At 42.2% G+C, this 72,089-nt stretch overlaps 2 protein-coding genes and 1 long non-coding RNA gene across 6 annotated transcripts in view; 1 reads left to right on the top strand and 2 right to left on the bottom strand.

The window, feature by feature from the left end:
• Nucleotides 1–18,904: 18,904 nt before the first annotated feature.
• On the top strand, nucleotides 18,905–36,919 carry LOC311104281 (hepatic leukemia factor-like). The gene is made up of 4 exons (XM_084146071.1): nucleotides 18,905–19,249; nucleotides 23,727–24,083; nucleotides 34,386–34,603; nucleotides 35,157–36,919. Exons 1-4 carry the CDS (start codon nucleotides 19,135–19,137, stop codon nucleotides 35,370–35,372), a joined length of 906 nt encoding a protein of 301 aa, XP_084002197.1. The 5' UTR covers nucleotides 18,905–19,134; the 3' UTR covers nucleotides 35,373–36,919.
• A 2,719-nt stretch (nucleotides 36,920–39,638) lies between these two features.
• On the bottom strand, nucleotides 39,639–53,491 carry mmd (monocyte to macrophage differentiation-associated). Of its 4 annotated transcripts, none has more exons than XM_084145944.1 (7): nucleotides 53,403–53,491; nucleotides 50,085–50,166; nucleotides 49,679–49,839; nucleotides 49,043–49,117; nucleotides 42,802–42,903; nucleotides 42,466–42,535; nucleotides 39,639–41,340 (listed from the first exon to the last, which is right to left on the bottom strand). In XM_084145944.1, exons 2-7 carry the CDS (start codon nucleotides 50,160–50,162, stop codon nucleotides 41,137–41,139), a joined length of 690 nt encoding a protein of 229 aa, XP_084002070.1. In that variant the 5' UTR covers nucleotides 50,163–50,166; nucleotides 53,403–53,491; the 3' UTR covers nucleotides 39,639–41,136. The 4 variants fall into 4 exon arrangements, with proteins under 4 accessions (XP_084002070.1, XP_084002067.1, XP_084002069.1 ...); XM_084145941.1 differs by lacking the exon at nucleotides 53,403–53,491 and adding an exon at nucleotides 51,763–52,158; XM_084145943.1 differs by lacking the exon at nucleotides 53,403–53,491 and adding an exon at nucleotides 50,476–50,562.
• Nucleotides 53,492–70,065: 16,574 nt separating this feature from the next.
• LOC311103375 overlaps nucleotides 70,066–72,089 on the bottom strand; it is a 3,108-nt gene continuing 1,084 nt past the window's right edge. The window contains exon 2 of the long non-coding RNA XR_014610081.1: nucleotides 70,066–71,662. This is a non-coding gene — a long non-coding RNA (uncharacterized lncRNA). The remainder of the gene's footprint in view (nucleotides 71,663–72,089) is intronic.

The raw sequence follows: 72,089 nt of genomic DNA, 5'->3' as shown, positions 1-72,089 counted from the left end.
CTTATCAACATCAATCAACAGGCTGTCATGTCTCATTCAAACTACTGCAGCTGAGATTGGGTTTATCTTAATGAGATGACTTATTTGGAGCTTCTCCTGGACAGTACACATGTCTGAATGACATTTAGGTGCCAGCAGAGTGTGGTTATGTTGAGTACTTCCAGTTTCCATAGGGTAAAGGCAGATTATTTTCTCACCACCGTTAGCAACTGAGATGCACTTCCCTTTTCTATAATACCTAGGTCAGCTTGTAGTGTTTTCATAAAGTGATAACAAGGCAAAGTCTCGCCATAATATGTGATAGAGGAACTTCTTTAGAACACTCAGTTGTATAGGCTAAACATGTTATAGCACACCCAAGAACCTAGGCTAAGGCTGGAAACCCCTTTCTCAGTGAAGAATTGATTAAACCCTACCACGTTTTTTGAGAAATTAGTTCAGCTTTGACTCATCATTCATCCTTTTAACCTATCTTTGCAAGAGGAAACCTTATATGTCTCTAAATCCATCTATGGCATATCCCAACCAACCAACCAACCTCCCTTCAGCTTCTCTATAGAAAAATAGCTTTCAGCATACAGCAAAAGTTTAAATTAAACCCACTTTCAAATTTTGGGATCCAAAAGGGTGTTGATCCTTTCCAACCCTCTCAGGAGCACCTGCCTACACAGCCCCCTCTAGCTTTTGTTATGCTCTACCACTCGCTCATCCTCTCTGCTGCCTGGAGTGGGTTTATCTATAGACACTGCTGCCTCTGCCTCCACAGGGAACAGGCTAGCATCCTGCAGTGTGGGAGGGTGAGGGCACTCCTGGCAACACAACATTCCAAGTTTCGCTACCTACATTCCATTCCAATATAGACCTCTCTGAAATCAATCTATTGTTTATATTTTTTAGCATTGGTGACATATAAAAAGTTTAACAGCAAATGGCCTGGGAATTTACAATGACCTAACCAGCTTCCATTTTCAATACATGTAACTATTTTTTTTGCAGAGCCAGTCACTCATTTTCTGTAATTCTTTGCTAAATATATATACATAAACCATATCATCCATGAATACAAACATTGTTTTGTCACACATATCATTCACAGAGGTCATCATGGCCCATACTGTCACCCTGTCTCTGTACTGTAGACATAACAAAGGGATGTGATGGGCCCACTACCACCACCACCACCAACACTTCACTGCAGCGTGTGTTATACTGTACTGCAGGCAGGCAGGCATACAGTGCTGACATGTCACTAGGTTAAACCGGGGCATAGCTCTGAACCTGCAGCCAGCCGCCATCTTCTGTGTGCCCTGGGTCCTCCACTCAGCCCTTAAAGAGACACTAACGAGATGCACTATAGGCTACTGTACTAACGATGCCCCTTTGAGCCTTGTGCCACAACAGAAATCCCCCCCCCCAAAACAATGGCGAATCAATGATAAGTTCCACAACACTCATCTTTCCCTTTTTGCTAGTGTTAGCCTAATGAATAATGTGAGAAGACTACTTTGGGTTAAACTGGAGGTTCAGCTGGATGTAGAGCGTAGACTCAGACTGTTGCCATGGCTAATATCCCTCAGAAGGAGATGTGGGGTCAGAGCAGCCTTCCATCTAGGGAAGCCAGAGGAGAAGCACACTAATTAATAGGTGATCCACTGTGAAGGAAGCAGTGGGTGATGTGACAACATAACGGAACTATGTCGATGCACAGTGGAGTGACAGCTTGAACTGTCCTTTGATCTCAAATTGATTGCTTGTGAGGAGGTTGCCTAGATACTGCTGGGAGACAGAGAAGAAACCTCCTATTCCTCAGGTCCCTGTGTTTTGTCAGTTACCACACAAGACTAGCTGTGTGTGGGAGAGCATCTCCGCTCTTAAGGGCTTATTTTTCTATGGTGTTGAAATGACATTGAAAAGAAGACAGCCTGATTTATTCTTTTGAGGTGAGTCACACAAAGCACGTCTCAGTCATGCTTCTCATCTCATGGAGACCGGCACTTTGGTGACGCACGTGTGGGTTAAGAGAGGGGGGGATGTGGTAAGCTTATACACTTGATACAGACTTTAACTTAAAGGACTACACACAACAACAACACAAATAAAAAATAGACTCATCTATTTTATCTAGGTTTCTTCCTAGGTTCCAGCCTTTCCTGGGAGTTTCTAGGCACCGTGCTTCTACATCTGCATTGCTTGCTCTCTGGGGATTTAGGCTGGGTTTCTGTATAAGCACTTAGTGACAACTGCTGATGTAAAAAGGGCTTTATAAATACATTTGATTGATTAATACAGTAGTGACCTAAGTAGTGACCTAAGACAAAGACCCAAAGTTTACTCTCACTACAGATTTAGGATCTTAATTTGATCACTCTTTTGTTGCTGAGAATTTTCCTGCACCGCAGGAAATGCAGATTAATTTAGTGATTTACGTACAGTAAATTCACTGAAAACCCACACTAACACACGGTTTATATTAACAGTATTGCACTTTTCATGTAGCCTACTTTTGGCCAGCTAATAGCCTATCTGCCGATCAAACAACATTATGTACTAAACTTTCAAATCCTGTTGCTGCAGGATTATTTAGCTGTGACAATATATAGGTCAAATTAAGATCTGTAGGAAGTTTCCAGGTCACCAGAGGGTTTGCACAGTAATGCTTACAATATACAGTCAAGGGCACTGTACTACTATTCCTGTGCTGCTCTCCTGATGTTTTAGCACTATTAAAGGGACCTCCAGGCACCATTCAGATACTGTACATACAGTGGGGGAAAAAAGTATTTAGTCAGCCACCAATTGTGTAAGTTCTCCCACTTAAAAAGATGAGAGAGGCCTGTAATTTTCATCATAGGTACACGTCAACTATGACAGACAAAAGGAGAAAAAAAATCCAGAAAATCACATTGTAGGATTTTTAATGAATTTATTAGCAAATTATGGTGGAAAATAAGTATTTGGTCAATAACAAAAGTTTCTCAATACTTTGTTGTATACCCTTTGTTGGAAATGACACAGGTCAAACGTTTTCTGTAAGTCTTCACAAGGTTTTCACACACTGTTGCTGGTATTTTGGCCCATTCCCCCATGCAGATCTCCTCTAGAGCAGTGATGTTTTGGGGCTGTCGCTGGGCAACACGGACTTTCAACTCCCTCCAAAGATTTTCTATGGGGTTGAGATCTGGAGACTGGCTAGGCCACTCCAGGACCTTGAAATGTTTCTTACGAAGCCACTCCTTCGTTGCCCGGGCGGTGTGTTTGGGATCATTGTCATGCTGAAAGACCAAGCCACGTTTTATGTTCAATGCCCTTGCTGATGGAAGGAGGTTTTCACTCAAAATCTCATGATACATGGCCCCAGTCATTCTTTCCTTTACACGGATCAGTCGTCCTGGTCCCTTTGCAGAAAAACAGCCCCAAAGCATGATGTTTCCACCCCCATGCTTCATAGTAGGTATGGTGTTCTTTGGATGCAACTCAGCATTCTTTGTCCTCCAAACACGACGAGTTGAGTTTTTACCAAAAAGTTATATTTTGGTTTTATCTGACCATATGACATTCTCCCAATCCTCTTCTGGATCATCCAAATGCACTCTAGCAAACTTCAGACGGGCCTGGACATGCTGGCTTAAGCAGGGGGACACGTCTGGCACTGCAGGATTTGTGTCCCTTGCGGCGTAGTGTGTTACTGATGGTAGGCTTTGTTACTTTGGTCCCAGCTCTCTGCAGGTCATTCACTAGGTCCCCCCGTGTGGTTCTGGGATTTTTGCTCACCGTTCTTGTGATCATTTTGACCCCACGGGGTGAGATCTTGCATGGAGCCCCAGATCGAGGGAGATTATCAGTGGTCTTGTATGTCTTCCATTTCCTAATAATTGCTCCCACAGTTGATTTCTTCAAACCAAGCTGCTTACCTATTGCAGATTCAGTCTTCCCAGCCTGGTGCAGGTCTACAATTTTGTTTCTGGTGTCCTTTGACAGCTCTTTGGTCTTGGCCATAGTGGAGTTTGGAGTGTGACTGTTTGAGGTTGTGGACAGGTGTCTTTTATACTGATAACAAGTTCAAACAGGTGCCATTAATACAGGTAACGAGTGGAGGACAGAGGAGCCTCTTAAAGAAGAAGTTACAGGTCTGTGAGAGCAAGATATCTTGCTTGTTTGTAGGTGACCAAATACTTATTTTCCACCATAATTTGCAAATAAATTCATTAAAAATCCTACAATGCGATTTTCTGGATTTTTTTTCCTCAATTTGTCTGTCATAGTTGACGTGTACCTATGATGAAAATTACAGGCCTCTATCATCTTTTTAAGTGGGAGAACTTGCACAATTGGTGGCTGACTAAATACTTTTTTCCCCACTGTATACAGTATATATTATGGATTACTGATCCAACTGTACCTACAGATGCCGTATCTTAATTTTATTATCCTGTTGTTGCAGATGTTTTCCTGCACAGCAGGAAATGCAAGCTTGTAGTGTATTCGAGGTTTCAAAAGGCTTCTAAATTTTGGCATTAATACGTGTCACATATCAGTTTGCAAACAATGTAAAAACAAAAAATCATTGAGTTAATAAAGCTGCATACAAACATAGTCTCTTTCTTGAGTAAGGCAGCTCCAAAATGCAGGTGTTTCAGCCTAGCTCAGTGATTTCTGTGGTGGTGGGGCAGCCAGCGGAAAATACAGAGCGTAGGGGCTGGTAATGTTCTCTAGTTGCGCCGTGGTTGGTTCAGTGTTTTGTCACTCATGGGGACACTACGTCACCGCAAAATCTACGGGGAGAGCGCGAAAATTCAAGCCCCTTGGGTGCTGCCATAGATTTACTTTAGAGGTGCCCAACCAAGAAGGCTCAAGGTCATTGGCCACAGATAAAATGACATCAAATCACGTTATATCTACCGTAGCTTTGATTGGACTGATCATGTCAACATCATACTTTCAAAATCTTAGCTAGCTAGCTAGACAAGCAGTCATCATCATGAATCCAGTCGACAATCTACAGGCAAATCCTTTTCAATCCTTGTCATATGAAGAGAAATTGTAGATGAAACATATCGGTGCTCATCAGCCATTGGACATAAACATTACACAACAAGTTGGATATCACAAATTCAACAATGAGTGGTTTGGAAGGAATCAGTGGCTAACTGCAAGCGTTGCAAAGCAATCACTAACCTGCTATTCAGTAGAGAGGGTGTGTGGTCCAAGTCTGGGTTTAAGGGTCTCTTTTCCAAGTTTAAAAGGATAAACATTCACATGCAACACTATTGGCCAGAAAAGGTTGAATACATTGGCCATGCTGTCAATCCAGCATGACTTCTGCCGCATTCAAAACAACTGGAAACTCGGAACTGGGAAATATCAGACTTCAGTGAGTTCAAGATAACTGGGAACTCTGAAAAAAATGAACAACTGGGAAAATAAGTTTTGAATGGTCCAAGTCGGGAACTCTGGCCTCTTTCTAGAGCTCCGACCCGAAGATCACTGATGTCATGATTCAACCTTGTTTTTTTCAGCGTTCCCAGTTGTCTTGAAAGCACTATAAATCCAGAGAATGCCAGACTTTGATGACAAAATTTGCCCACAAGAAGAATCGCCGCACCACCTTCCTGTTCAAGTGAGCACAACACAACAAGGTAGGTCCAAAAATGTTTTGTATGCTGCTGCATAAATGATGTAATATTCCAGGGAGATATGTATACTGTACCTAAGAAAGTAATACTAAGTGTATGTTGAGTAGTAAGCAGTTAGTAGACCATGTGCCTCAACCTAATAATTTGGTCCCTTTCCTAACTTAGCCTACTGTTCTGACTTGGTGGTGCACATGTAGCCTGTAGCCTGTTTTAGAGAAATGTCATCTTCGAATATTGTAAGAGCTTTCATTGTCTGCTTATATGCCCCCTTTATTTATCCTATGGTTCTGACTTGGTGTACAGGGAGAATACTGTAAGAATGGCCCATGTTCTGAGTTCTGTCACTGTACATTTCAAAAGTGCTGAACTAATTATTATATTGACTACATCTGTCTTAGCTCGCTCTTTAATGTCTTAATCGAAATTACAGATTGCCTCTTATCCGCTCATCATTCCCTTATGTCATAGTTTATACATCTCAATAGTCAGTAGAAACCACATTTGTTTAAGCAAGTCAGCCATATCAGCTATGTTTTTTAAAAAGGCAGTAAATGAGGCTGAATTAACTGTTTCGCTGCCAGACAAGGCTCCACTGATAGCCAGGTGTAGCGGTGGTAAGGATTCACTCCATGGTGCTGAAAAGAAAGCTCTGCTGTTGGGGCAGCTTTATGTAGGTCCTAACAGTTTGCGGGAACCTTTTGTCACCGTTATAGTGCAATTAATGTATTGTTTAGTGTTGTGTAGTGGCTTTGCTGGCATGCATCAACATTTTTTTGTTGAATTTGCCCCACCAAGATTTACATGCTAAAATCGCCACTGATTATAATTCACATTTCCTGTTGCTGCAGGATTATTTTCCTGCTGTGAGAAACTGGGTCAAATTAATATATGGTATCTGCATAAGAGTGGACACAGTGTATTCACCATAATTTAGAATATCTATGAAGTTTGCTAATATTTCTAAACATTATTCATGAAAAATGTAATAATTTCCATACTGATGGTCTGATTGGTGTCTGCCTGGTCATTACTGGTTATCCTGTTGCTTGTTCTCCTTCTGACACGAGTGTCTGTGAGAGCACTGCACACTCTGTACTGTAACTGGGTCTGAAGGGTGTCTGGCATCCATTCAAGGGGCTTCCGTGACAAACGCAGGTGGCTGGGGGCCACTTCCTCCGGCACAGGCTGTTCTCTCAGCCACTGGCCGGGGGGCGTGGACCAGCGAGCACACAGGCCCTGGCCTGCAGGGGTGCCACCACTGCCACTGGGACAACATGTGTTGTTGTTGTCCTATCCTATTACACAGGAAATAACCGACATCTATGGAATGCCTTTCACTTCATACACTAAAATGCATATCAAGATGCCCTTTGTGGATTCCTTTGGTACGTTGGATGACTTGTGTGTACAATAACTTTGCCATTCATAATGCATTTCAGAGGGTTATATAATTGAAACCTTCCCTGTATTACGACATGGCTGAATGTACACATCTCTGTAGGCCTGAATTGATTTCACAGTGGAGGCTGCAGACATTGGGCTCATCTCCTCTCAGGCTTGCAGAGTCACTGCAGATGGTCATGATCCCTTCCTCTCTCTCTCTCCTTCGCCCCTACTCTCTCCCCCCTACCCCCTACCCCCTCCATCCTCTATACTCATGTTCAGCTTGAGCTGCAGGTCTTTTTTTTCTGTCAGATAGGGTGTTGTGTTTAGCTGATGCTAAAAGGACTACAGTGCAGTCAGTGCATGATTCTATCACATCCAAACAGTGCATGGATATGCTCACTTAGCACTTTTTCACAGTGTGTTTATACATATATATCTCAAAATAGCACTACAGTCTCTACCCTCAGTCTACAATCTAACGTTAACCTTCAACTACTCTCCCTCCTCTCCATCTCAACCTGTCAACTATCATACCATATCTTGATGCAGCTGCAAACAGTGCCAAGGACACACCGGTAGACTCTAAGCAGATTAGTGTGTGAGGAGGGTCAACCACATTTCTCCATTGATGACCATAGAGAGAGAGAGAGAGAGAGAGAGAGAGAGAGAGAGAGAAGCCATTTAATGAGGCGCTCTGCTGGGTCCAGATTGTTTAGGCTCTGTGTCATGGAGAAGTGACAGGCAAGGCACAGTGAATGGTCTGCTATGCTGTGGACATCCCCTGTCTCCAACTTCTCTCTCTGACTCACTCCCCTTGAACACTCCATCTCCGCTGGTCCCTACCCTAGCCAACATGCTGTCTCTATCTGTTGTTGACTGCAAAAACAACCAGCCACAACAGATGGACACAGCTTTATTTCAGTGTGTGTGCGTGAACGTGCCTGCGTGCGTGGCTGTGTGTATCCACTGATGAGAGAGCAGATGCATCCGTTGTCCCCTGAATGTTTATGTGTGTTTGAGAAAACTTGTTTGTGTACACGGGCAGCATGTGACTTCTTACTGTGTGTGTGTGTGTGTGTGTGTGCGTGTTCGTGGGGATACTGTTGTTTTAGCAGGGTATTTTCTGCATGGATGATGAATGTTGTGTGTAGGCTGAGGGCGGTCTCTCCCCAGCAGCTCCCTGAGGTACACACATCCCCTGGGGCAGCAATGCAGCTGGCCTGCTGGGTTCTGCTCTGTGCCATGTGAAGGCCAACTGGGCAGCAATGTGACACAGTAAACCATCAAAGAGCAGACGTGGATGTGGATGACGATAACTTAGCGCCAAAAAACACCCTGCAGAGGAGGAGAGGAGAGGAAGAGAGGAGGAGAGGAGGAGAGGAGCAAGGGATGGGTGGCAAAGAAAGAAGTGCTACTGTGCCATGCAAAGATGATACAAGAAAGTCCCTCATCCAATGTAAAAAGGAGATTACTTTAACTCTGAGCAATCACCACCAGTCTGTACTTCAGAGATTAGACTGATTCATTATAAGCGTTCATATTATATTTTAATCAAAGTATTTGTTTTCTTCCTGCCAGATCACACTAAAGCCAGAGCGGGGTCATAAACACAAAATAACATTTTATTTTCTCTAATGCACAACCCCATTTACATTGTAATGCTGTTTTAAAGTTCAAATCATATTAAGTAATTATAAGTAATCAATAAATGGTAAATTAAGAGCAGCCAGTCCTATCAAATGTGTATTTTACTTAACCATCCTGTCCTGCAGCGTAATGTTTTTTTAAATTAAGAATGTTATGATGCTCAATCATGTGTAGAATTGCTGTTATGTAAAATGAATTTAAAAAATAAAGGTAACGTGAATGATCGATTCAATCAGATCCACTTTAGCCGACATCCGCATAGCAGTTGTTTTGGCAGTGTTGGAGGTGGAACAGTGTTTCCTGGCATTATACCTAAAACTGACATTGCCATTGGCTGCACGAAGTCACATTAAGAGAAATCCTATGCAGCCTTGTTTACAAATTTGAAAACTGGAATGTGAGATGTAATCCACACCTCGATTAGGCTGATAGAAATCCTCATTATTTAATTTGATGATTTTCAATTTGAGCGTCATTATTTCTATATAGCCTACACTTTCTCATTCTGAACATCTAACGGGAGTGGGACGTGCTTCATGTTAATGATCAAGATTAGCGGCTCACCGATTTTGACAGCTCCAATGCAGTTAAGCCTGTCGCATGCTTCACAGTCAAAGCAGTTCGTGCATATATTATGACAACATTTTGTGAGGTTTTTGTTGGTTTTGGTGTTCGGCAGGGCTTTTTTTCAGCTGTTCGTGCACACAAGTCGAAGTTCGGTAACCCAAGTCTATGCCCCTTTGTCTGTGATTGGTCAACAGTACTACTCCTAGTAGGAGTGGGAGCTATGGAAGTGATTCTTCAATTAAGTGTTTGTTGTCATTCAATGAGAGATGGCTAGTTTTCATGTGTATTTTTTTACTTGAGAAATACTGCAGCAAACATCTTAGTTAGATGTAAAATTGTGCGACTAAGATCTCGGCAAAAACTTAAACTGGCTATGTTATTGCTATGGCGTCTCACCAAGAGGGACACACAGTAATATTGCAGTTTTTCAAGCAAAGGTCTTTTATGGGAGTATGCGAGGTTCAGACGTTTGCTTCGCCTATCCAAGTTCTGCTAGGAGCAAACCGAACCTAATCTGTGGCCGCCTTTACACGCCCGACTGCCAAAACATCAGCTATGCAGGTGTCAGCTATCGTCAGTTAACACTTGATCTGATTGAATCTAGGCCAAGGTAAGGTAAGCTATGAGGCAAAGCACTTTGCACTTTGCTGAAGACACAATGTACTCAAATCAATTTCTCTGAAAATACACAACTCCATATTCTGAAATGTACAGTCATTTCCCCAGGGCATAGAAACGGAATGACATGGATAAGTGACACCACATCTTGAACACCTTGTTATGATTATTACTCTGTGTAGAGATGTGTAAAATGCACTACCAGTAGGTTGAAAAGTATTGACTTGTGATGTTCTTCAGCCTCAGTAACCTCTTTAAGTGTAAACCACTAAGCAGCTTTCCCTATTGACTTTTTGTTCAAAGGCCAAGTCAATACAATCAATGGATTCAAGCAGGTAATTTGTAGAAAAGCTTGATAGAAGTTGATTTTTATATTTTATTAATGGCGACATGTAATGGTCGTATGTCAACACATGCTTTGTGCTTTGCTTCAAATCTCAAGAAATCTGCTTGGACTCAAGGTCACCAATATGTGGGTTATTGTGATTAAATGTCTCCAAAGCACCACTCATTTTTTGTTTTGTATCTATAGGCTACATCTCCAGCTAAATAAACTCTGATGACCTGAATAGCATAAGTAAATTGACTATTTTTTTACTCCTACTTCTACCTATAAGTGTGCTCAATGATTCAAGCATATCTGGCAACCCTGCAGAGAGATTTCTTCATCTGCACTGCTCTTGATGTGTGTGTGGGCAGCAGCAGCTCAGTATTTTGGGGCTGTGAGAGCTTAATGCAGTGTGTGGGAGCTGGAGATGACCCTCAATAACTCACATATCAGGCAAGGAGAGGAGGTGATGGACAGGCAGCATCATGCTGAGGATGGAAAATCAGTGTGCGAAGTAGAAGCTAAGAAGACTGCATGCAGTTGCATAGAGCAAATACTGTACATCCCTAAAACCATGTTTCCTGTTCCTAATGTAAATGAACAAAACATATTAGAGTTATTTCCCGTTGTAGTGATAACATTAAAATGGAAAAACATACAGATCATGTCCTTGTCTCCGACTGTCTCTGAGGCACCCGGAAGAGGTGACAAAGGAAGTACTGTAAGGCGAACAGTGAAGTAGGGTGTGGCGTACAGTAGATCCATGTCAAGTAGCATCAATGTCAATAGAGATGCATTAGAACCTTTTTTGGAACGACTGGCTTTCTCCTCGGGCTGCAAAGAGCAAGGTGTTACCACGGAGACATAAACTTGACACGTAGCCTTTGTCTCATGCCGCGCACCAGTCTTGTTGAGTGTGCTCTGAACACCTTGTCAATGAAATTAGATCTGGTTAGAGTATCCCTTATTGTTTTTCTACTCTACCTCACAAAGCCCTAGTTTGAGCTCCTCTGATTCCAATAAATGTTTTCTTGTCACAGGAAAAATTGAAGCAAACTGAATCAGAAACTGAAGTGTGTTAACCTGCCTTATGCTCTCCTGGGTACATGGACTTCTCAGGGAATTGTTAGATAGTATACTGTACATTCATGCCCATTCCATTTCTGATTAGGTTTTGGTGTAACCCTTGGCAATCTCTCAGTTTTGGGGATGTTTGAGTTGCAATGCCGTGGTAAAAAATGAGCTCCCTGAATTGCTTCCATTTGGAGAAGGAGGAGTAGGGTTCCAGGAAGGTCAGATGTCTCCATAATCTGAGATTATCTTTGAGGACTCCTCACTGAAATTGACTCAAAACTATATTCAAGCACAGAACACCTTGACAACTACACTTCTCTAAAAATAACCAAACCTAAATAAGGTTTATTTTAGCATTGGCCCTGGCCATTTGGATTCACCTTATATAATATGCCATTTAGCAGATGCTTTTATCCAAAGCGACTTACAGCCATGCGTGCATACACTTTTTATTTTATTTTTTATAGGTGGTCCCGGGGATCAAACCCACTACCCTGGCGTTACAAGTGCCGTGCTCTACCAGCTGAGCTACAGAGGACCACCCTTGGCAATATAACAAAATCCGACGGATAAACATCACCCACTGTACGTATATGATGTGCCTGAAATAGCCAGGGGTTGAGAGGTCAACAATGTCACATCATCTTTCTGTGAAAAAGGATCATGGGAATGAATAAACAGGATGAGATGAAAAGCTGTCCTGTAACACCATAGCAGGCCTGAAGGCCTAGGGCAGCATGCTGCAGAAGCTGAAAGGAAGCTGAAGCTCTTTTCAACAGAAAACTATTAGTGTTATGTAACATTTCACAGAGTAATTACAGGCGCACTCAGACGGTTATCCCTAGCTCACCGTGCTGCAGGATTCTGTGTGCCACAGCTTGCCCAAAACCACATCTGACCCCTCAGTGTGAATTCTTGTCAGGGGAGCATTGGGACGGGGATGTTGCATTGAATTAGACTCTGTGTGTATTTCACAGAACAGTACTGTTGAGCACTTACACAACAAAATAAATATAGAAAATGGAGGGGACCAACACTTTATGAACAATTAATAAAATATACATTCCTTGAGTAACATGCACTTAAGCCACAGCGGTGACATTGAAAATACACTGTGGCATTTCTGCATGGCATGGAGCAGAGACACTGAAAATACACTGTGGCATTTCTGCATGGCATGGAGCAGAGTAAGGAGGGCCAACGGGGATATTTAGAACTTTCCTCTCATCTGTACTTTAAAAGCCAGTCAAACTGACTGCATTTATCATCACTTACACTTGTATCCCTTTTACTTTAAAAAAACACAGAGGATAGAGCTATGCTATGGTCCAGTTGAAACATGACAAAGAGAATGTTGAAATGTGACCCTTCTCACAGGCTCAACTTCAAGTTGAAGTGCACTGCATATTTAAAAGTACAAAATACACAGTGCACAAAGAAGTTGCTATTCAAGCAATTAATACTTCCTGCTTGCGTAGCTTGCCACTACTGAGGAGAGGACTCTCATCTAGTTCCTCAGACAGGCCGAGTGAGATCTGTCATGTTTTCTTTTTCAGGCCCAGTAGTTTCACAGGAAACCTACGCCCAGGTGGGGAGCCATTGGGAACATGACACAGCTAGTGCAGCTGAGGCGGAGGTCTTACCATCATGTTCAGAGTTAGAACAGGGTTGGTAGACCTCTATGAGCTCAAACACACACAACAGCCTTTTGAGATGGCAAGCACCCTTCACTGATTTGTAATATGTCCACATTAGGCCACTGAAATTGATTTAAAAGTATAATAATTGCAAATATAATCAATACTTTTGAATGGTAAATATTATTTTTTGGCTCTGGTGGACAATAAATAATGCCAAGTGATTATAATCAATAGCTGCACATGATGCTAAGTCCAAAAATAGTTGGTCAATATCAAGGGTTCTCAAGGAATGTTTTAAGACCCATGTTATCCATATCATGTATCTTAAAGGTACTTAGTGGGCCCCACCTAGTAGTCCCTTCCACAGGCCCTTAGTTACTGTACTGTGGCTCGTTTCAATGAGTTGTTCTTTTTCCATCCAGCTCCTGAATTCTTAATCACATGACATGCACACCCCACGGCTAAGTGGGACAATCTTGATAAACCATAGTCTCCTCTCTCGGTCGTACAATTTCACAGTACAAATTAAGTTATCTGAGATGTTTTCGACTATCTCTCCATCATTAATTATGTTTTACTGATTCAGTCCATGCTGGTTTGTCTTGTTTTCTGATTGTTGTCTTAGCTCTGATCATAAAAGACTGGATGTACCATAACTAGTTTCAAGTCACATATTGCCCTTTGGTGATGAAAGTCTTATTCAAATTAAGCTATGGGTTTCATTTTATACATTTCAACCAGTTGAATCTTCAATTCTATAGAATCTTCAATTCTATATTTTAGTTGTGGGGGAGTGAGGGGGAAAGGTCCAGGGTAGTGTGTTTGGATACACTGATCGTACAACCCTATTCACAAGACCCCTAAAAATGGCTGCAGGCAAAGTGAGGTTCTCACATACAGTATTTGTGATCTCTGTACTCCCACTCTGGTATGCTGTGTAGAATGGTGCAGTTTTAGTCAGAACTACTCTATCTGAGGAATCAATCCATCTCAACCACCACCACCACTACCACCCACAACAAGCCATGACAGAAATAGGGCCTGAATGTACTTTTTTTTTAAAGCAACTAAGCCAATAAAAACTAAATATTTATAAGTTATTAGACTCAGCTCCTCCGTTGAGGTGAACGGAGGTTGCTGCCCTACTTTCAGATCTAGGGATCCCAGCATAGGCCTATCACTTACTTGGTATGGACCCAATGTGGGACAGAATACATTTGACTTTTAATTTACCTTTTTCTTTTTCTCTTTTACTTTTAATTGTATTATTTAGATTTTAAATTTATTTTATTTTGAATAAATAAATATCTGTGCAGTTTATTTTTAAAAAAACGGAAATATCACATTTACATAAGTATTCAGACCCTTTACTCAGTACTTTGTTGAAGCACCTTTGGCAGCGATTACAGCCTCGAGTCTTCTTGGGTATGACGCTACAAGCTTGGCACACCTGTATTTGGGTAGTTTCTCCCATTCTTCTCTGCAGATCCTCTCAAGCTCTGTCAGGTTGGATGGGGAGCGTCGCTGCACAGCTATTTTCAGGTCTCTCCAGAGATGTTCGATCGGGTTCAAGTTCGGGCTCTGGCTGGGCCACTCAAGGACATTCAGAGACTTGTCCTGAAGTCACTCCTGAGTTGTCTTGGATATGTGCTTAGGGTCGTTCTCCTGTTGGAAGGTGAACCTTCGCCCCAGTCTGAGGTCCTGAGCGCTCTGGAGCAGGTTTTCATCAAGGATCTCTGTACTTTGCTTCGTTCACCTTTCCCTCGATCCTGACTAGTCTCCCAGTCCCTGCCGCTGAAAAACATCCCCCACAGCATGATGCTGCCACCACCATGCTTCACCGTAGGGATGGTGCCAGGTTTCCCCCAGACGTGACGCTTGGCATTCAGGCTAAAGAGTTCAATCTTGGTTTCATCAGACCAGAGAATCTTGTTCCTCATGGTCTGAGAGTCCTTTAGGTGCCTTTTAGCAAACTCCAAGCGGGCTGTCATGTGCCTTTTACTGAGGAGTGGCTTCCGTCTGGCTACTCTACCATAAAGGCCTGATTGGTGGAGAGCTGTAGAGATGTTTGTGTTTCTGGAAGGTTCCTCCATCTCCACAGAGGAACTCTACAGCTCTGTCAGAGTGACTATCGGGTTCTTGGTCACCTCCCTGAACAAGGCCCTTCTCCTCTGATTGTTCAGTTTGGCCGGGCGGCCAGCTCTAGAAAGAGTCTTGGTGGTTCCAAACTTCTTCCATTTAAGAATGATGGAGGCCACTGTGTTCTTGGGGACCTTCAATGCTGCAGAAATGTTTGGGTACCCTTCACCAGATCAGTGCCTCGACACAATCCTGTCTCGGAACTCTACGGACAATTCAACCTCATGGCTTGGTTTTTGCTCTGACATGCACTGTCAACTGTGGGACCTTATATAGACAGGTGTGTGCCTTTCCAAATCATGTCCAATCAATTTCATTTACCACAGGTGGACTCCAATCAAGTTGTAGAAACAGCTCAAGGATGATCAATGGAAACAGGATGCACCTGAGCTCAATTTCGAGTCTCATAGCAAAGGGGCTGAATACTTATGTAAATAAGGTATTTCTGTTTTAATTTGTAATACATTTGCTAACATTTCTAAAAAACTGTTTTCGCTTTGTCATTATGGGGTATTGTGTGTAGATTGATGAGGGAAAAAAAACATTTTATCCATTTTAGAATAAGGCTGTAGGGTAACAAAATGTGGAAAAAGTCAAGGGGTCTGAATACTTTCCGAATGCACTGTATATATCTACATATGTGTGTGTATATATATATATATATATATATATATATATATATATATATATACAGTGGGGAAAAAAAGTATTTAGTCAGCCACCAATTGTGCAAGTTCTCCCACTTAAAAAGATGAGAGGGGCCTGTAATTTTCATCATAGGTACACGTCAACTATGACAGACAAAATGAGAAAAAAAATCCAGAAAATCACATTGTAGGATTAATAATGAATTTATTTGCAAATTATGGTGGAAAATAAGTATTTGGTCAATAACAAAAGTTTCTCAATACTTTGTTATATACCCTTTGTTGGCAATGACACAGGTCAAACGTTTTCTGTAACTCTTCACAAGGTTTTCACACACTGTTGCTGGTATTTTGGCCCATTCTTTCATGCAGATCTCCTCTAGAGCAGTGATGTTTTGGGGCTGTCGCTGGGCAACACGGACTTTCAACTCCCTCCAAAGATTTTCTATGGGGTTGAGATCTGGAGACTGGCTAGGCCACTCCAGGACCTTGAAATGCTTCTTATGAAGCCACTCCTTCGTTGCCCGGGCGGTGTATTTGGGATCATTGTCATGCTGAAAGACCCAGCCACGTTTCATCTTCAATGCCCTTGCTGATGGAAGGAGGTTTTCACTCAAAATCTCATGATACATGGCCCCATTCATTCTTTCCTTTACACGGATCAGTCGTCCTGGTCCCTTTGCAGAAAAACAGCCCCAAAGCATGATGTTTCCACCCCCATGCTTCACAGTAGGTATGGTGTTCTTTGGATGGAACTCAGCATTCTTTGTCCTCCAAACACGACGAGTTGAGTTTTTTTAACCAAAAAGTTATATTTTGGTTTCATCTGACCATATGACATTCTCCCAATCCTCTTCTGGATCATCCAAATGCACTCTAGCAAACTTCAGACGGGCCTGGACATGTACTGGCTTAAGCAGGGGGACACGTCTCCCACTACAGGATTTGAGTCCCTGGCGGCGTAGTGTGTTACTGATGGTAGGCTTTGTTACTTTGGTCCCAGCTCTCTGCCGGTCATTCACTAGGTCCCCCCGTGTGGTTCTGGGATTTTTGCTCACCGTTCTTGTGATCATTTTGACCCCAAGGGGTGAGATCTTGCGTGGAGCCCCAGATCGAGGGAGATTATCAGTGGTCTTGTATGTCTTCCATTTCCTAATAATTGCTCCCACAGTTAATTTATTCAAACCAAGCTGCTTACCTATTGCAGATTCAGTCTTCCCAGCCTGGTGCAGGTCTACAATTCTGTTTCTGGTGTCCTTTGACAGCTCTTTGGTCTTGGCCATAGTGGAGTTTGGAGTGTGACTGTTTGAGGTTGTGGACAGGTGTCTTTTATACTGATAACAAGTTCAAACAGGCGCCATTAATACAGGTAACGAGTGGAGGACAGAGGAGCCTCTTAAAGAAGAAGTTACAGGTCTGTGAGAGCCAGAAATCTTGCTTGTTTGTAGGTGACCAAATACTTATTTTCCACCATAATTTGCAAATAAATTCATTAAAAATCCTACAATGTGATTTTCTGGAATTTCTTTTCTCATTTTGTCTGTCATAGTTGACGTGTACCTATGATGAAAATTACAGGCCTTTCTCATCTTTTTAAGTGGGAGAACTTGCACAATTGGTGGCTGACTAAATACTTTTTTTCCCCACTGTATATATATATATATGTATGTGATGATATGTATAGACATTATGGACAGTATGTGGATAGAATATTGAGTATCTGTAGGATAGAATAGTATATATAGAGCAATAGTTTAATAGGATGGCCTTGACTAGAATAGAGTATATAAATATGAAATGAGTAAAACAGTATGTAAACATTATTCAAGTGACCAGTGTTCCATTATTAAAGTCAGCAGTGTTCCATGTCTATGTACATAGGGCAGCAGTCTCTAAGGTACATGGTAGAGTAACCGGCTGGTAATTGGCTAGTGACAGTGACTAAGTTACAGGGCAGGGTACTGGGTGGAGGCCGGCTAGTGATGGCTATTTAACAGTCTGATGGCCTTGAGATAGAAGGTGTTTTTCAGTCTCTCTTTCAGCTTTGATGCACCTGTACTGACCTCGCCTTCTGGATGATAGCAGGGTGAACAGGCCGTGGCTCGGGTGGTTGATGTGCTTGATGATCTTTTTGGCTTTCCTGTGACATCAGGTGCTGTAGATGTCCTGGGCATTTTTAGTACTTGCATCATTCTAATTGATTCGTTTTATGTTTTAAGAAATAAAATGATTGTAGAGGGCTGTTGTAGGCCATAGTTTAAGTGTTTGTAGGGCATAATGGAGAGAGAAAATAAATGTTTGTATATAATTGAATGACTCTGTGGCCAATAGTAGGCCTATAGATCTAAGGTTAAGAAATGTACAGTTGGCACACCTGTTATAAGCCTACTCATTTTAGTAGCCTAGCAGTTAGCGCATTGGGCCAGTAACTGAAAGGTCACTGGTTCGAATATCCGAGCCGACAAGGTGAAACATCTATTGCTGTGCCCTTGAGCAAGGCACTTAACCCTAATTTACTCCAGGGGCGCCATACTACTATGGGTGACCCTGTAAAACAACACATTTCACTACACCTATCCGGTGTGTTTGACAATAAAAAAAAATAATAATAACATCTTCTTAGTGGTGATTAGTTACCAGTTTGGTGGAAACAAGATTTAAATGATTGTCTATTGAATGTACAGGAGAGAGAGAGAGAGCTATGATAGGGGCTCACGGGGGCTCAATACATATCCTATTGCAGTGGTGAGCACCTAATAACACAGTCCTCTGTGTAGAGGTATATGTCCTACGAAGCTCACTACACCATATTGCAGTAGGCATAAATTACATTATTTCCCCTCTTTAAAGAAGGGTTGTATGTCCTCTCACTCAAAGCCCCACATGCTTACAAGGCCCTGAGAGAGCACCACAATGATCCCACTGCTGCCACCAGTGTAGCCTAACGGGGAGAGAGAGAAATGTATGGGGGGGCTCAATCTATTGATCTTGCACTACATCCCAAGCCTAATGGATGTGGGTAGTACAACGATCACATACGCCATGTCGAAGTAATCTGTCAATTGACATATATATTTTCAAGGAGAAAAGGGCTGAGAAAAAAAATGATGAAACAAGTTCCCTATTCAGCAGTGGTCAGACCCTCCTTCCCTCCATTTCATTCGCAGAGTCGGTATTAATGTATTTGCCAAAGGTTTGACGTCATGTACATCGGTGTCCGCACATGGATTGTGAACCATCTTGAGCTTCACATCCAGCTAGTTCTCCTGCCTTCTCTAACTAGCGACGTTCGACGAAAACCTTAACTGTTCTTTTCTGCGCGGATTTCAATTTCTCGGTCGCAACTCCAGGTTGGGTCAAGCGTTGAGGTTTGGTGTTTGTTTAACATCTTTTCAAACTTGGGTCTTCTTTTGGAATTACAGCAATTGTAGGCTATACTATCGTCCTCCAGACCAATGGAGAACATGGCCAGACCGGTTCCTTTAAACTCATCTTTTCAACCTCCAACTAATGGCGTACTGAAATCCCTGTTGGAGAATCCAATGAAGCTGCCGTTTCATCATGAAGAAGGTAAACAAAACGCAGACATCAAAACATTTGTTGCGCGGTAGTTTACTGTCTTTTTTGAGACGATTGTTTGGTCCGTCTCGCTTTCAATCTTGATCTGTCAGTGTTGTAGCGCGCGAGCAAGCGAGATACAATGCAGAAAAAACAACGTCTCCGCTGGCTACAATATTTCAGTAGCCCGGTGTTTTCCACCTTTTTTTTTTTTATATAGCGGTTACTAAGAATTGGTGTTTAATCAAGTGTAAATTAAAGGGGAAATCTGGAGTTGCTACATACATTTTTGGATTTATAAATTAAAATGTAACCATTGATTCTTGAGGAATATAACTTATAAATGGCTCATGAGCTTAGTTCAACTGTCATACCCCATCAGAACCTAAAATATAAGTTTGTTTTACTCCAACGTTTGTAAACAAAGAAAAGGTAAACAAACACAATATAGCCTCAAAGCATGGTTAAAACAACAACTTTGATATCATGGATGGTTAGTCCTTGAATCCATAACTCTGTCTATGAATTTGAGAGTGGTTACATTTCTATAGCCCCATCCCTCAGCTTTTTACCGAACCAGGGTCGGGATTCGCTTTGTTATTGTTTGTACAGCTGATTGCCGCTTTAAGTCTAATGTATTATTACTACTACATCTAGCCAGTTCTGGAAGGAGTATGATACATCATGGTTGCAATTTGTGTAGTTAAATGTCAAAATACATTCCTGGTCTGACAGCTCCAGCCTTATAAGGATACAGTGTAGCAGCTATCGCTTTAATTAACGTGACTTGCGACAGAAAACGTCCCACTGTAAATGTTTGTCATACAGTACTTATTATTATTTAGAATGCTATTTTTCGTACACCGTTTAAGCTAGAAACGTAATTCAAACTTTTAAGAAGTGCAGAGTGGTCAGGACCAGTGTGCTTGTGTACAACTTTTTGATATTTTTTACACTTTATAAACTATTAAGCTTTTTGCCCTTCTTTTTGTCCTCCATCCACTTTAAAGGGATTTCCTTTAAAGGGATTTAAACATTCTAAAGGTCCCATTGTAACATCATTACATCCAACATTATATGCACTGTGAACAATGAAATCAGCTACTTTGACACTTTCCCAACAAGTTAGACAAAAAGTTAGTGCATATGGAATCTTCCTCTACTTCTCTGCTAATGAAATCTGAAATCGCAACAAAAATATATTCTAACGGTAAAACCGTACAGCTGACATTTTGCCCACTTTCCCAGCACTTTAGACAAAAACTTAGAGGGTATGACTTCTTGGTCTACTTCTCTGCTATTCAAATGAGTGTTTCACGGTATACCGAAACTTCAGTACTTTCTGTAGCCCCATGAAATCAGCCAAAACAAGGTCAATAACTCATGTGCACACTCCTATTGAATATGCATTCCCCTGTATTGTAAATAGGCCTAGGCTACATCTTGATTTACCCAGTTTATCAATAGACTAGAGATTTACCATTCAAATAAATGATGACCATTATGTGGTTATGTAGTTAGGTAAAAAAAAACAGTGAAATTGATTAGTTAATGAATACATTAAAACATTTAAAATGTAATGATAATGAACTCAAAAGATCCATCTGGATCAAGTACCATTCTGTGACTTTGGCTAATACGCCTTCTTTTTTTCCATTGGTATCATTTTGGTATCGAGTATTGTGATACTAAACCTGGTATCGAAGTCAAAACTCTGGTGTCGTGACAACACATTCAAATCTGAAATCAGAACAGAATGATTTTCTGTTGATCATAAGTGACAGCTGTTTTAGTAATGGTATCAACTGCATTCATTAAGCTAACTTCCCACTGTTGAATTGTCATATAACTTTCAGAAATGTCAAATTATAGCACTGGATGAGCACATTTCTAGCATGAGACAATGAGTAAACATTTAGACTTTTGACACAAATCAGCTACTTTGACCACTTTCCCCAAAATTTTGAGGATATGCCATCTTGGTCTACTTCTCTGCTATTCAAATCAGAACATAAATATCTTCTACCAATCAAACAACACAGCTGTTTTATTAACCACATCAACTACATTTTATCTCAACTTTTAAAAACAACTGGAATTTTGACCACTTTCCCAACAACTTAGACAAAAATCTGAACACTACTACAAAAATACTTTTAAAGAGCTAAAGCAAGTCCCACAATTTTACTTCATGTAAAATTACCATGTACTACTGTTGGAAGTTTGCAATCTACTGTAAATACACCATAGTTAGTATTCCGAAGAGTAGCCAGTCTAGATACATTTAGATTGACGTATTTGTCAACAACTTGATAGGAATATATAGATAGCCTAATGCTTTTGCTATTGAAGTTGATGGGGTGTTTACTGTAGTTTGGTTATGTATCTATTTGCATAAAGAATATAAACATTCAAATACACCTCAAGTAGACCTACAGTGGCTTGCGAAAGTATTCACCCCCCTTGGCATTTTTCCTATTTTGTTGATTTACAACCTGGAATTAAAATGGATTTTTTTGAGGTTTGTATCATTTGATTTACACAACATGCCTACCACTTAGAAGATGCAAAATATGTTTTATTGTGAAACAAACAAGAAATAAGACAAAAAACAGAACTTGAGCATGCATATCTATTCACCCCCCCAAAGTCAATACTTTGTAGAGCCACCTTTTTGCAGCAATTACAGCTGCAAGTCTCTTGGGGTATGTCTCTATAAGCTTGGCACATCTAGCCACTGGGATATTTGCCCATTCTTCAAGGCAAAACTGCTCCAGCTCCTTCAAGTTGGATGGGTTCCGCTGGTGTACAGCAATCTTTTAAGTCATACCACAGATTCTCAATTGGATTGAGGGCTAAGACATTTAAATGTTTCCCCTTACACCACTCGAGTGTTGCTTTAGCAGTATGCTTAGGGTCATTGTCCTGCTGGAAGGTGAACCTCCGTCCCAGTCTTAAATCTCTGGAAAACTGAAACAGGTTTCCCTCAAGAATTTCCCTGTATTTAGCGCCATCCATCATTCCTTCAATTCTGACCAGTTTCCCAGTCCCTGCCGATGAAAAACATCCCCACAGCATGATGCTGCCACCACCATGCTTTTTGGTGTTCTCTGGGTGATGAGAGGTGTTGGGTTTGCGCCAGACATTTTCCTTGATGGCCAAAAAGCTCAATTTTAGTCTCATGTGACCAGAGAACCTTCTTCCATATGTTTGGGGAGTCTCCCACATGCCTTTCGGTGAACACCAAACGTGTTTGCTTATTTTTTTCTTTAAGCGATGGCTTCTTTCTGGCCACTCTTCCGTAAAGCCCAGCTCTGTGGAGTGTACGGCTTAAAGTGGTCCTATGGACAGATACTCCAATCTCCACTGTGGAGCTTTGCAGCTCCTTCAGGGTTATCTTTTGTCTCTTTGTTGCCTCTCTGATTAATGCCCTCCTTGCCTGGTCTGTGAGTTTTGGTGGACAGCCCTCTCTTGGCAGGTTTGTTGTGGTGCCATATTCTTTCCATTTTTGAATAATGGATTTAATGGTGCTCCGTGGGATGTTCAAAGTTTCAGATATTTTTTTATAACCCAACCCTGAGCTGTACTTCTCCAAAACCTTGTCCCTGACCTGTTTGGAGAGCTCCTTGGTCTTCATGGTGCCGCTTGCTTGGTGGTGCCGCTTGCTTAGTGGTGTTGCAGACTCTGGGGCCTTTCAGAACAGGTGTGTGTGTATATATATACTGAGATCATGTGACACTTGGATTGCACACAGGTGGACTTTATTTAACTAATTATGTGACTTCTGAAGGTAATTGGTTGCACCAGATCTTATTTAGGGGTTTCATAGACTCGACTCCTGAGTGGCGCAGTGGTCTAAGGCACTGCATCGCAGTGCTAACTGTGCCACTAGAGATCCTGGTTCGAATCCAGGCTCTGTCGCAGCCGGCCGCGACCGGGAGACTCATGGGCGGCGCACAATTGGCCCAGCGTCGTCCAGGGTAGGGGAGGGAATGGCCGGCAGGGATGTAGCTCAGTTGATAGAGCATGGCGTTTGCAACGCCAGGGATGTGGGTTTGATTCCCACGGGGGGCCAGTATAAAAATATATATATATATATGTGTTCACTAACTGTAAGTCGCTCTGGATAAGAGCGTCTGCTAAATGACTAAAATGTAATGTAAATGTAATAGCAAAGGGGGTGAATAAATATGCACGCAGTTATTTTTTTTCATTTCACTTCACCAATTTGGACTATTTTGTGTATGTCCATTACATGAAATCCAAATAAAAATCCATTTAAATTAATGCAACAAAATAGGAAAAACGCCAAGGGGGATTTATACTTTTGCAAGGCACATAATCAACAATCAGGGGCTGTAGATATTGTGTATATATACATTTAAAACCTTGGCCTTTTATTGGCTTAGCCATTTTGACATTGAAAAGGCATTGTTTGGCTGTTTTGGTCTAACAGTGATACATTATGACTCTCTCCAAATATTTGCAGGTTTGGGAAAAGAGAAGAAGGAGAAAGAGAAAAAGTTGGATGATGAAGGCGGGGCCAATACTCCACAGTCGGCCTTCCTGGGGCCAACCCTGTGGGACAAGACCTTGCCATATGATGGTGACAACTTTCAGCTGGAGTACATGGACCTGGAAGAGTTTCTGTCAGAGAATGGCATCCCTGCAAACTCAGCTCTGAATAACCAAAACCAGCCACAGCAGCCCCGGCAGCCCACTATCCAGCAGGTTCCACCTGCACCCCCCACACCCTCTGTGGTCGACCTCAGCAGCCACACCACTACCGCCGTTCATACAGCCATGGTCTCCCAGAACTGTATCCAGAGCCCCCCAGCCAGAGCAGGTAAAAGACCATAACACACAGCACACAGCACACAGCACAGGAACACTTTCAAACGAGGGCAAACATCTGCAACGTCAACCAAACACACACACACAACCCTTCTATAGCTCTCAAATTAGGGCAAATCTCCATGATCAAAACCTTAGCTGTAGGAGAAGAGCTTTCTAATAATATGCGCCAGGTGCTGTTTGTTCACCTGCTGTACTCGACGTAGCTTATCAGCACGCACATCATGACCAGGTTGTCTTCTCAACACTGAACTTTTGCGTTTACTGTAGATCCCGTTCCACTCTGACCAAAAGCACAGATATAGGTTTCTCAGTATTTAGGCTACTTCAGGGGCTTTGAGTATGCTAGGACATTTCTTCTACAATTCTGGCCCTGGACTTTGGAGCTTGAGTGGCATTGTGCCAAGTACTAGAAAGTTAAACTGGAGGGACAGTAGTTGTACAACTTGTGTGGGTGATAGTTTTGATCCCACAACTGTGTCATTTTTGTCATCAAATGTCAACAAACATTAACATTTACAGTTTTACTACATACCCAATGAAATTCCTATATTGATTGAGATTAGGCTCATTTTGTTGTTTGGCACGCGATGCTCCGTTATGCTTTGTTTGCCTAAGGTGAATCCTGACATATCTGCCCTGACCGGATCTGTTGCTGCCTACTGGAGACACAACCAGAAAGAAACATTCCTCCTTAATGAAACACATTCCTGGAGTCCAGTGATTTTAGAGGCGTGAGGAAAACTTGCCTTATTTACAGGGTTCACCAAGGAAAACATCTTCCATAAAGCTAGTTGTCATGGTTTCAGCCTCTTGAAAGTGGGGGTGTGAATAAGAGTGTCAGTGTAATTGGTGTGTTTGTTGGAGCAGGCAGGTGTGATCTGGTTTGTGTTAACCAATTCTTTGTTGCTAAACAATGGACATCCTATCTGAATCTTCTAGTCGAGGGGAAAATAGTGGTTCTATTGGCTGTAATTGTTTTTTTAATGATGAGGATGGTAGATGTCTTTATAACCCAATTTTTTTAAATCAAGTATACGTAAATAAGGTATTATCACATCATTTATAAGTATGTTATTTAAATGTTTAAAGGGAATTGGTTAGTGTTCTATAGTAACTTTAGTAGGTATTTTGGTTGGTATGTGATATCTTGTCATTACCATAGTTGGTAGAGCACAGTGTGTCAAATACAATGCTTATAATCACATACACACTGTATGGAAACCTGCCTTTTACAATGTTCCAGTGTATAACATAATCTCATGTTTACTATGTCTCTGCTTGGTGTGAGCTATATTATTTGTCCCATACTTGTTGAGGGTTTATGGATATGAGTTAAGACACCATTATCAGTAAACATCCTCAGATTGAATAGAAGTTGAACACTCACACGAAACACGTTCTGCTGCATTTTATTCCAATAGACCTATGTACAGTACCAGTCAAAGGTTTGAACACACCTACTCATTCAAGGGTTTTTCTTTATTTTTACTAGTTTCTACATTGTAGAATAATAGTGAAGACATCAAAACTATGAAATAACACATATGGAATCATGTAGTAACCAAAAAAGTGTTAAACCCTTTGCCTTGACAGCTTTGCACACTCTTGGCATTCTCTCAACCAGCTTCACCTGGAATGCTTTTCCAACAGTCTTGAAGGAGTTCCCACATATGCTGAGCACTTGTTGGCTGCTTTTCCTTCACTGTCCAACTCATCCCAAACCATCTCAATTTGTTTAAGATCGGGGGATTGTGGAGGCCAGGTCATCTGATGCAGCACTCCATCACTCTCCTTCTTGGTCAAATAGCCCTTACACAGCCTGGAGGTGTGTTGGGTCGTTGTCCTGTTGAAAAACAAATGATAGTCCCACTAAGCCCAAACCAGATGGGATGGCGTATCGCTGCAGAATGCTGTGGTAGCCATGCTGGTTAAGTGTGCTTTGAATTCTAAATAAATCACAGACAGTGTTACCAGCAAAGCACCCCCACACCATAACACCTCCTCCTCCATGCTTTACGGTGGGAACTACACACACAGAGATCATCCATTCACCCACACCGCGTCTCACAAAGACACGGCGGTTGGAACCAAAAATCTCAAATTTGGACTCCAGACCAAAGGACACATTTCCACCGGTCTAATGTCCATTGCTCGTGTTTCTTGGCCCAAGCAGGTCTCTTCTTCTTATTGGTGTCCTTTAGTAGTGGTTTCTTTGCAGCAATTCGACCATGAAGGCCTGATTCACACAGTCTCTTCTGAACAGTTCATGTTGAGATGTGTCTGTGACTTGAACTCTGTGAAGCATTTATTTGGGCTGCAATTTCTGAGGCTGGTAACTCTAATGAACTTATCCTCTGCAGCAGAGGTAACTCTAGGTCTTCCATTCCTGTGGCGGTCCTCATGAGAGCCAGTTTCATCATAGCGCTTGATGGTTTTTGCGACTGCACAATTCTTGAAATGTTCCGTATTGACTGACCTTCATGTCTTAAAGTAATGATGAACTGTCGTTTCTCTTTGCTTATTTGAGCTGTTCTTGCCATAATATGGACTTGGTCTTTTACCAAATAGGGCTATCTTCTGTATACCACTCCTACCTTGTCACAACACAACTGATTGGCTCAAACGCATTAAGAAGGAAAGAAATTCCACAAATTAACTTTTAAGAAGGCACACCTGTTAATTGAAATTCATTCCAGGTGACTACCTCATGAAGCTGGTTGAGAGAATGCCAAGAGTGTGCAAAGCTGTCATCATGGCAAAGGGTGGCTACTGTGAAGAATCTCAAATATAAAATATATTTTGATTTGTTGAATGCTTTTTTGGTTACTACATGATCCCATATGTGTTATTTCATAGTTTTGATGTCTTCACTATTATTCTACAATGTAGAAAATAGTAAAAAATTAAGAAAAACCATTGAATGAGTAGGTGTCTCCAAACTTTTGACTGGTAGTGTATGTCCAAAGGTTTTTCATCTTAGTCATTCATGATCTACCAAGTCCCAATGTGAACAGTGATGGTGGTCTAGTGAAACTGGCCTGTGTAGTAGACTTGAATTCATATGAATTACCACTTAAATGGTAGTGCTGGGAATTGCCAGGGCTTCTCACGATACGATATTATCGCGACACTTAAGTGCCAATACGATATTTATTGCGATTCTATATGTATCACGCTTCTATATGTATTGCGATTTGATACTGCGATTTTGTTTATTCAATGTTCCAAACATATTGCTCACTATGTCTGCTGCAGAGGGACGAGAGAGCCGAAAAGCGAGTTTTGATCAGTCATGGAAATAAAAGTGTTGAAAACATGTTGGCTCACCATTTTAATAGAAGATTGAGGCCAAGCTATAGAAGGAGAAATACCAACGTTTTGGCACAGGTACAGCCGACTAGCGCCAGCTAACGTCAACTACCTAGCAAAAAATGTTTGTTGTTGTTGAGAATCGATACTTGGAGTCATAGAATCAATATAATATTGTCGTAAATAATATTACGATACTCTACTGTATAAATCCCCCCCCCCCCTTACATGGTAAGGAAGAGGTGGAATATTTCTTCCCTTGACTTAAAATTGACATTTTGGATCTCACACATATAAATCTTCTGAAATATGACTCTGATCCACCCAGCATGCTTTACTGTGATTTGCAATCACATTTGAAGGAATTGTAAATGCCCTACATTTACATTACATTTTAGTCATTTAGCAGACGCTCTTATCCAGACATATATTTTTTTCTTTTTCACATAACTTCTTTTGATGTATGGCATTCTGTTTGACACATTTAATATGATTTAACTTGTCCCTTGAAAGTAGTCGCAGACAGAAGTGTAATAGTTTGTTTCTAATGATGAAATGATTACTCATGCCAAATATAGCCATATGCATGTCCTTGGTCAGTGTGCAGTGAACAGTATTTATTTCCCCACTGCTTTCACAAAGTAAACAAGAAAGACAAAAAGCTGGGAACAAACCTTGACGTGGTACTGTAAACAGTTTTTGGCCTCACCACAGGTAGTAATAGTACATCTGGACACAAGTCCATCACTCATGTCAAAGAAGTACATCTGTACAGTTACAGTACAAAGAATCCCAGCATGTGAGGGTGTATGTGTATGTGCGTGTATATTTGTCTCAGTGCGAGAGAGTGTGTGTGTTTTGTCTGGTACAGTTTCACAGGGCCTGTCCTCGCCCCATTATGCACGTGAGTACGGCTAGGTCTTCCTGACAGACACATGCATCTGCCATGTGTCGCCCCACTGCTAACGGGAGTTTGTCATGGCATGAGCATCTCCTCCCTCCTCCCTTTTAATTCTCCCTCACCAGACAGATCCCAGTCGGAGCCATAGCAGAGGCACAGGCTGAACCCTGGTGAGATCACATGGCCAAGGCTATACTGCTATAACATACGCCTCCAGCCTAGCCCGCCCCACAAACCTCCCAATTCCATATTGCATCCAAGCACAATGCAGCCTGAGATAGCTTTGTTATCACAGCAGATATTCAGTGGAGTTAGCTGGTCCCACTGCTGGTTCAATAAGGGGCCTATGGTGTGTTGTTGGCAGGGGCCACAAGGGAAGTGGAACGTAGACAAGGTCAAAGGTCAGGTCTAAACTTGTGTGCCATGGAAGTGACTGTCTGATAAAGGTGTGTGGTACCTATGGAAACAGATTGAGGGGGAGGTGTGGTTAGTTCTCCTGTTGACTCCATGTTGTTTAGCATCACATTCATATACAGTAAAAACTTAATACCATAATATGAATCCCTAGCTCACACTTAATTTTGAAGATTGGTTGGAAAAGGCACAGCCTCGATGTTGTCATTCCTTAGGGGTCGAGCTTAAAATGTTAATGAAAATCAAACCAGTTTAAAGAGGGTTTGAGTTTCTTTCCTGACTGTCCAGCGGTCAGAGGAAGAACAGGCAGGTCAGAGTCAGGTCAGAGCCAACTTAGCCCTCCGTCCCATATGCACTGGTTCTACCACCCACCCACACAATGCAAATCTGAGCATTGACCTACAAGAGAAGGAACAAGACGCAGAGCTCTTACTGTCTATCTATGTTTGGTGGACGTTGAACATTTGGTGGACGTTGAACACACGTTGTCAGACGGGTGTGTGTTGTCTCTTCCTATCAGAGATTTGTAGATGAGAGGTCACAACCAAATACTATAGGCCACTATCAGCCAGGCTTTTCACCAGGCCACTCTTAGCCAGTAAAGCATGTCACTGTATTTTTACTCCAGTAATCTGGTCAGAATTAATGGTTAAAGTGATAAGACAGGCTGTTTCCAGAGGGAAAGTTTGGGCCACCATGCTTGTTATGTATACAGGTGATCTACTTTTGACAGATTGTTTTGGACAGCGTCTGATTTAGCCCTTGTAAGTAGCTTGGCGCTAAGCTGACAGTGTGAGTCAGTGGCCTGTTGTTGTTGGGGACTAACATGCACCCTTGGATGCAGCCGCCGTGTTCTTGACAATTCACTGAAGTGAGGCATTGAATTGAATCCCTGCTGAAGTACCACTTTGGATGGCCAGCCATTTTAGCTTAATGTGTCAGTGACTACTGATGCAGTGATTCACTGGTGACGCTAGAGTGTAGTTGTCACACTTGCTTGTCTACATTTTAGTAATTTAGCAGACGCTCTTATCCAGAGTGACTTATAGTAGTGAGTGCATACATATTCATACTTTATTTTCTCCATATTGGTCCACCATGGGAATCAAACCAACAACCCTGGCGTTGCAAGTGCCATGCTCTACCAACTGAACCACACCGGACCTCTAGTGTGGGTAGGGCCAGGACTAATAGCACTCTGCTGATGTGTCTTGGGCTGATCTGATGACTGGGTTGTTGTAGGTTGAATAGCCAGGAGAGTTACGGTGGACATAGTAAATCTGGATTCTATGGTTAACTGTAGTATCAAGGAAGGTCAGAAGGAGATTGGTGCCTTGGCTAATGGCTAGGCTTGGGCTCTCTTCTGAAACGGCCGGAGTAACTGTCTTACTTCCTTCCGCATAACATTGAGTAGTACAAGCAGGTCAGACCTGTATGTTGGCCTCCTCTTAAATCTCAACCAGGACTGTCTGGAGCCAGAAATGCTGCTGTAACTAAAGGTCAGAAGGCTTAAGGCCATAGCCAGCTTAAAGCACAGAAAAACTGGGTCATGACGTAGGAAGTGACCTAAAATGTTCGGCCTTTGAATTTTGTTTGAGTGAAATGTTTTCACCATCAGCAGGGAGAATTTGTATTTCTTTCATTCCTCATTACATTTTCACACCAACTACAAAAGACTACAGTCAATTGATTGGGAATTGTTGTAATTGTCAAGCTGTTTAAATGGACGAATCTCAAGTAAATACACTGACATCTGTCTCTATTAGCTTACTGTCATAAGATGCTCACCGCTAGCCACCAATCAAATTACAGCTGTTTTGATGAAGCCATCCAATTAAGTGCTTCATTTCAGCATGCTAATCCACTGAATAATGAAGGGCAGAATGTGAAACGGTGTCAACTGCTGACCTGCTGCTCTGTGCAATAGAAATCTATTAGGTGTTACGTAACATCCACAGAGCAATTGCAGAGGCACATGTCGAGGCTGGCTGATGAGGAGGTTGCCTTAAGTCAATTTACAGACAAAATGTAGTTGTCTGCCTGAGCTCAGCTGACTAGAGGCACTGATAACAGGGCCCCAGAAAAGCTTAAATAACATATCTTCTGTGTTTGTGAGAGTGTGTCTGTCTGTCGGTCTGTCTATCTGTGTGTGTCTGTGTTCTCTGTGCACCACCTGCTGGTTAAAATGTGCAACCACCGTTGTTTTGCTTCCCTGTGGGTGTAGCCAGTTGTAGAATTTTTTAGATTAAATAGTAATTGACATGATGAGCATGTATAGAATAAGACGGACATAAGAATATAGTCCATCTTCACATGCAAGGCTGGTATTGATTCTAGAGCAGGGATGTCAAACAAATGTTTCCCCGGGGGGCGCATACGGTCTTCAACGAGGTCCGGAGGGCCGCACAAAATGTGTTCTATTTCCTTGCCGTCAAAATTTGCAACAAATAGTCACCTATCCATTGTTTTTCTGAATGTTTTATGCTCCCTGACTGTCTAGCTTTCATTACATTTTTTACTCAAACCACCCATGGGCCACATTGGACCGGGCCGTATGTTTGACACCCCTGTTCTAGAGGATCACCTTGGTAAAGCACAACCATGTTAACGAAGAGAATGGCAGAATACTATGATGTAAACAGGCACACGTGAGTTAGTTTCCCCCTAAGTGGCCTCCTAAGCAATACAAATAGTCCGGGTGGCCATTTGATTAGATGTTCAGGAATCTTATGGCTTGGGGGTAGAAGCTGTTTAGAAGCCTCTTGGACCTAGACTTGGCGCTCCGGTACCGCTTGCCGTGCGGTAGCAGAGAGAACAGTCTATGACTAGGGTGGCTGGAGTCTTTGACAATTTTTAGGGCCTTCCTCTGACACCGCCTGGATGGCAGGAAGCTTGGCCGCAGTGATGTACTGGGCCGTACGCACTACTCTCCGTAGTGCCTTGCGGTTGGAGGCCGAGCAGTTGCCATACCAGGCAGTGATGCAACCAGTCAGGATGCTCTAGATGGTGCAGCTGTAGAACCTTTTGAGGATCTGAGGACCAATGCCAAATCTTTTCAGTCTCCTTAGGGGGAATAGGTTTTGTCGTGCCCTCTTCACGACTGTCTTGGTGTGCTTGAACCATCTTAGTTTGTTGGTGATGTGGACACCAAGGAACTTGACGCTCTCAACCTGCTCCACTACAGCCCCGTCGATGAGAATGGGGGCGTGCTCGGTCCTCTTCTTTTTCCTGTAGTCCACAATCATCTCCTTTGTCTTGATCACGTTGAGGGAGGGGTTGTTGTCCTGGCACCACACGGCCAGATGTCTGACCTCCTCCCTATAGGCTGTCTCGTCGTTGTCGGTGATCAGGCCTACCACTGTTGTGTCATCGGCAAACTTAATGATGGTGTTGGAGTCATGCCTGGCCATGCAATCATGAGTGAACAGGGAGTACAGGAGGGGACTTAGCACGCACCCCTGAGGGGCCCCCATGTTGAGGATCAGCGTGGCGGATGTGTTGTTACCTACCCGTAACACCTGGGGGCGGCCCGTCAGGAAGTCCAGGATCCAGTTGCAGAGGGAGGTGTTAAGTCCCAGGGTCCTTAGCTTAGTGATGAGCTTTGAGGGCACTATGGTGTTGAACGCTGAGCTGTAGTCAATGAATAGCATTCTCACATAGGTGTTCCTTTTGTCCAGGTGTGAAAGGGCAGTGTGTAGCGCAATAGAGATTGCATCATCTGTGGATCTGTTGGGGATGTATGCAAATTGGAGTGGGTCTAGGGTTTCTGGGATAATGGTGTTGATCTAAGCCATGATCAGCCTTTCAAAGCACTTCATGGCTACAGATGTGAGTGCTACGGGTCGGTAGTCATTTAGGCAGGTTACCTTAGTGTTCTTGGGCACAGGGACTATGGTGGTCTGCTTGAAACAACATGTTGGTATTACAGACTCAGACAGGGAGAGGTTGAAAATGTCAGTGAAGACACTTGCCAGTTGGTCAGCGCATGCTCGCAGTACACATCCTGGTAATCCGTCTGGCCTTGCGGCCTTGTGAATGTTGACCTGTTTAAAGGTCTTACTCACATCGGCTACGGAGAGCGTGATCACACAGTCGTCCGGAACAGCTGATGCTCTCATGCATGTTTCAGTGTTACTTGCCTCGACGCGAGCATAGAAGTAATTTAGCTCGTCTGGTAGGCTCGTGTCACTGGGTAGCTCGCGGCTGTGCTTCCCTTTGTAGTCTGTCATAGTTTGCAAGCCCTGCCACATCCGACGGAGCCGGTGTAGTACGATTCGATCTTAGTCCTGTATTGACGCTTTTCCTGTTTGATGGTTCGACAGAGGGCATAGCAGGATTTCTTATAAGCTTCTGGGTTAGAGACCCGCACCTTGAAAGCGGCAGCTTTACCCTTTAGCTCAGTGCGGATGTTGCCTGTAATCCATGGCTTCTGGTTGGGGTATGTACGTACAGTCACTGTGGGGACAACGTCATCAATGCACTTATTGATGAAGCCAGTGACTGATGTGGTGTACTCCTCAATGCCATCGGAAGAATCACGGAACATATTCCAGTCTGTGCTAGCAAAACAGTCCCGTAGCTTAGCATCTGCTTCATCTGACCACTTTTTTATTGACCGAGTCACTGGTGCTTCCAGCTTTAGTTTTTGCTTGTAAGCAGGAATCAGGAGGATAGAATCATGGTCAGATTTGCCAAATGGAGGGCGAGGGAGAGCTTTGTACGTGTGTCTGTGTGTGGAGTAAAGGTGGTCTAGAGTTTTTTTCCCTCTGGTTGCATGTTTAACATGCTGGTAGAAATAAGGTAAAACAGATTTAAGTTTCCCTGCATTAAAGTCCCCGGCCACTAGGAGCGCCGCCTCTGGATGAGCGTTTTCCTGTTTGCTTATAGCCGTATACAGTTCATTGACTGCGGTCTTAGTGCCAGCATCGGTTTGTGGTGGTAAATAGACAGCTACGAAGAATATACATGTAAACTCTCTTGGTAGATAGTGTGGTCTACAGCTTATCATGAGATACTCTACCTCAGGCGAGCAAAACCTTGAGACTTCCTTAGATATCGTGCACCAGCTTTTGTTTACAAATATACATAGACCGCCACCCCTTGTCTTACCAGAGGCTGCTGTTCTATCCTGCCGATACAGTGTATAACCCGCCATCTGTATGTTATTCATGTCTTCGTTCAGCCACGACTCGGTTAAACATAAGATATTACAGTTTTTAATGTCCCGTTGGTAGGATATACGTGCCTTTAGTTCGTCCACTTCATTATCAAGCGATTGTAAGTTGGTCAATAGTATCGATGGCAAAAGCAGATTAGCCACTCGTCGCCGGCTCCTTACCAGGCACCCCGATCTCCTTCCGCGATATCTACTTTTCTTTCTACTGCGAATGACGGGGATGAGGGCCCTGTCGGGTGTCTGGAGCAAATCCCTCTCGTCCGACTCATTAAATAAAAATTATTTGTCCAGTTCAAGGTGAGTAATCGCTGTTCTGATGTCCAGAAGCTATTTTCGGTCATAAGAGATGGTAGCAGCAACATTATGTACAAAATAAGTTACAAACAATACGAAAAAACACACAAAATAGCACGGTTGATTAAAATTCCATAAAACGGCAGCCATCCGCTCCGGCGCCTTCTAACTTGTTTTCCTTTGCCTTTCTCCTGCAGTGCTGCCCTCAGCTGCCAGGAACACCCCCAGCCCCATCGATCCAGAGTCCATTCAAGTTCCAGTGGGCTACGAGCCCGACCCTGCAGACCTGGCCCTGTCCAGTGTGCCCGGACAGGAGATGTTTGACCCCCGAAAACGCAAGTTCGCCCCAGAGGAGCTCAAACCACAGCCCATGATCAAAAAGGCACGCAAGGTCTTCATCCCTGAAGATCTCAAGGTAACCTACCTGGAACCTACTTATGTGGACGGTTCAAAGTCTTCGCCACTTGTTTGGCCAAAGACTTTAAGCACCATGTTTTCTTATGTTATGTAAGCAGTAAGTGGACTTATTCCACCTAAATAACCAGAAGTATTTTAAACCACAGTATAAGGAGGAGCGTTGGCACAAACCCAAAACCAGCAGCATTTTCAGGGAGGATAGTGAGGAGGCGAACTTGGCCAGGATTTAGATTGACAGGTTTAGCCCTGGTCATTCACCCTTAACCCGGGTCATATGATGTCGTCGTTCATCAGTTGTTGGAAGATGTGTATCACGTACTATTTTGTTTGTTGAGGTAAGATGGCTTCCTGCAGGGTGTAAAGGATATTTAATGTGTCAGGCAGTTTTAAACAACATTATGGAAATGTAATGAGTGAAAATGATGACAGATAAAACAATAGGCCACATTTGGAATACTGTTTATTACTCAGGTGAATCACACATTTTTACGATACCACAGGTAGTGTGAAAAAATTTGAATCACAGCAGTGTGATTCACCTCCCTTTCCAGGATGACAAGTACTGGGCCAGACGCAGAAAGAACAACGTAGCAGCCAAGAGGTCACGGGATGCCAGGCGACTGAAGGAGAACCAAATTGCCATCCGGGCTGGCTTCCTGGAGAAGGAGAACGGTGCGCTTCGCTCAGAGGTGGCCGACTTGAGGAAGGAGCTGGGCCGCACCAAGAACATTGTGGCCAAATACGAGGCTCGGCACGGGCCCCTGTGAACCTCCCCAAACCAACATCCCTGGAAACATCCATGCCACACCCCTCCCTCTCACACTGTCACCCAAGAGTTTGAAGGACAATGTGCCTCCGTTTTGGTGGCACTGCCCCCCCCCCCCCACATTATAATCCTATATGATTCTATAATTTGGAATTTGAATTCTGTCACTGGCATCCGTTTGTTTGTTCATTCTGTTTTCTCAATGTACATGGGGTATGAGTATGTATGTATACACACACACTTTCCTCTTTCAAGTACTTTGAGTGTTAATGAGCCAACAACCTACTCTCTGGATCTCTACCCTGTCCCCTCCTTCCATTGTTCATTTTGGAAATGATGCCATGTTTGTTTTTCCTCTTTCTTACCTGTTTTATACGTATGATCAGGACTGAGAACTGTTGTAACGTTTCTCCCCATCCTTATGTTCTTCTAGTGCTGTTTTCTGAGGGATTATCCTCCTACCTAAGACCCTGTTCCTGTCTGTTGTTATGTCCTGGTTAGTCTGGATTATTTTTCTGTCTAGTACCTTCCTGTAGCATCCTTTCTCAAACGGAGGCATACAGGATGTTTTCCGCCGGTTTGTACTGCGCGTACCTTCATGTTGCTATTTTTATATGTTTATGTTATTGTACTTCAGTTAATATTATATGTTTTCGTCTCCATTTTTCTCATTTTGCAGCGCTATAACATCGGTTCATCACATCAGGACTATAAGCTACTCTTGTGATTCATATTTTTCTTGTTTTGTTTATTAGCACTTAACCTCTCTCAAACCTCGGTATAACTGTACAGTTGAAAAGAAAAACTAGCAATTATTTTCTATCAGACATTGAGCAATAATCCTTTCCAAATCTATATTAATTCATGCTACCAAGTTTTTCCTCCCACACCGATTCCCCAATCAGAGCACCTCTTGGTCTCCAGTAGAACCCACAACCCTCTTGTCTCTTGTTGCACGCCATGGTCATTTTCTGTTGGGAGTTGCGCTAGCTAGCATGGTGATGGTGAACAGATTTCCCTTCCCCGGCTCAATGGTCTCTGCTGCAGCCTGTTCCACAACTCAGCTAACCCCCTCTACACTAATCTAACGCGTGTCTCACAATCTGACCTGGTGCAATGTTCCTCAGTCTAATCTGCCTGATATTTATGTACAGATGAATTTTTTTGAAATATTCAATTGTTAATTATTATTATGACTTCTATTTGTGTCATTGATATTATTATTATCATCTCATTGTTTTATTTGAATATTTCTCAGAACACAAACCTCAAGCTAATCGCAAATCAGTTTGTAAAAGTGGTTTAATTCTTTCCTTTTTTTAGCATGATTAACAAGAGTGGTTCTTTTAAGAATGAATACAGATATCTGTATTTTTGTAGCTATGTGTTTGCCTTCTTCTGTAAGATGGCTGTATGAATGTAAAAGTTGGATGGTGTTGTCCAATACTGTGGTTCTCCCAAACAATTAGTTTACTACAAACCAAAAGATTCAGTACAGAGATGATATATTGGTTATAAGAGATGTTTATATAAAGCTATTCTAATGTTTTGTTTGTACAGTATTTTTCCTATACATTACTGGCTATGTATTTTAAAGGCATAGAATCCAGAATAATATTATTATTAAAGAATACAAATATATTACTCAAAGAAAACCAATATAGTAGTGTTTTGATATCTTAACTATAATAATGTGGTAGTTTTACAGAGATTCATCCAAATCCAGCAGCAGTAACGGATACTTTTGGGCATTATTGTGAAGACACTGGTTATATACTATAGATTTAGCCGTTAGTAACCTTTAGTTCCTTGTGTCATGGAATCGTAGTGCTTTAATCTCGAGTCTCACCAACGTTAACATGAAATAAAGTTGTGAGTACGGAAGATGGAATGTATGGAATGATCTTTAATCGGTTTCTGTGGAGACCCACTATTGCAAAGGAGATGCCAACACTTCCTTGCTATTGATTGTTCTCGATGTCACCACTAGGTGTCTCAAGAAGACTCCTGTTATGGGTCCCTTCACTCAGATTACCAAAATATGTCACCGGAGTTCTTTTGATGGTAAAACTGAAAAGGTTTACCTTCAGTCATATTCTGGTATAAACTAAGATTACTAATATTCGGAGCCATGCGTATGTTCACTAGTTAGAAGGAAGTTACAATGGAGGAGGGTAATTTCAGGTTACTGTAGCTGCTGATTGTTAGACTTTTGCAGTTCTAGTAAGCCCCACTACCTGAGTGATATTACTCTCAATGACACTGCATAGCTTACTGAAATCTCTCTAATTCTGGTATAATACTTTATTAAATATCACAATTGACCAAATATAGTGTAGTGTTCCTTACCTGTTGCAGATCATGGTCCAGCCAAGGTGAGAGTAGAGATGATATGAAGTTTTCACTGTAGAGAAATGGCTGAAGGAGGTGGTTTCCCTTATTCACATTTCTATAGCTCATCCATACAGATATCGGTTTTGTTAGTGGTGTGTGAGTGTCCATGTACTTTAACATGCTATTCTGTACCATGGACGTACCATATGAAAGAATAGGATAAAGCCATTACCAGTCCCATATTGCCCACATATCTCCCTGTAGAGTGACTTCCCTACCTCACCCATGAATAGAAATAAAGTTACCATAATTCTGAGTCTATTCCAGTGCCTTGAATACACTGACTGTTCCTCAGTCTCTCAGCAATGTAATGTCATTATCACCACTTGGATAGGTTCAGATCTAATGCAGCAAATATTCTATATATATATATATATATATATATATATATTTACAATTATTTCTTTTTACTTATTTAAAACACTGCAATGAACTAATTACCATTGTATTAATGGCAACACCAATGGATTGTTTCACAGAGGGTACAATAATGAAAGGAGTTTTCTGTCTTATATGTCATGGAATGAATGCATAACATATGCTATTCAGTCCTTGGCCTCCCTTTCTTTCCGTAATTTGTAGTGTCTAATAAAGTATTTTCAGTTTCTTTTGATGAGTGTCATACTTGTTATTTCTGCTAGTGTCAAACATTTTCAAACTGTTTACTATATACACTGAGTCTATATAGTACTTAAGCAATAAGGCCCGAGGAGGTGTTGTGTCGTGCATAAGAACAGCCCTTAGCCATGGTATATTGGCCATATACCACAAACCCCAGAGGTGCCTTATTGCTATTATAAACTGGTTACCAATGTAATTAGACCAGTAAATAGTACTTTTTTTGTCATGCCCATGGCTTTCAACCAATCAGCATTCAGGGCTCGAACCACCCGGTTTATAAAAAAACATTAACACCTGCTCTTTCCATGACAGACTGACCAGGTGAATCCAGGTGAAAGCTATGATCCCTTATTGATGTCACTTTTCAAATCCACTTCAATCAGTGTAGATGAAGGGGAGGACAGGTTAAAGAAGGATTTTTGATAATTGAGACATGGATTGTGTATGTGTGCCGTTTAGAGGGTGAATGTGCAAGACAAAATATTTAAGTGCCTTTGAATGGGGTATGGTAGTAGGTGCCAGGCGCAACGTTTTTTGTCAAGAACTGTAACGCTGCTGGGTTTTTCACGCTCAACAGTTTGCCGTGTGTATCTAGAATGGTCCACCACCCAAAGGCCATCCAACCAACTTGACACAACTGTGGGAAGCTTTGGAGTCAACATGGGCCAACATCCCTGTGGAACGCATTCGACACCTTGTAGAGTCCATGCCCCAACGAATTAAGGCTGTTCTGAGGTCAAAAGGGTGCAACTCAATATTAGGAAGGTGTTCCTAATGTTTAGTATACTCAGTGTACATTTAGGAAAGTAATGTCACATAACTAGTATTTCTAAGGAGTAAAATAACATTTACAGGTGGCTGGGTTAAGGTCAGTTGGGGTATGTTCAGGACATGGTACTAAATGAATGAAACTGCTGGTATAAACATTAGTGTGACGTTTGTGTTTTCCTCATCCACCTGCCAGTTTGATTGATCAAAAAGCTCCCAGGCCCAGCAGCTGTCTCAAGCATCAAGGTCAGTGATTGGAAGGTCTCTTGCTGGGACTCTGTCTGGCTACCATTCTGTCCATGGAGGAAATGAGCAAAGGGGAAATGCAACTCCTTTAATGAAGGTTTGGTTTCCTACACAGAACAATGGAGAAATGTGTTTTCTGTCTGTATGAACGACAGTGACAAGCACCCAGAGGTCAGCTATAGTTTGAACCTATAAATCTAGTACACATTTACAAGAAAGGGACAAACTGAGAAGAAGGTAACGATGTTGAGGGCATTTATTGTTTATCAACACATTAGTGGCCTATTTCTTACAGAGTGAAAATAGTTTTCTATATGTACAGCACCAAAACACCCAATGGATAAAGTAGAGAGTTAACAAGAAGCAGATGTTTTCCCTACAAAGGCCAGTACGGGATCATGTGCCAAAACAGAATATACAAATATTACAAACATTGTGGTAAAGGGAGCAAGACATTTCAGAAAATCTACAATCCTTAACAAAATCATCTGATTTCTCCACTTAGCATAGCTAACAAGATGTCAGGGAGGGGAAACAAAGGCATGCTCACCAAGGGCTGTACAGTGTTTTACACAAGGAACATGTGTGAACACTTGTTCCAAAAACTGTCTCTGGCAATTTGAGAAACAAGTGAGAATTCATTTGAGACACAAAGCTAAAAATTCATAAATCTACCAACCATTAAAAATCATTATAGGGTTGGTTGTACATGATGAGTTTCTCAATCAATTCAACCTCAGAGTATAATGGTACTGGTCTTCATAGTTTCTCAACTGAAATGGCAAATACTCCTCAAAAGAAAGGTAGGGAATGCAGTACCTTTGAAGATCCGAAAACACATAACAGGTGAAAATGAATACAAAGAACAGAAGGGTAATTTAGGATGTGAGGAGAGTTTTTATCAGGAAGTGTGTGATATACTGGAACTATCTACTGTACCATAAGTGTGGCAGCAGTGATAGTCTGTGCAGAAGTACTGTACATCTCAGATGTACTGTAGATACTGTATCTTTCTGGAAGTTCAGTCCAATCACAGAGACCCTTTTTTAAAGGCTATAACAACTCAAATACTCAGCTTCTGAGCGCTCCATATTTGTGAGAAAGGATACAATTCCACAAACCAGAGTACTTATTAAACAGCATATCCAATGGTTCTTTGTGGTTCTTATCATACAAAAGTGCTTCAGAAAAATAAGTCTTCACTTAGATACTGATTCAGACATTTTGTGTCCAATGTGTACAGTGCACATTTACCTCTGAGTGAAAAGCCCAATTCAATTGAATGTCCTTCCCAACTGCTTTTCAATCAATAAGATGACTGACAGAATCCCTACAATTGACAGATGATACTAAGTATGGAATGTGGCCGACTTTCACTTGATACAAAACACTGAGATCAATTCGGCCCAATGTATCATTACGTGCAGAAGATGAGAACAATTGCCAAATGGAAGTCAAAAGTTGATCATTTTAGTTGTTTGGGGGTTCCAACTGAACAACAGTTGTACAAAAGCAGAATTACAAGTAGCCTTTGTTCAAGGTTTGTACAGTCAAAGATAAACCGAAAAAACTGTTCCCCACCCGAAAACAGTAAACAATGCATGGTCGTTTTCGTAAACGTTCCGGCTGTGGTTGCAGCCTCGGTGGGCAGTTGTGGGAGTCTATGTGCTGGTGCCTCTGTCGAGAGGCACAGGAGGGCACTGTGTTTTCAGTTAGCCTACTTGACGCGGTGGGGGTCAGGCGTCCCGAATAGTATTAGCAGGGGGACTCCTGTAGAGGTACTTCCAGATAGCGTAGTAGTGCACGGCTGCAGCCAGCGCCACAAACACGTGCCAGATGGCATGGGCAAACGGGATGACCCCGTCCGACTTGAAGAAGAACACGCCCAGGCAATAGATGAGTCCCCCACAGGCCAACTCGTACAGTCCATCCGTGTTGTTCTGTGGAAAATTTGGGGGAAAATGTAAAGGACTATAATATTATTCTCCAAGGTTCAGCATATAGTACTGTAATACAAATACCAAAAACCTTTGGAGTCTGGGTGAACTACCACAAGAAGTCCACAAGGGGGCATAGGAGGCTGAACAACAGATATTCTGCTGATTATATTGTGCAGGGGTATTCAACTCTTTTACCCTACGAGGTCCGGAGCCTGCTGGTTTTCTGTCCTACCTAATAATTAAATAGCACACAGCTGGTGTCCCAGGTCTAAATCAGTCCCTGATTAGAGGGGAACAATGAAAAAATGCAGTGGGACTGGCTTCAAGGTCCAGAGTTGAGTTTGAGGGATATAGTGGTGCACAAGTGAAGGATGGTGATGGAGGCTGTGATCACTACGCCTTGGTGATGGATGCTACTGATAATGTATAGTAAGTAACTAATACACACATTAACAAATTCATTAACTTGATGTTTTAGCAAAAACACCTGATGACAGTAGGCTTTACAAAGGAGCACCTTAAAGGGCAACTCCACCACTTTCCAACCTCATTTTCATTATCTCCAGTACAATTCCAGTGTCAACACAATGGCAAACAGCGCGTTTCTAATGTTTTGTAGAAAAAAATGAAGTTAAAAGTTCTACCCGATGACATCATCAAAAATTCAACCATTTTAAAAACAGTGATTTTCAAACACTATGAGATTGATGTTGATGTGGGGACCAAGAAAAGACCCTCCCTTGGGCAGAAACTCATTGCAGGTTTTGAAAATCACCGCTTTTATTTTTTTAATCCTACCCTGTGATGTCACAGAAAAGCATTTTCTTTAGGAGCTTTTTTCTTATCTTTCTAACCACAGATCATAGAAACACACTGTTTTCACATATGTAGACACTGGTTTGGTGGAATTGACAGATACCAGATATTCTAGGGCCATTTTAATTAAGCTATGTAAAATCGGTCATGTTTAATGCATCTGCCAGATACCTCGAGACAGAGTGTCAAAGCAAACAGTAAGCAGCAGATGCAAATGTAAGCAGCACTGCCACTAGCGCTGTGAGTGTGGGTGGTGACTGAGTAAGGAGATTACAGCAGAAAGTCAATATGTAAAACGGAGTACGTTACCATTGATGTCACAACCAACGCAGGGAAAAAACCCATAGTCAAATAGAAGGCGAGCTCAACAACTTTATACCTAGAACAAAGAAACACATAGAATATTCCATATTAAAACAGACCTACTTTATCACCAAAAAAAGTACAACATTGACAGCAACAAAAGTGATGATGCTTAGCAGATATAACAATGGCCCTGTTTGTCAGCTTCATTGTTATAGGATTCATTGAGGCCGTAGTCTGTACATATCCAATTACTCCACTGAAGATTTAGTTTTAAAAAAAAATATTTACATTGCAAAAAAAAGCATAATAATTTAATTGTAAAAAGGTTATTATACTCACTTTTCATGGTAGTTGAAGACATATATTGTTCCTGCAGCAGCCATTAGCCATACAAACCAACGCATGTGAACTGCGAGTGGGCCAAGCTCACGAAGATTCAACCTGGCAGGAGAGAAAGATTATGTTCATTCCACACTTTAGCCTAGGGAAACATACCAACTGCAGGATCCTCATCACATCACACTTGCGTAACCCCGATTCTATGAGAATACCAGTGACATGTGTCACTTATGGGATATGCCTAAGGGGCGGGTCACAGGCTCGAAGTATCCAATCACACAGTGTCTGTTGAAGACAGACTGGTCGAGTGGCGAATGAGATGAGCCCCTCTCCTCCATAAAGGGAGCCACTCGCCAGCCAACTGGTCATTTTCAAGCATGCCTCTTCCTTGCGCTCTTGCGAACAGGGAAAAGCGGTGACACATCTCACTCATATTATCATAGAACCGGGGTTACGCAAGTAACCCAAAGTTCTATTTCTAATACTCGTTTCGATGTGTCACTTATGGGATATGGCCAACTCCCATAACACAGACATGCTCTCTGAAGCCAGGGTAGCTCCAACAGCATCACCCCTCAGAGGCTCCGACACGGAGGGAGTATGCCCCACGAAGGTGCAGTGACATCCAGTCGGTAAAGACCTCCCAACATATGAAGGGTGGCCCAACACCCTATTGCGCAAATCTCCCCTAAGGAGATGCCTTAGAACAGTGCCCAAGAGGTAGCCATACGTCTAGTGGAATGAACCCTTCCGGGCTGTAACCTTGCTATTATATTTTCCAATACAATAGCCTACACTATCTCAATATAGCCATTAATGAGGTAGGGGGCCTCCCTTTGCAGGGAGGTGCCCAAAAAACCCGCAGAGGTTGGCTGCTAGTGAGTGCAGCCCGCTCATTCGTTTTGCAGGCATAGGGCAGACGGTAAAGCGGGTTAGAAAGAGAAGTATAACATCTCCCCGGCTCAAGTGGTGCCCATGAGAAAGCCTCAGGCGCAATAGACGAGTCCCAGTGATTGGTTTTGCGTAAGCGATGCGCACCCTCAAAACAACATCACAGAGGGTGTTACCCTACTGTGTAACTGTCGAGGCCTGTGTGACAGGGCGAGATAGCAGTCAACTGGACCTTTGGAGATCTTCCCTCTGTCCAAAGTCCTGCAATGAAGCATACAGAGCATTTAAGGAATGATCTGTGTAGGTCACAACACTTCTCCAAAAAAACAGATTGTTTGTTTCTCCAAACAATGGGCGTGTATGAGGGGCACTGGCACTCTGGATCGTGAAAGATCTTGAGTGGCCGGTTTGTCGCATTCAGATTTATCCTCCCACGGGCTATGCTCAGAGGGTCACGGCTACTGGGTGAGGGTGCAAATCTTTCCGTATGTTAGGGTCCGTGGATCCCTGCATAACGGTGGTTACCAGGACTGGTTTTAGAGCAGGAGAGTGGTCTCCGCTAACCAGGACGTACCTGGTCATCGCGGAAGACGAAGATGTTACCTCGCTCTGCTTAGAGTGGGGGTGTCAGGCCTAGGAGAGAGAAAAAGCATAGGGCATTACCCTTGAGAGGGTGTGCCGTTGCTTCCACCCCTAGTGGTGCGTAATCACCATGTAGGTGCGGGGTCTCCAAAGAACCATTATAGGGAAGACGCTTCTAACAGTCTGTCTTCTCGAGTCAGTCTGGATAGATACGGAGGGCGGGTTCTCAGGGACCAGTTTGAAGTGCCAGCACACGCGTGTCATGCTCACCTCAGGGTGTGATAACGCCACGGGGGGGCAGAGAGTGTCCCAGTTAACTCGTAATGATATCTCTTAATGAATGGGTCGAAGGCATATGAGCATAATGATTCTTGCAAAACATGCTTGATACTCTTGGACTGCGTCCCTAGCAGGTGGCAATAGGTATGGCTATACAGTGTCACCGAGCGGGGTTCTTTGCGCGAGAGAGCGGCCAACGGAATGACGAACGGCGTCAACCGGTGTAGCCAAAAGAAAGAAGGAAACCTGCTGGTTACCCAGATCCTAACCTTGTGTCACATCCCTTCAATAGAGTTCCAGACACTTGCAGAAATTATGCCAAGGCACATTGAGGCTGTAACACCCTATTAAGACACTTTGTGTTGTTTCCTTTATTTTGGCAGTTGCCTGTATGTCTGGTCTGTTTTGGCCCTACCCCGAAAGGGAGGGTTAGCAAGAGCAAAGATCTCCTCAGCCACTCGTTCTGAAAGCGAAGGTGGAGCTGACTAAATCTCAGACTGCGCGAACCAAGCGCAGGTAAGAACGAGATGAGGAAAAAACGCCAGAGCGTGGTGGACTTGGTGTACCAGATAGCTGTCTGGGGCTCCAGTGCCCAGCAAAGTTAACCATTCCCCCCCTCTTATTTTTCCTTGGAAAAGAAAGTACCAGTAATGGAATACTGTACAGACTGTCCTATAGCTCAATAAAAATAGTTTTCTAGCAATAGAGCTAAGTTGCCATAAAATTGCCCCAAAAATGACTCAGAGAAACCCAGTGGTTTACGGTGGTCCTTAAAGTGAACCCCGGAAACCTGATTTCCTGTTTATCGCTATGAAAATGGAGAAAAGTGCAAGTTTCTCCTCTGCCTTGCTCACTTAGTGATGGCACCTCCTGGTGGTAGTGCCGAGGAGGTGCCCACATGAGCCTGTTTTTACTGTGTTGCTCATGCAAAAGATAGTTAAAAGCAACAATGCCGTAAGGCAAGGAAAAATTAGGAAGCCATGGTAGAATAGCAAAAGGCAATCTGTCATCCAGCTCCGTATGTCAGAAGAGACCGGAAGGAGAATGAACATGCAGACTTTTTCATCCCTGGCTAAAACCTGAGAAGGTGCCAAGCGGCGAGTCCAAGTGGGATGGCACTCGGGGGGTAAGAGTGCACATCCTCCATCTTCCCAGGTGAGCAATGTCACAAAAGTGCGCAGCTGCAAAGGGAATAGTTTTTTTTGCGATTTTTTCACAGATGTGCCTCCCCACTCTCACACGGCTTACGTTAAACCCAAGAGAGAGGCCGTAGGCTTTGCACACTATCCTCCTCTGCCAGTTAGGGCTGTGCCCTAGGTTAGGAGGGTGGAACCTTGCTGAGGCCGCAGAAAAGGATTGTTTGGCTTCAGGTTTGCCTTGGTTAAAGGGCTTAGCCTGGGTATTGGCAGTCTGCTGTGTCGCTGAGGGTTTAGGGCCCCTAAGGCCAGTTGTTGCCCCCTCCTTGCTGTGAGGCTAAGGCCACTTCTGCGACATGCGGCGGCGACAGCAGGCCGAACAACTCCTTGGGTGTCACAGGGGCATCCAGGAGGTCCACTTTTTCTTTGTCTGTCAAGCTGGATAAGCTTAGCCAAATAGCCCTTTCTCACACCACCACCAGACTCATGGTATGACCACAGCCTTGGATGGCATTATGGGAGGCACAGAGGTTTAGATATGTAATCATACAGATCTCATCCCAAGCAATCCAGTTGCTTCCCCACATCCTCCAGTAACTCTGCCTGGTAGGCCAACAATAAAGAGGTAATGTTAAGGTCTCTTATTTAAAGGTTTGGGGCTCTGTATGTCTTATGGAAAATGGAGGCAATAAAGCGCTCTGTCTTTCCAGGGAGGGAAGTGCCAGTAGTGCTAGCAGCACAGCGTGTGGAGTGGAGGTGGTCAGCCAGTGACGGTTCCACCATGGGAGGGTTGCGAAACCCAGATCCCTCCATATCGTGCATGTCCTTGCTAGGGAACCCCTAGCCAGGACGCTGCTGGTAAGGGGCTTATCCCATGAGCGCCACTCTGAGGCAGGCTGTGACCGTGGGAAGCAGTTGCTTAGCGGGGACCATGCGGGATGGGAGTATTTTTCCATTGTACAGTATAAAAATATTTATATATAAAACAAGTGATACATTATTTTAGGCCTTACTGCAATTGGCCCATACAAATGCATTGAATAACAGATTCACTACATGGTACAACAGATAGGCACCCCCAAAAAATCTAAAGGAAGTTTGTTCTGAAGTGTCTATCCTATATCTGAGAGATATAAGAAAGATGTATTTAACCCCTTATTTTGGGCGCTAAACAGCCTCCATATATACACTACATGACCAAAAGTATGTGGACACCTGCTCGTTGAACATCTCATTCCAAAATCATGGGCATTAATATGGAGTTGGTCTCCCCTTTGCTGCTATAACAGCCTCCACTCTTCTGGGAAGGCTTTCCACTAGATGTTGGAACATTGCTACGAGGACTTGCTTCCATTCAGCCACTAGAGCATTAGTGATGTTGGGCGATTAGGCCTGGCTCGCAGTCGCCATTCCAATTCATCCCAAAGATTTGATGGGGTTGAGGTCAGGAATCAAGTTCTTTCACACCGATCTCAACAAACCGTTTCTGTATGGACGTCACTTTGTGCATGGGGGCATTGTCATGCTGAAACAGGAAAGGGCCTTCCCCAAACTGATGCCACAAAGTTGGAAGCACAGAATCGTCTAGAATGTCATTGTATATTGTAGCGTTAAGATTTCCCTTCACTGGAACGAAGGGGCCTAGCCCGAACCATGAAAAACAGCCCCAGACCATTATTCCTCCTCCACCAAACTTTACAGTTGGCACTATATATTCAGGCAGGTAACATTCTCCTGGCATCCACCAAACCCAGATTTGTCCGTCGTACTGCCAGATGGTGAAGTGTGATTCATTACTCCAGAGAACACGTTTTCCACTGCTCCAGAGTCCAATGGCGGCGAGCTTTACACCACTCCAGCCGACGATTCGCATCGCGTATGGTGATCTTAAGCTTGTATGCGGCTGCTCGGCCATGGAAACCCATTTCATGAAGCTCCTGACGAACAGTTCTTGTGCTGACGTTGCTTCCAGAGGCAGTTTGGATTTTGGTAGTGAGTGTTGCAACTGAGGACAGACGATTTATACACGCTACGCGCTTCAGCACTCGGCGGCCTACAACTTCGCGGCTGAGTTTTTCCTAGACGTTTCCACTTCACAATAACAGCACTTACAGTTGACCGGGGCACCTCTACCAGGACAGAAATTTGATGAACTGACTTGTTGGAAAGGTGGCATCTTATGATGGTGCCACGTTGAAAGTCACTGAACTCTTCAGTAAGGCCATTCTACTGCCATTTTTTGTCTATGGGGATTGCATGGGTGTGTACTCGATTTTATACACCTTTATACATCAGCAGCGGGTGTGGCTTGAATTGCCGAATCCTCTAATTTGAAGGGGTGTCTACATACTTTTGTATATATAGTGTACTTCCATAAAAATTGTTGACTGCTACCGGGGGACCTTCAGACGATTCTTGTGAGGCCTGTGGGCGTCCTAGAGCAAAAGAACTGACATGTACGTAAAATTAGTGTGTAGCCCAAACTGTTCGGACGCTACAGACGATTTTGTGAGAAGACCGATTTTCGGGATGTCTCATGGTATGACAAACACTGCTCTAGCTCTGTCACCGCCGATGCGGAAGTGTTACATAGGTGGATGCGGTGGATTGAGACGCATCCAATGCAAAAAAACATATCTCTAGCTTAACCCGACAGATTTTTATGGGGATTTTTTAATTATACTAATTAGATTTCAGCGGGGGCGCAGACATCAACCTTAGGGGGTTAATAAAAACATGTAAACGTAGATTTTAAATCAGACGAGAGAAGAGAAGAGAGCTAGCAATAGTACAGTGTTGCTGGTAGTAAGGCTGGTGCGGTTAGCTTGCTTTGCAGCTAGTTTAGCCAGGTTAGCTTAAGCATTGCGGCGGGAGCTAGACATTTGTTAGTGTGGTTAGTTAAAGCCTTACAGCGTGTGCTAACCTAGTTAGCCGAAGCGAGGGCTAACCGAGTCTCGGTAGCTAGCCGTGTGGCACTACCTGAAAACCGGAGGCTGAACGAGTAGAAAGTGAATTCTACTCGAAGCAAAACTTTCCTTTCGGTCAGTACGCAACACTATCGACAAGAGCTGAGGCCCTAAATTCGGCAGCATTAACCTCACGGTTCGCCTGAGAACAGTTCACTAGCAAGACAGGAATGTAGTTGTGCTAAGGAGAGCTTTTAGTGAACGCGGTCATGACCAGTTGGCGGGCGAGTGGCTACCTTTATGGAGGAGAGGGGCTCACCTCATTCGCCACTCGACCGGACTGTCTCCAACAGACGCTGTGTGATTGGATACTTCGAGCTTGTGATCCGCCCCTTAGGCGTATCCCATAAGTTACATATCGAAATTGGTATTAGAAATAGAACTTACCACGGTGTGTAGGAGGCTGCGATGAAGAAATAGATGACCACTCTATCACACATATGAAAGCAGTGCTCCACAGACCTAGAATCAAGACCAATAATTCAGTATTTCTCTCTTTGGCCTTTGATTGTGTCTGCCCACTCATACCTAGTATCCAATTAAAATGACTATCTGCTGGGTGCTGTATACTATAATTCAAATTACACTCACTGGAGTATCTGACATAGGCTTTGAAAAAGCACCCACGAATAGGTTACCATTGCAACAAGTGCTGCTGGTAAGCTCTTGACTTGGACATTCATTTTTGCCAACACATGGTTAACCTTTGTTTAACCAGCTAAACAGCTGCTCTTAGCAAAAATGTGTTTGGAGTTACCTTTCTAACTAATAGGCTATGAGTTTACACTTCCTCTTTCAATTATAATGTGGTGAGGTCAAAATAATCGATTCATTTTAAAATGTTGATTCCTTCTCCTTTCCATTATCATTCACCTGATGATAAGACAAGACATGTAAAAAAATATATTTGCTAACGTATGATGGGGTCCCTGGGTCACCGTTTTGCCTGGGAGGTGGTCCCTTGGCAAGAAAAGGTTGAAGACCCCTGGTCTAGTGTGATAGAACGTTCCTCTGCCTCCTCACCTCATGTGGCTCTTCTTCCAGGTGATGATGTGGAACACAGTGGAGACCAGGAAGAGGGCACACAGGCCCATACCGTACACCCAGGCTGTGATCTTCTCCCAGCGGTCGTCTGAGAGCCGGTGCAGCAGGGCCATGCCCACAACGGCTGGTACGATGAGGAGCTGCAGGGTACAGACAAAGGGAGACAGATTAACATTACCAACTGTTGAAAACTATCCTTGTAACATACACCCAATGTTGTCTACAATTATAGTGTTTTTGGTCAAATGTGTTTTCTCCATAACCCTATCAACACCAGGTAGAATTCTGTCAATAGAATTAAGCATGGGAAAAACAACAATTGAGGTCTGACATTTGAAAACCAGTCTTTGTACAGTAGGCCTACACTTAGGGAACGTGAACTCACCGCGTGAGTATAGCAGTTTGCAGCATGCTCATAGCAAGTGGGCTGGTAGCGGCAGTTAGCAGAGGCCCGCCTGTTCATGAACCTGAAACATACAGCAACATGCAGCAAGTGTTACTGGGGCAGATAGCGGGGAGGACTAAGGGCTGTTCCAATACTGGTGTTAGAGGTCATCCTGATTGAGTGCTGTTCCAACACTGTTTCTGGGTTGTTCATGCAACAGTGTACCATGCTAATTGACGGAAGCAGGAAAATAACACACGAGAAGACCAAAGACTGACATAAAGTACATCTCAAAGAAAAATAGCATATAACTAACACAAGTAGGCCTACAGGCACACTCACATTTTAGTGATTGACCAAAATCCATGTAAAAGGACCCATGAGCACCAACCTGAAGTTTATAAGAGCATATCAAATGAAAGCTAAGAGTCTGTATTTTTTTTAAATTAAAGCATAGATACATTTTTCAACAATTTTACATCCTAAAAATGTGGAATAAGCAAAGGCTTTGATTTCTGGTCACACAGATCGAAGTAGAGTAGAGTTCAGTACAGTAGAGCACATGAGTAGAGTACAGTATAATATACTCTACTGGACTGAACTATACTGTGCTGTACTATATACTCTACTGTGCTCTCCTGTGATGTCCAAACTTGTGAAACATAGACGTCTATGATTGGTAGAGATTTGGTCCGGTTTAGACCAACAAAATTTGGTCATGTATGGAGGCGGAGCTCATTAGAATAATAGCCAGTGTGTAGAATAATACTCAAACATGCAAAGGAGGATATTACATTTTTATACCTTTGTGTACCTATTCAGGATACATCACCATGAAGAGAATGAAATTCATAATTATACATTTCTGCATAGTACAGATCAATGACCCATGATGTCAATCTGTTACAGTCATTCTGTTACCGGGTGTTGATCCACTTCACTTAGTGTAGTTCAATAACCAAAATATATTTTTTCAAACTCAAGGTGTCATGTCATAGCTGACACCCCATTCTTTCTACAGATATCTTTGAATCTTAATTCGAAGTACTTATTTATGTTTTTTGTTTTTTTACGTGGTCACATAAAAAACTGAGGGAGATTTTACTGTCATTCTGTTACCAAACTTTGCATCTGCACTGTTCCTCAAATAAGTGTTTTTGTAAAATGTTCAGTGGCAATTGTTAAAAGTATAGTTTTGCATATAGGTGTATGTTTTTATAAACTTTGCAATCAATAGTTTTTGTTTGGCATACATTTTAAAGTGAAAAGGTGAGTCTCAGCCTCACTCTGATAACATGGAATTGCCCTTCATCAATTACTTATACCCATTATTTACAATGCCATGATTGGACAATTATAGCGACTTGTTTTACCGGATTTCATCTACTTGTGCTACATCCAAAGATTGGCTACATTGCATTTCCTGGTGGGAAACATTGGAGCTAGTAGGCTATAGTACTGCATGCTACAATAGCCATGTTTCTGCTTCATTCATGGCTACAAAGTAACAATCCATCTAAGAAGAAGGCTCAGTAAATGCCAATAGCTAGGTTCACTTACGTTAACAAGACCACTTGCCTGAACAAATGAACGCCAGCTAGCTAGCTATCTATCTATCTATAGCTAAATTCAACATAATGCAAACATTGGATGACTGCCACATTTTTAGCTAACCCACCTTTGAAGGCTGTTTACTCTCTTCATTTCAATGCCTTCACGCAAAACGAAGGGAGGAAATCACGAAGCAAGCTTTAGCTAGCGAGCTACAGTCAAAAATAGGAAATCAGCAAGCTAGCCAAATAGGAAATTAGAAAGCTAGCCAAAACAAGAGAAAGTGAAGGCCCAGCTAACGTCATCAACTAATCAATCCTCTGTACACATGTCGATATACCCCCAGTCCAAATCAATACATCAATACACTATTTTAGTATTTTCCTTAATACCATTTATGCTGCAAATATTAACGAGCGTCAATCGATTAAATTAATACTATCAATTAGAAAATACATATCCTCCTGACACTTGTGTCCCCCTGTAGACACCGGCGTTGTTCCCTATTTAACGATTGAAATGTGTTTCGTTCATGCAAAGATATTTTGAATGACGAATGCTTGAACCAATAATAGCACTAAAAGTGTGGGACGTCATCCTATCAGACCAATCAAAGATCTGATGACAGTGTAGGTGGCTGGAGGAGGTCTCAAAATCTCACACCATGATAGACAGATGTAACAGTAGTAGTTATTTTTGTTTTTCAACCAGCAACCCTGAGAATGGGTTTCCACTAGTTACCACAACCACAAAGTCAAAATGCTTTATCGTAAAAATTCATGAGAACAAAAAGTAGCTTTTTGGTCTTAAATTACGGTTAGGTTTAGGCATAAGGTTAGCAGTGAGGTTAAGGTTAGTGTTAATGTTAGGGTTAGGTTTGAAATCAGATTTTAATTTCAAGAATATAAATTGTATAAATGGTGAGGACCACCTGAACATGCATCAACAGACACAATATTTGTATATTTTGAGTCCAATATCACGTTCTGTGTCATGATTGAATCATTTATTTTTCCAAATTCAGTCTTTTAGTATTGACTTTTTATCTCAGTGTCAATAAACTTGAGCAAATAAACTGATATTACATCATAGGCCCTGTTTCAACAGATGTTTATTTGCATGCACAGAGATTAATTCACAATGTTATCAGATGCAAATATGTCCCTATGGGTAATTGTGTTGTGCTGTATGTGGACAGGACACAAAACAATGTGTTGCTAGTCTATGTTGAATTGCACATCAGCAAGGTATCTGATGAGCACTCTCTAACCAGTATTGTAACTCAGCAAGGTATCCAGTGTTGGGGACTAGTGAACTACATTTAGTTCAACTAGTAAGTCAATTATATTTTGCAGTAGCTTGGTGGTAGTTGAACTAAATTCACATCTTGGTAGTGTTTTCAGTAGTTAATTACTTTTTTTTGCCATGTAGTGGTGTAGCTAACCAATTGAACTACACACTACTTTTTTTTGCTAAAATAAAATATGGGTGAAGTAGGCAAGAATGTACTTTCTTTTTCTGCATCAGACCTGCTTAATTCTCACTTGAAACACTTTTTGTGTGCCTAATTCTCACTTTTATGTGTGTTTAATAGGCTAAATTACACATTCTGTTAACATCTGACTCCAGAGTGAACTGTTCTTGGAATTTGTAGTCTGTGACATTTCAGATTTACATATGATAATTTTTCACAAAGTAGTTTGGATGTAGTGAACTACTTTTTCTAAGTAACTTTAGTTAAGTAAACTATATTTTTCAAAAGGGTACCTTTAGTGTAGCTTAACTTCTTCCAGTGTGAAGTAATTGGTAGCTTGGGTAACAATTTTTTCAGAGTAGCTTCCCCAACACTGAAGGTATCTGATGAGCACTCTAACCAGCTGAGTTACATAACAGTGTCAGTATTGTAACTCAGCAAGGTATCTGATGAGCACTCTCTAACCCACAGAGTTACATAACAGAGTCAATAATGTAACTGGATCATTCAGGAACAGCATTAGATAACACAACTCATAGCTGTTTACATAAGACTTTAAGTGCGATATGCAGGCTCAATGAGTTTTAAACTGACAAATATCTGCAGTTTTTTTAATCTTTGGGCTATTACAACCAGAGTGAAACATAAGCCCATACTGACCCAACTTCACAGCAGTGGCATTGTACAAACCCTTCAGAACCATTAATAACCAGCACATTTATGCATGTGAAGATAACGTTCCCAAATGTATCCATTTTAAATGTTTGCATTAGTAAACTCAGAATAAGATGCATAATCAACTCCTTAGAGAAAGATTTCACGTCATATTTGGCAAGCCTCTGAGTATGAATTCATCTCTCTGGTTTTATATGTTGTGATGCCAAAGGATTACAAAAGTAAGCCTAATGTGTATTGTACGTAGTTCATGAAAGTAAAATCCACTTCTTGCACAAGATCCTATCCCTAGGGTACACCATGCACCGGACAGTTCAAATGTCGTTTATCCAGCCCAGGAGGAGCTCATTGTTTACGAGCTGTGGAAGTACAGCTGAGATGTGGGAGGCAGGCAGGCAGGGTTTTTAAGAATGACATTGGCAGAGACAACAGGAGGATGCGAGCAGCCATATGTTAGGGTTTAGCGTTTCCTTGTTCTTGCTGCAAGGCTGCAGTTCCCCATGGTGCCATGCTAACACCCCTAATGTGATACAGGACTGAGACATGGAGGTTGGCATTCTGTCATACAAACACAGGGTTTAGCAGCTCAGTATAGTGTCCCTGGGTTTATAAATATGCTATAAAACAGTGTTTAGCTCATTCTATTTCTGACACTGTTACATGTTTGAGGCACATGCAGAGTTCATCGGTTACACCACTCTGCTCACAGTCAACAACCTGAAGACCCATTCACTTCCTCCACTAGCCACGACAACAGTGCAAGTGAAAGAGCTCATGTTACAGGGGAAGTGAGGTTAAAGGTCCCTCGGGTCAGGTATTATGTTAACCATCTGACAAGATTCACCCTCTGTGTCACATTATGGCTACACATACTGTAGAGTCTGTGTGTGACCTATTTTCATTGATTGCTTTTAAACACTCAAAGCTTGCCCAACGAAGTCCTCTGCCAGGACGTAAAAGCTCTCTACGCCATGTAGAATAACAGTACTAAATAATGCTCCATACTGTCCAATGGCAATGTACTGTACTGTACATGCACACCACAGGCCATGCTGTTAATATGACATCTTTAGTGGCTACTGTAAGACAGACATTGGTGGGACTACCCACAGGATAACAGAGGCTTTGTGAAGACACGTGATGCCAGGGTTAAACAGCTCTGTAATTGGTTTACTGTTTCATGCTGAAATGCAGTACCTCTAAAAAGGGAAGACATGGGAATCCCAATACTATGGATTACAACAGGCCGGAAACACCTCTAGGAAAAGCCACGGTATATCCACATCCGCACACTTAGAATAACAATGCTAATACTGTCCTACAAATATGACAAAAAATGTAAAGGTGTGATATTCAGATGCTTAATGAAACAATGTTGTCAATGTGAAAAGGTAAAACATCTAAATACATAGCTATGCCCTTTGAGGTTTTAGTAAAGAGATTAAACAACTAAATGAACACATTTTGCAATTCATGGCATGGTGGATATATTAGTGTATATGATAGCCATGCTATCATTGCCCATTTCAATCATCAAATCAAACTTCTGTAAAGTAAGATAGAGCCTGTGTTGTGTCCCAGCCTCAACAGAGTTAATAAATGATCTAGTAGCTAACAAGCTGAGTATGGCGTGTTCTTAACCGGTGCAAAGCACATTGCCCCCTGTAGCAAAGGATTACTGGTGTAGTCTCTGCATAGAGGCATGAGAGCCGGCCTGCACCCAGCTAATACATTGGTGCAACATTGCTCTTCACTGTTGAAAAACTATTACAAGCATTTTCAGATATTTGTAACATTTGGATTTATGTTCACATTATACCTTAGGAGCCCCATTGTCCTGCAACATGTTGCCTTTTCTAAAAGTTACAATTATTTGTTCCCATACAGTAGATTCTTAGATGGGATTCTGTGGTATTCTATCTCAGTGGTAATCATTCATCTTAATACTCAGCTGAACATGATCCTTTCAGATTGCTAGAGTGTATCTCATCACTTGGAATCTCTTGATTCCAGCTTTTGAGAAATACATTTTCTCAAGTAAAATACTTCAAGAAATGTAAGTGTCTTTCTCTGTCAATAACTGATACGGAGATGGTGTGATTCCCTAGGTGTTGATGTTGTTGTACTGTAATGTTCTATTGGTACTGTAGGTGTTGATGTTGTACTGTAATATTCTGTTGGTACTGTAGGTGTTGATGTTGTACTGTAATATTATGTTGGTACTGTAGGTGTTGTTGTTGTACTGTAATCAAGCTATTGGAGCTGCTTTGCCAGCTTTGTCAGCTCAGGGCAAGGTGCATACATGTAGCATTTCTAAGTACAAGGACTAAAACAGCTTAATTTGTTTATGCTCCAAGTAAGATGGCATGGGCAAAGCTATTTCGGTGTGTACAGGTGCTAGTTTTGGCAGTGACTACTACGGGTTTCCGTCACACCTTCGAGTGAATGTATGATTACAGGCGTTTAATTATATTACATGCAATGGCTTAATTCAGTTTATAGCCTCAGCTTGCACTCTCTTTTAGAGTTCCTAATTCAAGCAGATTGACTGAATAATTGGATAAGTGTTAATTACAACCTCTGTCTCACAATATACTGTTGTCGTTCAATGGAGTCTGTGATGGCCTAGTGAATTGTGGGAGGAGAATGTATGGCCACGACAATCCAAACCTACCAGTCCTCATGAGGCCTGCATTGTGGATGCATTCTCCCCTTTCAGCATTAGGACAACAAAACAAAAGACAGACCACCTCTAGCATCTCATATACCTATAACACAGACGCCAAATGGAAACACTGCCAGTCAGAATAAAAGAGGAAAAACATTGGAATCACACAACCTCAGTCAAAGAATCTGTGCATAAATTGGGCTATCTAGTAAATCATATACAGTACATTTTTTTATTTTAGCAGACGCTCTTATCCAGAGCGACTTACAGTTAGTGAGTGCATACTTTTTTCATACTGGCCCCCCGGGGGAAACGAACCAACAACCCTGGCGTTGCAAGCGCCATGCTCTACCAACTGAGCTACAGGAGGCCCTGTACTCACTCATACAGAATGAAAAGGAATAGCCTTTAGAATATTTGATTTGACAATTTAAAATCCATATAATGTTACACCAAGCAACAGATACAGTTGAAGTCGGAAGTTTACATACACCAGCCAAATACATTTAAACTCAGTTTTTCACAATTCCTGACATTTAATCCTAGTAAAGATTCCCTGTCTGAGGTCAGTTAGGATCACCACTTTCAAGTTATGTAATTGGCTAATGGCTACCTTAGTTTCCCTATAAACAAGGCGCTACACCTACCAGGAAATGTTGGGCAATCTCCTAATCTGAAAATGCCAGGGCACACTTTGTAATGCACTCCTCCTGAGTCCTGATTGAGATAGGGCAACAAGTCTGTCGTTGATGAAAACATTCCACTGGCAGAGCATCATACAAATTTCTATCAAGTAACATTTGACAAAATAGTGAAGCAAGATGACAACGAACGCTCACTGAGAGGGGACAGACCTGTCTCTCTTTAAAATGAGAAATTATCTGGTAATACTTTGTAACAAATTTAAACACTGAGGCATTTTGTGATGTAAATTATAGTTGAGCTACATGCAAAGATAAGGTTTGAAAACTGCAACCATTTTTCAGTCAATTGCATTTCCCTCTCATGTCTTGTAACACAAACCACTGTTAATAGGACAGCTCAAGGAATTCCATGTTGATTATCAGTTGTGTCATTTCTTCTTTTAGAATATGCTGTAGGCTTCTGTGATCCACCAGAGCTTTCTAAAAGAGGGATTTCATGTGCATCAACACTGCACACACACGCCACTCTCTTACCGTCTCAGACTGGTCTTCTGCAGGTCCAATCCTAGCATTGTTCTGGCTTCCAGGGAAGAATACAGTCTAAAAAACAAATGTATAAACAGATTTTAAAAAACATATATGTACAAAAGTTTATCCCGCTGCGATAATTCCAACGGGTGGTGGACTGAGTTATTCAGCACCACAGTAGTCCTTCTAGACCATGGTGCTCTTCTTCTCCCTGAAGTCTGGACTGGGCTGAGGCTCGTATGAGGTGACCATATTAGTCTGGTCCCAGCGTTGATGTTGTGGAGAAGGGGTGGTCTGCTGCATCACCACCAGTCTGATGGGGGATTGGGTAGGCACAGGATCCGGCGCATACTCCTTGGTTGGATCCTTGCCCCGGCAGTCATACATTATACAAGATATCAGGAACACCAGAAGCAAGATAACATAGCTGGCGATTAGGATGCAGAGGTTCAAAGTGACAGGATCAATCTCCGAGAAGTTTTCCTTAAAGCCCATGGTAGTTGCCTCATGCTGTGCGGCCCAAAGGCCCAGAAGAAACAGGTGGTGGACGGGAGAATGGAAGACGGTCGCCTTCAGTGGAGCTGGAATCACTAAACTAGCCAGTGACAGCAGGGCTTTCTCTCTATCCTCGTCAATCTATCTGTCAATCTCCTCTCTCTCTCTCTCTCTCTCTCTCTCTCTCTCTCTCAGATCACAGTGGATATGTGGCTTTGTGGTAAAAATACTTTAATCCATGCCATTCCGCCAACCTTGAATTTCTGTGATCAATGATTAAAGCTGCTCTGTTTAATAACTTAAGCCTCAGTTGTAATTTCAACAACTGAATCCGGTATAGAATTCTGCCCATTTAAAAAGGCCATTTTTAAAAGCCTGTGTTATATCACCAGAATCTGTTTATCAAGGGCATATTAATTTAGGAAACAGCACAGATTTAGAGAATTAACAGAAAAAGCAGGGTGGGGACGGACAGTCTGTCGTTAGTATGAACATGTGTATGACGCATTTATGAGTACTGTGTTCTGTGTGTCAGTCTGTCTATCTGTGTGTGTGTGTGTGTGTGTGTGTGTGTGTGTGTGTGTGTGTGTGTGTGTGTGTGTGTGTGTGTGTGTGTGTGTGTGTGTGTGTGTGTGTGTAATAGTGTAATCTTAATCTTGATTGTGAGTGGGGATTGAGAGAGAGAGAGCCATCTGGCTAAATAGAGACCAGAGATAGCAACTAAAAAAGCTACTCAGATGTGAAAGAGGGGTCTTTGACTTTCATATTTTCAATGTTAAATATCAGTGCAGGCATATTTATTGTGGTATATATATGTGTGATCATGACTTTTCTGTTCACTGTGTGTAGCAGAGGATTGACACAGTCGTTGTAAACTGCCGCTGCAGAGATATCAGAGGGCGGGTTAACGGAATTGAAAGTGTTCCTATGAGGTCAATAATCTGTGCTGACACGTCAATTAAGGCAGTGCCATTTTTCATTTTCAAATACACATGCTCTGTGGAAGAGAACTTCCACCACAAGGACATTGCTTTACCATATTTATTTACTGATATCCTTTTACTGAGTGAAGATAATTTTGTTCCTGTGGCATTATTTTCATCCTTTTGCTTTCAAGCGAGAGGGTTAGATGAGCAGCAGAGGGCAGTCATCGTCGTCAACATGAGCTGTGCAGTAGGAACAGCACCATCTATAGGATGATAATCTGAATTTTGACCCAGACTGCCATCACACAAACACACACACACACACACACACACACACACACTCCTGTGTATGTCATGTATGGGGACAGGCAAACTGTAATGTTCTACTTGATGTTGTTGGTAATCAATATTTTTTAAATTAGGCACTTCAATACAAAGGGATGCGATTTGCATTTTTACGAGCTCATACATGAGTTTTAGATTGTATTCTTGAATGAAGATCAAACCAGATAGATCCAAAGCTTACATGTGAATGACAGCTCTGTTTTTAGAGTCCATGTTCCTCCGGATCTTTGAAAGCATCCTCAAGTAGCCAACTCAAGTGGCCATTCATCAGGATGAGTGTCTACAATGGACAAGCCCCAAACAGATGACATGGGTTATTAGAACAAAGGACAGAGCACGAGCCAGCAGCATTAACAATCCTCACTGAGACAGTTTCATTCTGTCTGTACATCAAAACAATTACCGGGTAATAATCTATTGTAAAGCCAGTTAATCAAAATATGATGCAAATACATTCATAGAAATAGATACATAAACAAGATTATGCTTCACTTTTCTACAACAAACTGTTTTAATTCGAAATTTCTTTGAAAAATAGGTTTTATGTTTCCAAGTAACATCAGAGGCTTAGTTAGGATTCACTGTTACTTCATAGCAGAACTGGATGTTCAGGCCTTTAATACATTTTTAATGTTCACGTGTCCAATGTCAAAGGTTACAAGGATTTTTCATAGCCACACGAAAATGTAATGCTCTAACTGTCCATTTGGACAGTGATTTAAAACCAGAGGGTTATTTTGGCCTCTGAAGGACAATCAATACAATATTTCATGAAATCTTATGAAGAAGACCAATGCCTTCTCTGTCTTTGAGTAATAAGTCCTCATTGAGCAACCATGTCCTCTGACAGTCCTCTTTACGTCAGTCAGATCGTCATCACTCGTTAATCTGGTAAAATTCCCAAAATGAGCATCTGGAAAATGCTACGCCCTTGTGTGGAGGCCTCAGCATTAACAGAGTCAGCCTGTCTGTTTGTGTATTGATATACAAAACATTTTAAACCTGCATTTTTGGCAAATGGCAAATGTTACATTTTGGCAATGAGATGACATTGTGGGTATGGATTAATATTGGTAAGGTCAATTGCAGCATCAGTAAGATTACTTTGTGCGTTGCAATCCAAATAGCTTAATGTTCAAGATTACTAAACTAAAAATAACACATTGACATTGGGTTGAAGGAAAAGCTGAGGGATGTTTTTGTTGTTGAGTTCTTTGGAAGTGATTACAGGAGAGGATATGTCAGGTTTGTCTTTCTGTCCCATGCCCATGGGTGGGGTCTCTCTCCTGTTTATATCTGGGCCGGCGATCTTTCCCAGCGCCAGACCTGGTGCCAGGGTGTCCGGCCGTCTCCACGGGACTGGAAGCAGACATGAGAGAGAGATGGATGCCCTGAGAGAGCCGGGGAGAAAGGATATGTGGAGAAACCTGCCGGAGGGATTTGGGCTGCCCATCTGTTGTCTCTATCTGGATGGAGCCTGTCTGTGTGTGGATGTCTGAGGATGCTAGGGGAGTTTGTCTTTGCTTTGACTTTTCCGCTAACAAAAGCCTTGCTTTCTGCTAGCGCACAAAGACTTGCTGCATGTTTGTTTATTTTCCCAGCATGCCACTAATCCTTGGTGGTGTCCCTCCCTCCATCAGACATATCCTGAACCCCCACCCTCACCACAGGTCCACAACAAATGAGTTACAAGGCATACATATTCAAAAGGTCCCTCCCTCTCTGCAATCCAACACAATGTGAAAAATTGGCACTACAGGGCCCCAAGAGCCTTTCTCTGGCTATACTAGCTTCACGTTCAAATACTGAGCAGCATAGACCTTTGTCTTGACATGTATGTATTCAAGCACCCTTGTCTTTGTTGCTATGGTGTCTCTGTGGGCAACCATGAGGGTGCCCCAAATGTAGAAAATATGCTACAACTTAACTGACATATAAGCATTAATCAAGCATGTTTACATTTGAGGTTTAAATGCTCTGTTTTACAGATCTGGAAATTACGAAATTCAAAAGGCGGCCCTGGAGTACACTGTGTTCTTTCTACTATTAACGAATGTAAGATATATTTTATAAATGTTTGGAGAGTTTAGCCATGCCAGTAAAAAAGATTGCAGAGTTTCAGGGCCAGGCTTTTTTTAAATCATTTTTGAATCCGGAGTGCTAATTTTGAAATGCGTTAGAGTATCAATTTCTCACAACAACCCATAAAATCGAGACCTCCTCGATGTGGCAAAGATTTCCCGATGACTTTAGTGGGGTATCATCTACTCCCAGTCCGTATCCTACATGGGATTACTGGGATTCGTTTCTATCTAAAGAATGGAGGAGTCAACCAATAATTTTTTTTTTATGCTGAAAGGTTTAACTAAACTGAAGTTTCAAAGTATCAAAGTTTCCTTCCCCCATTAAATATACCATTCCACATCCGGTTCCTTTTCATAAGGGTTTAGTAAGTTTAGAAAAAATATTAAAGTTGACACAGCCCCGTTTACTGGACATAAGGGAACTATTACTCACTCGGAGCTGCCCAAGCGCCACAGACAGTCATGAGGCTCTTAAGCCAGCAGATGTTGTGAACGTGAGCCTGTTCTTTGTGTCTTCAGTCTCCATGAGTTACTCCAGAGATGTTCCATGAGGTAAGCAAAGAGGCAGGGTTATGCAATCAAAAGACAGCTGAGGGAAGCTCCTGTTCGGCCTCAATGTGTACAAATACCACAGGAGAGACATACTGGTCCATGGTACAGAGAGTAGAGGGCATCTAGACTGAGGAACCAGGGGGTTAAGGATTTGTTTCGTGTTGTGTTAATTTCCTTCAGAATTGTTTTTATGAATAGTATAACTTGTTTGATCAGGAAATTAGACCTGAACAGGAAGGAATCAATGTGTGGTGTGGCAAACCAAGCTTACCCACACTTACCCTACAGATTTGTTCATTCTTTAGTAATTGTTACCACATTGCTGTATCCTGTAGGCCAGACCTTTCTGTACGAGGGGGTGTAGTCCTACTGTGCACAGGTCATCACATATTGCACTGCCGGTCTAGCCCTGTCTGATAGTGTTGCCATTAGCCTGCATTCTTGGCATTGGTCCCAAAACTCACAGACTAGTTCCACTTTACCTCTGTATGCACTGTGTCCCCAGACCCAAATCGTAGAGTGACCTAGCAGCTAGCCTGATATATTAGTAGTGCATTATGATAAGACTGATAATTTCAGAGTAAAAAGACCATTAAACTGGACCAGGGTGGAGCTGTACCTCTCGGGGGGACAGCAGCTGGCGGACAACGGTCGGACTGAGCCTCTCGCAGATCTGATAAAGGCCTAAAGGGAGCCCTTTCCTTCCTGAATGGTGGACTGTTTGTGTTAGCCCGTCCTCCGTCTCTTCTTCTGGGTGTGGGAACCTGCTCCTCCCAGAGCTCATGGCTTCCTCTAGTCAAGGACCCCACAAAGCACGACCAGTCTGTATACCATGTGACTTACATTTAAGGCCCAGTCTGGGAGAGGAGTGCTTTTACAGTGGTGTTAAACCCCACAGAAACTATGTGACATAAAAGACCCTTATGGAAACACCACATGAATTTCACGTGATCACATGTGAAGTGTTTACGTGATCTTATGTGAAATTAATGTGATAACATATGACAACATGTAAAGCAACATGTGATAACATGAAACTACACATGTGAAAACATGTGATCACATGACTTCACATGTGGAATTTCAAGTGAAATCATGTGTTTTTCAGTAAGGGGACCGACAGGACCTTTAGTATCTCTCTTTATGTCAAATTACAAGCATTGAAATGGTCTTTAGACAGCACTAAAGTACATATGTAGGATCTTAATTTGATCACTCTTTTGTTGCTGAGGATTTTTCTGCACAGGAGGAAATGCAAACTTGTAGTGTATTCAAGGTTTTAAAAGGATTCTAAAGTTTGTAATTTCCACTTGAAAATATCAGACTTTATTTGCCCTAAAAAAAATGTATCAACCCCTACAAAACATTTCCATTAATTATAATCCACATAATAATTCACATTTCCTGTTCCTTCAGGATTATTTTCCTGCTGTAGTAAACTGGCTCAAATTAAGATCCTATATATGTAGCCTACTTATTTTACTCTATATGAAGCCTATGTAATACTTTGTAAAACTCTTCTCTGGCCATATGTCTCAGAACACATTGCAACATATAGCAATCAATGTTCTACATACTCAGGAGGACAGAAAGCTGTGGACAAGGGTTTTCTTTCTCCGTCTAATGACTTGTTTTATTTTCTTTAAATCTCACTCAGCATCAAAGAGACTCTTTCCCCTTGAAGCTCCAGAGGAAATCAGATTTTGGGCGCTGCAAAACAGATGCCCTGGTTGTGTCCCCTCACCATTGTCCTGCATACGTCATCGGAAATGCTGGTGCCCTCTTCCCTAGGCAGCGCTCAGAAGAACGTCCAGGGCTGATTAAAAGCCTGCTGAATTACACCCCGAGACCACATTAAACGCTCCCCCACTGTGTCCCACAGTAACCTATTCACACTTGTTCAGGATGAGGTGGTGCTTGGAGCTGGGGTCCCGCTGCTCTCAGCTGGGCCACATTCCCTTGTTGTGCTCTGTGTGACCAGGTCTGACCAGGTCCCAGGCTCCCAGGCTAGTTTATGGGGCCATAGCTTCTTGGTGTGAAAGTTACCTGACAGAGTGTGGCAAATAGGAGAGCTTCTGGGCTTTCACTTAATGTCACACAAGGGCAGAAGAAGTCAAGGTAAACAAATACACATTTCTGTCTTGGTCTCCATTAATACATTCAAGGATGCAGAATTTAGATTATTCCCTCTATATTTTTTATTTTTCCCCCAAAGATTAATACATTTACAACATAACTGTATTAGTTTATCTGTTGAGGAATAGCAAGGTGGTAACCTAACCAACAGCAGAAGTAGAAGTTTCTACATACCATAAAGAAATATGTATGCAACTGAGTTTTTGAATGCCTATAAAGGAAAATCCAACCCTTTACAAAGTAGCTCAGCTGTTCAGATGAAAGGAAACTCTGAAGAAGCTACTTCCCATGACATCATTGGGTTTGTTAAATGACCTCTGCAGCTGTGTCAGACACACCTTGTCATTTCCTCCCCAAACCATTCCAGTTATTTAGTTAATTTACTTAGGGGAAAAATATTGTCCATGCTTGCCAAGATATTTCTTGGCACACATGCAAGAATATGGTACTGGAAAGAGTGAACACCTTGCATTTATTATTGCAGTCTAAACAATTCCACTTGAGGTCTTCCAGCATTAACTCACTGTCCACAATGTTTCTTTACAGTAAACTGATATTCTAGACACAGGAGACATTAATCATAGAGTTTTTATCCACTGTTTTGTGACTTTAAAATATATATCATTTTACAGCACATGTACTTTGGTATATTCTCTATTATTTGATCAATGAGAGAGTGCAGATTTCACCTGCCTTGTGTATTTTTCTCAAATACTTCTGTAATGAGCATTTGCATGCATGCACACACACACACACACACACTTTTATTTAAGATGGAAGTGCAATAAAGAACCACTGATTAATAGATAACTCTTCAATTACAGCTGTTTCCCAATCCCTGGTTTCAAAGGAGAACTTGCAGATTACAAACAGATTTCCTGAGGCAGAGTTGGTAAATACTGTGGAAGTCGCTTTTTTCCTGTTGGTGTCAGAGATTGACATGAAACAGCACTGTTGGTCTTTTACACCATGACAGGAGTGATTGTTCCTCTGTTGTTCCAACACGGGTACAAGGATTAGATTGTTTCAGGGTGAGAACTCCTTTCAAGATCAACATTGAGCCGACATATTGACCATGAATACCATATCCGTCACTGCCTTGCCATAATATTTATCTCTGTAAGCTTTTTGCAATGCATTGTACATCACAAGATACAACACACACCATGGTCCAACAGAAATTGGGCCACTATCCTATGTAATGTATCACAGTGAAACCAAACTCTGACCATGTGTGTTCTCATCCCTCTTTTCAGACAAATGGATGACATTTATCTTCATGCTTGATGGAGTCAACAATACGGTCACGATAGGATGTCACTCTTGTGGTTTCCCTTTGTGCCGTTTTGACGTCCTTCCCTCTTTGTTGCATGATGGGAATTATTTTCACCCTTCTCCAGCAGGCAGCTGGTTGAGGCTCACTAAGTTTGAGAGGTCTTGATGAGGAAAGAGTAACAAAGGGAAAACACTGTTAGCAGTACATTTTTACGTCATTTAGCAGACGCTCTTATCCAGAGCAACTTACAGTTAGTGCATACATTATTCTTTTTTTATTTTCATACTGGCCCGCCGTGGGAATCGAACCCACAACCCTGGCGTTGCAAACGCCATGCTCTACCAAATGAGCTACCTCTCTGCTGGCCATTCCCTCCCCTACCCTGGGCCAATTGTGCGCCGCCCCATTGGTCTCCCGGTTGCGGCCGGCTACAGCAGAGCCTGGATTCGAACCAGGATCTCTAGTGGCACAGCTAGCACTGCGATGCAGTGCCTTAGACAACTGCGCCACCTTAGACCAGTACACTCCTTGGTTTAATTAGGAAGTCTGTGGAGAGAGAGACAGAAGGGTGGCTGGCTACAAGGAGACAAGAGGTAAAATACTACACAGCACAATCGATTAGAAGATGAATGTGCTACTTTGTTGTTGGGCATTTGGGGAGCTGCAGCTGCTTCAACCGTCAAGATTGTATCAATCAAGATGGCCTTTTGTTATGGCTGAGGGGAAGAGAGCCCTGTAGTCTGACTAAGAATGTATGGACATAATACAAAACAAAAACAATTGTTTCTAGAGGCCCTGACCCACCAGCCTTCCAAGGTTCTACACAATGTCCAGACTCAATAACGTCACAGTGTCTATTGATCTTGTGTTGTCTGTCGTTCAGACATATTTTACTCTGCTGATAATTGTTAATGTCGTTGAATCAAGATTCAAAACTCAAGTTAAACTGCCAGATACAAGATGGTGAAGAACTTTACAGCTTGAAAAAAGGCTTTAAAAAAGGCTTTAAAAAGCAGTGCTTCACTTTTTATTTTAAAACAGTGGGACATTGTGGGTTGAACTGAGATTTAATGGCGATCCATTGCATCCTCTATCCCTCTGAGTTGTTGAGTTTGTCAGGAAGGGCTTTACCTCCAGTGTGCATGGGAATGAGGACATGCCATGGGTTAGGACCCCAGAGGCAGCGGGCAGGCAGCACTTCAGACACCTCTTTGAGAGCCGTTGGCACAGCATGAAAGAAAATACAGTCTCGGGCAGTGCCAGTGAAGATAACGGTTGTGAATGCCACAGTGGCTTTTCTGTTCCTTTTAAGGTAAAATGTGCTTCTTTGATAATGGATGTAGTCTGGATTTATTCCAATAAAAAGTTATTAATATGTTTATCCTCTCCAAGTTGTCACAATAACCATTTGTTTAAGAGAACTACCACCATAATTGTGGTTAACGATTGCCTTGAAATATTTTTTGATAAGCCCTTTATTTATCTTGGAGGGTGTGCACTTAGAACCTTTCTGAAGGAGTAAGAAGAAAACATGGCTAGACAAGGCACTTGAAATATAGATTGCAATTTTTGAAGGGCTGAAACAATACATTGAATTCAGTGGTTGCTCTTTCAGTTATCAAGAACATGGGCCAATGTTGAAATTCAGCAGAGGCACAAGCTTAAAGTCTGAAACTCCAAGTGAACAAATAGTTCTGACAGTGAAAATTTGGGAAGGCAAGCATTCTTACAAGCAACTGCTGCAAGAATCTAATCAAAACCCTCTCCTGATTGCCAAGGTTCCACTTTTGTTGTATCCACTGACATAACCATCAAATAACTGCTCACGTTCAAGAAATGGGAGGGTTGTGTCTGATAAGCAGGCTAGCTGCCTATTGTTTCCTGCATCAGCTGGCCTGGACCCATGGTCCCTGAGTGTCAGGTGGGGTGAGTTTACAGAGGAAGTAGTGACATGGGCCAATCCTCCAGGGGAAAGGTGGCTGACGCACTCTCCAGCTCTTTAACCCCCTTGTAGAGCAACTAAACAGTCACACCCCAGCTCTTTAACCCACCAGCTCTTGTAGAGCAACTAAACAGTCACTCTCCAGCTCTTTAACCCACCAGCTCTTGTAGAGCAACTAAACAGTCACTCTCCAGCTCTTTAACCCACCAGCTCTTGTAGAGCAACTAAACAGTCACTCTCCAGCTCTTTAACCCACCAGCCCTTATAGGGCAACTAAACAGTCACTCTCCAGCTCTTTAACCCACCAGCCCTTATAGGGCAACTAAACAGTCACTTTCCATCTCTTTAACCCACCAGCCCTTATAGGGCAACTAAACAGTCACTCTCCATCTCTTTAACCCACCAGCCCTTATAGGGCAACTAAACAGTCACTCTCCATCTCTTTAACCCCCCAGCCCTTGTAGAGCAACTTAACAGTCACCTCGAAGTGACTTTACAGTGGTTTGGACTTACGAGAAGCTCTGACCATAGAATACTTAAAATGACAGTTTCACATTGATCAGAAACCCAGTTCTAATATTCATAACAGCAACTTATCTCTTGAAGTGAACATTTGTAATGCAGATTTTAAGTGGAGAATCCACAATTGGGGCCTCCCGAGTGGCGCAGCGGTCTAAGGCACTGCATCGCAGTGCTAGGACGTCACTACAGACCCGGGTTTGATCCCAGGCTGTGTCGCAGCCGGCCACGACAGGGAGACCCATGAGGCGGCGCACAATTGGCCCAGTGTCGTCAGGGTTAGGGGAGGGTTTGGCCGTGCTCTAGCGACTCCTGTGGCAGGCTGGGCGCCTGCATGCTGACTTCGGTCGCCAGTTGTACAGTGTTTCCTCTGACACATTGGTGCGGCTGGCTTCCGGGTTAAGCGAGCAATGTGTCAAGAAGCAGTGCGGCTTGGCAGGGTCGTGTTTCAGAGGACGCATGGCTCTCGACCTTCGCCTCTCCCGAGTCCGTACGGGAGTTGCAGTGATTGGACAAGACTGTAACTACCAATTGGATATCACGAAAAATGGGTAAAAAGTACACACAAAAAAAACATATGTGTTCCTTTCCACCAACAGCCCTAACAGCCTAATGATAACAGCGTGACCTCACAAGCAACGATAAAAAAATATTTCTGAAACATTTGGCTCTCATGTTCCATGCCAACCAAGGTCATTGATTGGACGTCATTTTAAATAGAAGCTGTAATAAACAAGCCCTTTGCTCCTCAGGTACCACATATTTTGATTATTTCAAGCTGTTTATGGTTTAGTCATGCTTCTCTTATCCCATTCTGGCTTGTGACAGCTAGCCGTTATTCCCTCAGTTGACATCTGGGCTTCTTCAATTCAATTAAAATAATTTGATCTAATCTCACTTTTGTCTTAATCATAAACATCATTATCTGCTTGGCAGTCCCTGGAACAAAAAAGTGACACACCGAATTCAGAAAGAGGGTACGGTTGTGGACAGCACCTGTTAAATCCCATATCAGGTCACCCCTTTTTTCCAACTTCACTGCTTCTTAGCCTTAGCTGCTGGTAACCTGTCATGCGGAAAAGGGACACATCTTATTATGTGATTAACATTTGATCTCAGAGTCAGGTGTCTGAATGACTCCATTCTCCCCCTATAGTGAGCTCCCCTCTGAGTGGGGTAAGGTTCGCCCTCAAAAGTGACAAAGTGTGTTGTAGGTGCTCCTCTGACGCAAGCAAACCATTTAGTTGTAGTGTCTGGTGTCACAGGGACGCATAGCAACGCAAATGCTGCCTATAAATAGATCTCCGCGTCTGTGCTATTTTGAACCAAGTCAAACAGGAGAGTTCAACTTCCTTTTACCTTTGGGAATTTTTGTATTGAAAGGTAGAAAGTATTGATTCTGTTGGCCAACTGAGCACTGTTATGCAGATTATTTGGACTTCAATATATATAGTGGAAGAAACGGTGGAAGTGATTTCTCAGCTGTCAAAGCATACAGTGATGTCACCTTTGGCAGCTACATAATTTGATCCTGACAGAGGTACAACACAACAACAAATGGTTAATTAGAAGAAGAAAAAAAAATTATATTAGAAAAAAGATTAAGTAGTTATTAATACTGTAACTTATTTATATAATATATAAACAATATTTCTTAGCTTTATCACAAACACATTTCATTCACTGGAAATGAATGAAATGTAATCATAGGCAAACCTGCCCTCAGCACAGTTTAAACAATCAACAAATGGCAGAACAAGTGCATAAGGTTGAATACACAATGGGACCCCAGGATAAGGAATTGGACCTACTGGTGTATGTCATGAGAAAGACACACTTCCTTCAGTTCAGTATTGAATGTTCAAGTCACACCACTTAACTGCTTTTAGCAGTAATGCTCTACTCTTTCTTCTTTGACAAATACAATAAGTGAGACACATTCTATTACGTAATTTCTGTCATAAAAACCCAAAGCTGAAATAGACCATGTGCAGTTGTGTAAAACAGAAAGATCATTTCATTTGGTATGTCAAGCTAATAGCTGATATGAGCCAGACTGTCTCATGGAACACTTCGACTTCTCCCTTATATATCAGCTGTTCTCTTCAGAATACACACATGCTGAACCTTTGGATCATGAAAACAGACACAAATTAAATGTTTAAATATGGATGAGAGTTTATTAAACCTCACTATAACCTATTAACAATTGATGTACTGTTAACAGAGAAGTCATACAAATGATTATATTAAAGTGGAATAAAATACTAAACCATTTCATATCTTTCAATATATGAAATACATTTACTGACAATGGCAAGTACTGCAAGTACTAACAACAAGTGGCAAGATGCAAGATGCTAGTAATTCCAAAGAATCTTGTCATCATAGTTACATAGAACACCATGTTAGTCATGGTTTGGAACAAAGTGCTTACAGAGAATACTTAATAAAGGTTAACTCGATGTAAGTTACATTTCGTCAATAATCATATTCCTTCATAATGCAATACTACCTATATCATCCTAAGTACATGTACTATATATAATTACTGTGTGACATCTAATTGACTTTATCTCTGAGCTCGACTTGTTTAATAGAATACGACAATAGACATCAAACAAAAACAAAACGTTTTTGTGTCCCAATAATGCCAATATATATCATTACATATGAACATGTAAGTACCATATTCCCATGTCAGGTAATTGAACATAATTCTGTGTGAGATGAAAAGGAACAATCAGACTTTATGTCAGCTGTATCTTTAAAACATGGTAAATGAAGCAGGATTCATTGTTCTGGATTTTCCCATGTCCCTCTCCTTTCAGACCACAGTCCCTCCCAGTAAATCTAAGCCACCAAATGCAACAGTAGATTAATGGGAAACATCCTCTCCATTGCTTTGTACAGTGGTAATTTGTTTTAATTCTGATACATTCAGTTTGGCTGTCTGCCCAGCTTCCCAGATGTGGCCAGTCTGTTTGACAGATAAAACCCCAACAACTTCATGAAAGCTAAGATGTTTTGGCTTGCTTAGCCTGTAGACAGTCTGTGGTCAAAGCCTTGCAGGTCAACGACCCACCACATAGACATTGGTCGGCCATGAAAACATCTGGATACAGCTGTCTCCACTCCCGAATGCTTTCAAATTAACCATTACCTCAAGTTCCTCTCGCACCCAAACATATTACCGATGTATTTTCTCTCCTGATGATCAGTCTTTCCCTTCATGCAAAGATGCTCCTCTGGTTTGCGACCAGTGCAGTTTGGCTTTCCCTCCGCCTCTCCTTTTTTCTCTCAAGTCTCATCTTCCAGCATACTGCACTTAACGCCAATAGCACCAGTCCAGCAGATAGTAGCACCAGCCCAAAGTAGGAGATGGTGGAGCCATGTGAGTTGAAGCTGTAGGCCACAGAAGTGACCACGATACCGGCAATGAGAATGACCACGCCAAATGGCACTGTGCAACGATAGCAGGAGAGTTCTGCACCACCTGTGGCCGCATTCAGTTGGATTTCAGTGACCAAAGGGATAGCTACTATAGTCACAGTCGGAGTGTGGTCATTGATGTTGGCCTTCTCCACGACGGCTCTTTCTGGGGCTGCTGGCACTGTCATGGTGTCTTTACTGGGTTCCTCTGGCATCGCAGGATCCAGCATCAAGGTTTTGCTTCTTTCAAACCACAGATGGGTCCTCACTTTAACCACAGATGGATCCTCACTTTTTATATCCTGAGGTTGTTATGTCAGCGTGTCCCAATCTATGTGAAGAAATATATAATTTGTTATGTCATACTGAAGGGAGTCTCAAAATCCATATGTTCCTCAACATGTTGCCCAATTGTAACCTCACTGGACATAATAAAATAGGCCTTAACAATCATTTAAGTAGCTATTATGTGCATGCAGATTGCCTCAGTCGGAACTGTTGACAGCTTAAGACATAAGCCTTTATTTGGCACTTAGTAACTCCAGGCAACCTCCTTGCACAATGCTAGTCTTTGGCCCAGCAAAGTCAGAAATTGGCTGAATGACGCAGAACCACTCAACCTTGCACGAGCTGTCACATTCCCTGGAGAGCGTGGGAGATGGCATTACAAACTACTCCATGAAATGTGAGCAGCCCCAAAATGATCAGCAATTTCACAAGCAGTCATTCTTTCTCCATGTCTGCAAACTTTGCAAATA

This window comes from Coregonus lavaretus (assembly GCF_964263955.1).
Source record: "Coregonus lavaretus genome assembly, chromosome: 28".
NCBI classification, from domain to species: Eukaryota; Metazoa; Chordata; class Actinopteri; order Salmoniformes; family Salmonidae; genus Coregonus; species Coregonus lavaretus.
This window is presented reverse-complemented; position numbering and strand designations above follow the sequence as displayed.

Bases quoted from the DNA above. Each gene is read 5' to 3' on its own strand.
- LOC311104281 (XM_084146071.1), top strand. From the start codon at position 19,135: ATGGAGAACATGGCCAGACCGGTTCCTTTAAACTCATCTTTTCAACCT. The intron at 19,250-23,726 runs GTAAACAAAACG...AAATATTTGCAG, and splicing joins GCCGTTTCATCATGAAGAAG to GTTTGGGAAAAGAGAAGAAG. The intron at 34,604-35,156 runs GTAACCTACCTG...CTCCCTTTCCAG, and splicing joins TCATCCCTGAAGATCTCAAG to GATGACAAGTACTGGGCCAG.
- mmd (XM_084145941.1), bottom strand. From the start codon at position 51,788: ATGAAGAGAGTAAACAGCCTTCAAAG. The intron at 49,840-50,084 runs GTGAGTTCACGT...TGTACCCTGCAG, and splicing joins CAAACTGCTATACTCACGCG to CTCCTCATCGTACCAGCCGT. The intron at 42,536-42,801 runs GTGAGTATAATA...TCTTTGTTCTAG, and splicing joins GTCTTCAACTACCATGAAAA to GTATAAAGTTGTTGAGCTCG.